This window comes from Ovis canadensis, chromosome 2 (assembly GCF_042477335.2).
Source record: "Ovis canadensis isolate MfBH-ARS-UI-01 breed Bighorn chromosome 2, ARS-UI_OviCan_v2, whole genome shotgun sequence".
Taxonomy (NCBI): domain Eukaryota; kingdom Metazoa; phylum Chordata; class Mammalia; order Artiodactyla; family Bovidae; genus Ovis; species Ovis canadensis.
The window spans coordinates 91,155,363-91,216,310 of record NC_091246.1 but is presented as its reverse complement, the minus strand read 5'-3'; the positions used below and the strand labels follow the sequence as shown (position 1 = coordinate 91,216,310).

General features: G+C 42.3%; 1 protein-coding gene across 1 annotated transcript; it reads right to left on the bottom strand.

Moving 5' to 3' along the window:
* Nucleotides 1-2,124: 2,124 nt before the first annotated feature.
* MTAP (methylthioadenosine phosphorylase) lies at nucleotides 2,125-44,707 on the bottom strand. Its single transcript, XM_069576681.1, has 8 exons — nucleotides 44,386-44,707; nucleotides 31,914-32,000; nucleotides 30,718-30,776; nucleotides 26,870-27,037; nucleotides 13,825-13,927; nucleotides 8,988-9,227; nucleotides 5,646-5,768; nucleotides 2,125-3,344 (listed from the first exon to the last, which is right to left on the bottom strand). Exons 1-8 carry the CDS (start codon nucleotides 44,416-44,418, stop codon nucleotides 3,306-3,308), a joined length of 852 nt encoding a protein of 283 aa, XP_069432782.1. The 5' UTR covers nucleotides 44,419-44,707; the 3' UTR covers nucleotides 2,125-3,305.
* Between the last annotated feature and the right edge of the window lie 16,241 nt (nucleotides 44,708-60,948).

Below are 60,948 nucleotides of genomic sequence, written 5' to 3'. Positions count from 1 at the left end.
TAAAGGACAGAAATGGTATGGACCTAACAGAAGCAGACGATATTAAGAAGAGGTGGCAAGAATATACAGAAGAATATACAAAAAAGATCTTCATGACCCAGATAGCCACGATGGTGTGATCACTCACCTAGAGCCAGACATCCTGGAATGAAAAGTCAAGTGGGCCTTAGGAAGCATCACTACAAAGCTAGTGGAGTTGATGGAATTCCAGTTGAGCTATTTCAAATCCTACAAGATGATGCTGTGAAAGTGCTGCACTGAGTATGTCAGCAAATTTGGAAAACTCAGCAGTAGCCACAGGACTGGAAAAGGTCAGTTTTCATTCCAATCCCAAAGAAAGGCAATGCCAAAGAATGCTCAAACTACCACACAATTGTACTCATCTCACATACTAGCAAAGTAATGCTGAAAATTCTCCAAGCCAGGCTTCAACAGTACGTGAACCATGAACTGCCAGATGTTCAAGGTGGATTTAGAAAAGTCAGAGGAACCAGAGATCAAATCGCAAACATCCATTGGATCATCAAAAAAGCAACAGAGTTCCAGAAAGACATCTATTTTTGCTTTATTGACTATGCCTAAGCCTTTGACTGTGTAGATCACAATCAACTGTAGAAAATTCTGAGAGATGGGAATACCAGACCACCTGACCTGCCTCCTGAGAACTGTATGCAGGTCAAGAAGCAAGTTAGAACTGGACATGGAACAACAGAGTGGTTCCAAATTGGGAAAGGAATACGTCAAGGCTGTATACGATACACCCTGCTTATTTAACTTATATGCAGAGTACATCATGAGAAATGCTGGACTGGATGAAGCACAAACTGGAATCAAGGTTGCTGGGAGAAATATCAACAACCTCACATATACAGACGACAACACCCTAATGGCAGAAAGCAAAGAACTAAAGAGACTCTTGATGAAAGTGGAAGAGGAGAGTGAAAAAGTTGGCTTAAAACTCAACATTCAGAAAACTAAGATCATGGCATCTGGTCCCGTCACTTCATGGGAAATAGATGGGGAAACAATGGAAAGAGAAAGGCTTTATATTTTGGGCTCCAAAATCACTGCAGATGGTGACTGCAGCCATGAAATTAAAAGACACTTGCTCCTTGGAAGGAAAGTTATGACCAACCTAGACAGCATATTAAAAAGCAGAGACATTACTTTGCCAACAAAGGTCTGTCTAGTCAAGGCTATGGTTTTCCAGTAGTCACGTATCGATGTAACAGTTGGACTATAAAGAAAGCTGACTGCTGAAGAATTGATGTTTTTGAACTGTAGTGTTGGAGAAGACTCTTGAGAGTCCCTTGGACAGCAAGATCCAATTAGTCCATCCTAAAGGAAATCAGTCCTGAATATTTATTTGAAGGACTGATGCTGAAGCTGAAACTCCAGTCCTTGGCCACGTGATGCAAAGAACTGACTCATTTGAAAAGACCCTGATGCTGGGAAAGTTTTATGGTGGGAAGAGAAGCGGATGACACAGGATGAGATGGTTGGATGGCATTACTGACTCAATGGACATGAGTTTGAGTAAACTCTGGGAGTTGGCAATGGACAGGGAGACCTGGCGTGCTACAGTCCATGGGGTCGCAAAGAGTCGACACAACTGAATGACTGAACTGAACTGAATTTGGAAACCACCGTACTTTTGAAGGAACAAGAAAAATTCCTACATTTCAGCCTTGACATCCTTAGATGTCTACCAAGAAAGAAGGATAGTAAGGCATAGCATATATTACAGGGTAGTGAAAACAATCATGGTGTACAGAGCCAGAGAACCCTGGGTTCAGATCCATCACGTCCTCTGTGGCTGTTTCATGCACAGAGCTGAAACGCTGCTTCAGAGTCCAAGAGCCATACTTATATATAACCCAAACAGCTCTGTATTAATGCTGAAGGGTAACTGGTTTATTATTTACAGTTAGCCGCTCATTATCTTGAAGACAATTCCTTAGATACAAACACATTCATTCTACATTCTCTTTAAACAGGCAAGAGATACACATTACTAAAGGGACTGAGAAACAGACTACAGTGGGGAGTAATTCTGAGGGAAAAATGATCTTTCTATAAGAAAACAAACCACATTCCTATAAAGTTAAGAATAAAAACCAGTAAGAAGCTTCCATTTTTTTTATTAAAAAAAATCAACTCATGTAAAATAATTCATCAAATCATAAACAGGTGTAGAAATAAAAAGTCAAATATCAGTTTTAAAAATATCTGACACACTATAATGTGTGTATATGGTCTCTTAAATAATTTAAGATTAGCTCCATATTAAACACTCAGCTTTTCTTACATTGTTGCAAACCCAAATATTGTTCTAACCATATAGTCATTAATGGTCTTTTTAACAATATAAAGATGGAACTCAAACAGAACTCCTCTTGGCAGTGCCATCTTAACTTCTGCTGCATCACCAAAAACAGTGGGTTTTCAAGAACTGGATCTTTCTAAGCCCATTTTTATTTCTAAAACTTCACTATTCAATTATATTCATTGTAGAAAAATGTGAAGAAATGGAAAAATAAAATTAAAAATTACCCAGTATCCCTCTTCCCAAATACAATAACAGAAGAGTGCATATATTTCTTTCTATTCTTTGTACATAACTATGTAGAATTTTAAAACAAAATTAGTACTGTAAAATGCTTACATATCCTCATTCCATATCTACAGCAACAATGTCTTTTGTACATTATGTGAAGCTATGATGTTCAGCTGGCTGCTTCACAATCTAAGAGCTTGACCATGATTTACCTTCATTTGTTAGATATTCAGATTGTTTTGAATATTTGCTATGATAACTATGTTATACATCCTTCTTTATTCATAATTATTTATATGTATCTCTGATAATTCCTTAAAGATAAATTCCTAGGAGTTTAACCAGCACAGAGTATTTTTTAAGCCTTTGATACATTTTACCAAACTGCCCTCCAGAAAGATTATACCAACTTACAGTCACACCAGTAAATAGTCTAAGAGCTTTTCTTCTTCAAATTCCTTGGCAGCATAGGAATATTACTGACTACCTTTATTGTTACAAATTTAATAGGGGAATGGTGAAAGGTGTCTTCTTTTTCTTTTCTGGAAGTGTAATTTGCTTTCCTTCAATTATTTGAAGCAGTCCAAGTCTCTGAGAAGGCATTTCTGATGAGTGCAATGCCTTATCACTTCTTCCTTGGGCAGCAAGGGCATGAAAGCTGCATGTCTTTTCTATGTTTTCTCAAGCAGGAATTCCCAAAAGGACTGGAATTTCAAAGTCTCCTGGTCTTCTGAGCAGCCATGCTATTTTAATGTCTTGGTAACAAAACAGAAAACTGGGCCATTTTCTGAAAGGAAGTAGGCACAGATTATGATTAATCAAAAACTGCTACAGGCAGGAATTCTCATGCTTGGGGGCCTGATAGTCACCTGGAGTGCTTATTACCACTTTGATTTTTATAGAGTGAGACTCATGGGATATATACTGATAAACTCTCCAGAAAATTCTCATGTTCACTGAAAGTTTAATAATCACTAACCACATATGGAGTTTTGAGCATAACTCTTTTTTAACTATTAGTTCCTCATTCTCCTTTCATGTAAAGTGAGGTTTAGAATGTTTATCTCAGAGGACTGTTCTGATTCTCACTTATCTCCACCCTTGCCCCTTTACATCCACTAGGACATATTTTATACACCAACCGCTAGCCTTTGTCTTATTCTGCTGAAAAATGTCATTGAAATTTTAATATGTGAGTATCTCCAAACAGACCAGGAGCTTCTCCATAACAGCATCTTACATATCTGTGTAAACCATAGCTTGACATATAGTTGGTGCTTGTTAAGTGATTCTGAAATGAATTAGTGAATTAATGATACACACTTCAGTGTTCAGAGAGCTGAAAATACTGCCTTGGAATAAGGGATTTTTAGTGTGGTATTCCTTATATGTTACAGAATGGAGGCCATGATTCCCAATTTTGTCTAGAGTAGCAATTCTTCATTTTCTCTCTTCTACACATATTAACCCTTTTAAAAAATGCCGTTTTACATACACTTTCAGAAGCTTCACAGAAGGAATAGAGAACACCAATCTACTATCCAAACATTTTTACTTAAAAATGAAGCTAAAATAATAAATTTATTCCTTGACAAATTATCTTTGAAAGTTCAAGGGACTATGGTCAAATTGGCTTAGTCAAATTCTGACCAAGGGTCAGAAACCTTAAAAAAACAAAAAACCAAACCCCAAACCTCACCCTCCCATCCTGCAGGTAACAGCCTCAGCAGTACCAAAAGTATGAATCACATTTCCTGCCAGTCAACAGTGTGTTTGTTTAGATATGCCAAAGTCATGCTGTTACACTCACTACCAGATGCAGCTGTTTCTGTTTAAAGTGATAGTCTCCAATTCCTAAACCTTATTTTCTGTTCCCCTTTTCTTCATCCATTTAAAAGAGCTGCCTATATTTCAATTATGATGAAGTAATTCATGAGGGAAGGGACCTATCATTAAAGAACATTTATCTCCTGAGCAGATAGGCTGAAACCAACAGATGTGTTTCCTGCTCCTTATGGATTTAAAATCTGGTAAGGAAGACAGATTACAAAATGCCAGTATTCCTGACTTTGCCAGTCCTCAAGGCTGAGAGACATTTTATTACACTGGTTTTCTGGAGCCTGCTTGTACCAGCTTGTAAAAACCCATTATGTATATCACTTCCCAGCTTACCAGTGGCTTCATGTTGATAGCTTGAAATGGGCTGTGCAAGAGCATTTATACCATGGCAGTCAGCAAACGACAAATCATGGCTCTTCCACGCCCAGCAGTTGGCAGTCCTTTACTACCACAGTACTGCCATCACACTGAAACAGTAGCTGTCATTCCAGGGCTCCTCGGCGGTTATTCAGGTTGAGAGGGCTTTTATCAACTTTTCAAATCCTCTCTCAACTCTAAGACCTAAGAGTAGAGATGTATCCTAGGAGACCTTTGGATATGCTGGCTACCCTCTTTGGATACTAGGTGAATGTAACATCTGATCAATTTCAGCCAACTCCTTATCTAAGGTGGTTAGTCAAGAGACGTAAGAGGTCCAGATAAAAACCATACATCTGAGCTCAGCCATCAGTTCAAATCATATTCTGGGAATTAATACGAGAGTTGAAAAGCTACCAATCTGCAACCCGCCACATGTTTATTACTGTCTTACAACATTAACTGTAAGTAGACAATCCCTGGCACCATTTTGGTATTGTATGCCAGTGTTCTGGCTTTAAAGGCTGCAGGACTTAGCATGGATCTGCCAAAGAGAAAACAGCCTTGTCTGCAGCATAATACAGAGCAAACATCACCAATCTTCTGACGTAAAATTTACGGATACACTGCAAAGCAGGACAGTGTCAAGAACCTGATAGATTAGATAATCAATCTCCTTCACCTCAACTTTTAGTGCTCTTGCGTTACCAGCCAGAATATCTCTCTCTTCCATTTATGGTTAGTATGCTAGTAAATGACATGAAAACATGTAGAGAACATCTAGTCTCGTATAAAATACATGAACAGATGGACCAAGGGTCCAATGCAAATTAGAGCAAAGGGCAGCTGAGAGTCTAGGAAGTGTCTGCTGGCAGATGGAGACGATACTTACCTTCATGTTATGGAGGGTTTCTGACCATTCCATGGATCCTATCTGAGGTATGGTAGTGAGAAGTAAGCTTTTGGCTTTATTGGCATTTTCTTTCAGGGTCTTTAAGACCCGGTCCACTGAAACCTAGAAAAAACAACAGCACAGGCTATTACCAGCAATTTAAAATTCCACTGCTTTTCACAGAACATTTTTTTCTGAGTTCCTACCTGATCTGTTGAAGTCAGTTTACTCCCCAAGAACTTGAACCCAAGTTCTGCACTTATTAGGGGAGAGGTCATAGAGAAATCCAATGACATCTCTGAAAAGCACAACTAGTTTTCAACATGGTGTCTGAGAAACCTTTTCAGTTGTATAATGTGTTGGCATGGCCTAGAAAGTTTGTGGCTCTTCTTATGTCCACAGAATGGATTCCAGTTTTAAAACTGTTGCTATACTGGACAAATCAGAAGATAAGAACATTTCCCTTTAGAGAAGCCTTTAATAAAAATAATGGAATCAAAGTATCACCATTTTTATAGTCCCAGTGAATTAATGGATGGGCTATTAACATCACAAAACCAGAAACCCAAACCAAACAAACAGTCTACTTTCATGAGTTTCCTTGTGGATTATGATGTCAGAATTAGATCAAATCTCTGGATCCTGCTGCCAATTTACAGAAAATATAGAACACTGCGAAATTGGATAAACCATCCTAAGGAGATGATTTCAGCAATTCAGACTGTGGGAAACTCCATAGGACAAATGACCTAGTTTCTTTTAAGAACACCTGGAAGCAAAAAATCACGCTACTTGAGATAGCTAGAAAATTGAACTTTGCCCGGATATATTAAGGAATTATTGTTGGAGTGTGATAACAGCAATGTGGTTATGTTAGATGTCTCCTAGAATGTTCACAGATAAGATCATGGATCAGCATGTAGATGAAACATGGTTGGCTTAAAATTGTTATGTTTATGACTGAAGTTGGATGTTGGATTCACAGAAGCTTACCCCACTGCTTCTGTGTATGACTGAAATTGCTTCCTAAGGAAGCTGAAGGAAGTTGAGTATAAGACAGATGACCAGAAAGCGTACTTGTCATGCTTAACTATGCTGAGAAGAAACCCAAGATTCAGGGGCACCATGATTATACCTTCCTATTCCTTCCTAGACCCCTCCCACAACATGGAGATGTGTTTACAACAAAATGATAAGCACCGTAGCAGAGAGGAGTGCCATCACCGTGGGAGGGATCACAGCAGAAGGAGGCGGCCAGCTGGGTGCCTGCCAGGTAGGAAACTCCAAATGCAGCATCGTGAAACAACCAGGAGATTTACCTTATATTTTACTCTTTTCCTCATACTTTGTGACTGCTATTTCTATATAGATTCTGACCTCCTTTACCTCTGTGTTTTTGCTGCTGCACTCCACCCAGAAAGTCCTTTCTGCTTTCTCACAATAAATTCTCACTTGGTCAACATCCAGCTTAAATCTCAAAAGATTTCTTTGGAAACTACATCCCTCCACCATTCCATCACACCTATCATCTGACTACGACCTTCTTAGAAGCCAGTACTATACTGTGCATGCTAAGTCACTTCAGTCGTGTCCAACTCTGTGCGACCCTATGGACTGTGGTCCACCAGGCTCCACTGTCCATGGGATTCTCCAGGCAAGAATACTGAAGTGGGCTGCCATGCCCTCCTCCAGGGGATATTCCTGACCGAGGAATCGAACCTGTGTCTCTTACATCTCCTGCAGTGGCAGGTGGGTTCTTTACCATCAGTGCCACCTGGGAAGCCCCAGCATTGTACTAGTGGCTCCGTATTTATCATGTTTAATCCTTCCAAGAATCCTAGAAGGTCAGAAATGTAATTAACACCCCCCACTCATGTGGAAGGGTTAAATAAGTCACCCAATATTACAAGTAAACAGAACAACGGGAATTTGAAGAAGGGGTTAGGCAACTCTAGAACCTTTTTCCGTGCCAGGCTGCACATCTGGTTTAAAGCACAATGACACACATAGCTGACTGAGATGATGCCATCTTTTCTATGCTTTCCTTGTGGCATTTACCATTATTTGCTTTCATGCCTTACCACTTACACAGAGCTTAGTTTTTCTGCTTTTAACTGAAGTAGCTCCAATTGACTGTTTTCCAAACCTCATGTGGCCTACTAAATGAAAGCACCATTAGCTCTGCAAAGGAGACAAATGTTATGAGACCACGCAGAAAGCCACAGGCAGGAAGCAGTCTGCTCTTGGGGAGTGGCAGAGGCTGGAGTCTCCTATTAATTGGAAGCAGCTTCTCAACATCATGAGGCCGAGCTGCCCCTGAGGTGACCAAAGCTGCCAAGTCAGAGACTACCTTGGGTCAGGATTTGCAAGTCTCTTAACTAACAAACATCCTCAAAGAATCTGTGTTCATCCATGACTTAAACTCCATACCCATGGATGGAGAGGCAGCTAGAATATCTTAGCCCATTTTACATGAAACTGGATGGTGAAACAAGCAGCTCTGAGATGGTGGTACGGTCCCCCTAGAGAAGATGTCCCCTCCCCTAGATGTGTCCAGAACAGCCACTGCCATACTCCTTCCTTCAAAATTTCCTGGCTGCAGTTTTGTCCTTTTCTCTTTTTAAAATGAGATAAATGACAACACAAGTGATCTGGTTTCTTCAAGTAAAATGCAAGGAATGAAAAGGGAGGAGAATATTAGATTAAAGACTTAAGAGGTTTATCATTCAAATACAAAGTGTGGATTATAAGGGATCCTGATTTGAACAGTTAAAAATTATGAGACAGGAGGGGAAAATGTGACAAGTCTGGACATTTGATTTTATTAAAGAATTAATATCACTCATTGTTTTGTACAACAGTGGTGGTGTGGTTTTAAAAAATTATTTTTAAAAGAGAGGTCTTTTAGGAAAATTTACTTCAAAATCATGAGGGTAGCGGGGAGAAAACTGAGTAGGGAAGAGGTACATTAATAGGTTTTCCCGCTACATAATAAATAGGAACATAAAGAACTTATAACCAAGAATCTTTATCTGTAATGCAAGGGCTGAGTCTCAGTGAGATTCCCAAAACACCTACATGTTTACAGTGTACTCTTCCCTGTTGATCCTTGCATAAGTGTCCTTTCATTCTCTATGAAGATTTTGTTCTTCCAATGGGAACTACAGAAAAAAAATCTGGTAACACCTAATGACAATGTATAAAAAGCTGACTTTAAAACTTTGTATAAAGGCACTTTTTGGAACTAATGTAATAGAAACAAAAAGTTAAGACACTCTGTCACTGGCTCTCATGGCACATGGAAACCCAGGCCGTACATGCATCAAAGAGAATTCCACCTACCGCTTCCTCATGCTCCTTCCAGCAATCATAATCTGTCGCCATGGCGATACTTGCATAGCAAATTCCTGCCTCCTTAGCAAGAACCACCTCTGGAACTGTGGTCATGTTGATAACATCCGCCCCCCAGGTTTGGAACATGATGCTTTCTGCCCGGGAGCTGAAACGAGGCCCCTCAATGGTGATCACTGTCCCTTTTGAGTGGCACCGGAGTCCTAGCTTCTTAGCAGTCTCTATGAGGACCTAGAACAGAAAGAACCAAACTCAAAACATACAAACAGAAGCTGAGCTTTATTTTTTCTTCCCTACTACTTTAAAAGATTCTTGCTATAAATACCTAGTACCTGCAGGCCCTCAAAGAGAACCTGGGTAATCACAGAAGGGAGTTTCCTAGCTCCCTATCTATTTACATAATGCTCTGTCCCACCCAACATCTAGCTCACAGCAATAAGAGCAAACAGTGGGCTTTTTCTTTATACCAGGCATTTTTTTACATGCTTTAATCTCACTTTTTAGCTGATTTAATAGATTATCATGGACTGTGAATGTGGGCTCGAGTCTGAGCTCTTAACTTTCAAAGCGACACAAGGCACCCTCCTCATCCACGTCTCAGAGATGTGCAGAGTAAAGTTTCCAAGCTCCTGAGAAACTCATTCTCATTGCTCTTCTATACAAAACCTGAGGGCTTTTGTGAAAGCTTTTTTGGGGTAGAAAGTGCTTTCATAATCTCTTTGCCTGCTGCCTCTCTAAAGACATACAATAAAAAACAGAATGGAGGCTATGCTGATTTCTTCTATCCGGAGATAAACTTATCTTGGCATCCTTTTAGAGACAAGGCTATATATGAGCTTAGAAACATTATTTAAAAGTTTGATCACTTTTCCTAGTGTCTAATAATGTATATCTAATCTAATTTCATTTTTCTCTTACTCTGTGCTTAAACATTCCTGTTTAATTGAAAAAAAGTTAGTCCTTTAAACTTAACTGTTAAAGTACTGACAAGAATTCACTTTCCTATGCCCTAGTTTTTTCATCAGTGATATGGGAGTAATAATATAACTCAGAGATACGAGCTAAGGAATACACTTCCACTTCTCTGGTGGCTCAGATAGTAAACAATCTGCCTGCAATGCAGGAGAAGCAGGTTCAATCCCTGGCTTGGGAAGATCCCCTGGAGAAGGAAATGGCGACCCACTCCAGTATTCTTGCCTGAAGAATCCCAGGGACGGAGGAGCCTGGTGGGCTATAGTCATTGGGACTGCAAAGAGCTGGACACGACTGGGCAACACTTTCAAGGAATAAACGGCAAGGAGTGCCCAATACAATATATAAATGCTTAACTGGTCTTCTGATTTTTTTTTTTAATTAATCATTTTGGCTGCACTGGGTCTGGACTTCTCTAAATGCAGCGCCTGGGCTTCTCGTCCAGGTGGGTTCTCTTGTTACGGCACACAGGCTCTAGGACGTGCAGGCCTCAGCAGTCGCAGCTCACCGGCTCTAGAGCGCAGACTCTCTCATTGTGGCGCAGAGCCTTAGTTGCACCGTGACACGTGGAATCCTCCCAGACCAGGGATCGAACCCATGTTCCCTGCATTGGCAGGTGGATTATTCACCTCTGGACCACCATGGAAGTCCTCTTCAAATTATTAACACTGGCAGCTTCTACACATTTCCCAAGTAATTGGTCAAAGTTCCTAGGATACTATATACAAAACGGAGTGACTCAAAGTCAATAGAAGGCTCCAATCTAGGCCAAAGTCTTGCCTGCACATGTCTGAACCACACAAGCAAATTAACCTATTTCCTTAAAAATAACATTGTGCTATGGCAATAGAAGAATTTTAGTAAGACCTTGGCAACTAAATTTAGAACCATGACAAGCGCTAGCCAATGACTAGTTGATGCTCCATCATGTTTATTTCTCCTGTACATGCTGAAAATAAGACTGTGCTAAATCAAAACTGTTTCCTAAGGAGCACAGGTTATAAATAATAAGCCTTATTAAATCACTCCTTCCCCTGCTGTCCCCACCCCCTTTCAAAATTAAGGTATAACCAGCCCAGTCCTGTCTTCATTAAATGTCTTTTAAAAGTCCCAAATAACTGAGCTATATGTCTTGGCCAAACTTCAGAGTGCTTCTAAAGATGTGTGAAGGAAGATGACAGTTCTCGCAAGCCAGTGCCATATGGCATGTAAGTCTTCACCATCACCCTGGGGTGGGTGCCACGCTGGGGAGGAGAAGTGGAGGCTTATGGGCATGGCCCAGCCAGTGTTAGACCCTGAGGGCTTGCCACCCGAAGCAGCGCTTTGCACAAACAGGTAATGCCATTGTAAGGTGCCAGAAATGCAACTCCAGCCTGAGAGGTCTTTTTAATGTGTCAGGACTTTTTGAAGAAATATGTTTCAGATTACTTTTTGACTAGAAGTGACACTGTTTTCTGAATAGGTAATACTCGTACATGGTACAAAATGTAAACAGCACAAAGGTTCTTATTTCACAAGTATTTCTTCTGCCTGTGTATGAGGGATTCAGTTTCCCCGTGGGAAATCACTGTTTCTAGTTTTCGGTCCGCTTTCCAGAAACACTATTCACATATAAATAATTTCATATTTATCTCTTTTATATACACATGTGTGAGCGCTCAGATGCTCAGTCATGTCTGACTCTTTGCGACCCTATGAACTGTAGCCTGCCAGGCTCCTTTGTCCATGAGGTTTCCCAGGCAAGAATACTGGATTGGGTTGCCATTTCCTCCTCCAGGGGATCTTCCTGACCCAGGGATTGAACCCATGTCTCCTGCATTGCAGGTGGAATCTTTACCGCTGAGACACCAGGGAAGCCCCTTATATATACACACACACATATTTAACACAAATAAGATACAGTACAACCATTATGCACCTTGCTTGCCACTGGACAGTTCATCTTGATAATCTGTCGTCAGTACACAAAAGATCACAAGGATACTGAAAGTTTAAGTGATAATTACCAAAGGGCAACACCATCTACTCTTTACATTTTTTGACAGTATTTTTAAAATCCCTTTTAGGGTATATAAGAATAAAATAATATTGTGAAGGCCTCTCCCCGCCTCCCCATTTTCTGAAACTGCCTTCCCTAGCACTCTTAATCTTTATGGGTCCTTAGCTTGGCTAGACTAATAATAGCTGAATTAATTCAGTCTCAAAGAAGGCCAAACTGTATTTATTCCTGGATACTATCACTCAGCCACCACATTTACAAGTACTCTGAATACCTCATCAGCACTTCCCTTACACACCTCTACTCCTAGTACCCAAATCTCTGGGGCAATACCTCAGATTTACTATTAACATGCATATTCTCTCCCTAGTCTATTTCTTCCAAGCTTCTCCCAATCTGAAGTGGACAAAAATGTTATTATACACTTCTAACTTCTCTTGGAGAGCACATTTATTTTGCAGAGATCTGTGTTTCAGAGGTTAAGGCCAACATCATTCTGATATATTCTGCTGATAACTACCCAGGAACATATATAGTTAATCCTTGAACAACACAGGTTTGAACTGTGTGGTCTACTCTTACATGGAGTTTTTTCACAATAGATTCATGCTACAATGCTGTTCACTCTGTGGGTTGGCTGAATCCTTGGATGCAGAACCGCCAGATATGGAGGGCCAACTGTAAATTTATACTCAGATTTTCAACTGGATGATGGGTCAGTGCCTCTAACCACGCCGAATGTTGTTTAAGGCTCAAATGTATATCTAAACGCCTACATAAAAATATGCTTTCACAGAAGTCACAAAGAATAAACATGCAGTGATATACCTGAAATAGCTCCCTTCAAAGCCTGGCTTCGGACTCTAGATTTCTGAGGCCAGAGTGCGGTTATTTAAAGCACTCTAGCTTTGCCTGTAAAGAAGCTAGTTTTACACGATTATGCAAGGCTGAACATAAATCTGTTTCACATCAGGTGTTAAAATTATCTGAATGAGTAACATGTTTAGTTATTTGTATTGTCTAAGTAAGATTTTACTGGGCAGCCTCCTTCTGACAGTACTTCTGACCTACTAGGTTGCATTTGACTTTCAAATTTTGGGGTTATAAGAAAAGTACCATGGATGGACTTGTGAATTGTGGTAGCCATTTTTATTCTCTGAAAGCTAAGGCTAGGATTTCTTGTTTTATACCACCACTGGCTTTTGTAAGGGTTACCTCTACAATCCTGAGATCTTACTATAATCCTGGAGAGGAGAGGAGGCTGGATAGGAAAAGTCAAACTCAGCTCAAAGGCAAATGATACCAATCTGACTATTTAGATTATTAATAATTTAATTTATAAAAGCAGTTACCAGTCACTAGATGTCTTATAATTGACAGGCATCACTCAAAGCACTTTATTTAAGTAAGTTACTCTTTTATCTTTCACAGTCCTGTGAAGTATCAATATGTTATCATTACTTTATTTTATAAATAAGGAAACCAGAGTCCAAGGTTCTGATCCAGAAACAAGCAACAATAAGTTGAAGAATAAAGACCTGATCTAAAGAAATCTGGTTCCAGAGTGTATACTCCATATTATGCTGTCTAAATTATTTTAAAAGGCATCCAGGTATCCTGACACTAAAATCAACTTACTGAAAAAAAAAAAAGGTTGCAAATTTGAGCAATTCAGCTTATAAATGACTGAGACAGTGGGATCATTAACAAAGGTACACGACTCTTCCTAAAACCTTACATAAGCATCAAACTAGAGAGGGGAAGAGAGACCACATGCTTGGCCAACTAATCCGTCTGTAGATGCCACCCCAAGCCCTCATGGTTTACTCTGGCACACCTTCCAGGAAGATTACGAACCTCTCTTGTTTTAGGGCAGAATGGCTCAGCCATTGGAATATGGCACACTCCTCTGGCACAGGAATGATTTCCATCATAGAAGGTCTGAAGCCTTCTGGTAGTCCTACAAAATAAAGTTAAAAAGTTATTTTTTAAAAAGTTACCTCTCCACCCTTTAGAGCTGGTAACCAGTTATATCTAGGTCAGGATCTTGGTCCTCACTCTAGAATCAGTAGTTCTGGATAAGCTGAAAGAAACTGTTTAAAAAGAGAGCGAGCTTCTTGATAGTCCCTGGTTTTTCTGGCTCTGGGTTGGTAGTAACCTGCCTCCCAACAGGAGTTGAAGTGTCTGTGGTCTGCTGACCGTGACAGGCTAACCACACTGCACAGTAGGAGAAAGTCAACTGTGGGCTCAGCAGGCCAGGTGAAACACTCAAGAAGTCAACTATGAACACCTTCCGTCATCTCAATATAGAGGATCGTACAGTGAACCCCTTATATATATTTAGATTCAAAAATTTCCTAAATTTCATCAAACCTACTTCATGTATTGCAAATCCCAGACTTTGTCACTTTATCCCTACTTCAGAGAGACTAAAATACATGGATTATTTTCCATGGCAATGTCATTATCACACTTGATAAAAATGACAATTCCTAAGTATTATCTAATGTATTATAGACCATCTGCCAATTTCCCTCGTGTCCTCCTCAAAAAATAAAGTCTTTTTTTTTTTTTTAAACTGTGGTTTGGTTAGTTTCATATTCCAAACAAGGTCCAAGGACCAAATTTTGCACTTGACTGCCTTGTCACTAAATTGAGAGTAACTCCTGCCCTCCACCCTCAACCTTATTTTTTCATGCCTTTGATCCATTGAAGAAAGCAGCCATTCATCCGGCTCTGCATTTCGAAGCATGTCTCTGCTGTCTTGCTTAAACTTGTGCGTCTGCCTGCCAGAATTAATTCTAAAGTCTCATTAAAGTTCTAAAGTTAACTTTCTGATAAAACATTTTTGAGTCCATAAGAGAGTCCAAAATTAACCCAGTGCAAGTCACCCAGCAACTTCTCTCTCAAAGTTTTCAGAATAAAGCACTTTTTATATCCATTGCACTGTTCTAAACTTGAACTCATGAGTAATATAGGAAAGAGAGAGCCCTCATTTTCCTAGAGAGGGGAGAGCAGGGTAGCAACAGGGCATGGGAAAACCAACAGCTGAAGGTACATCGCTTCATTTCTACTTCTACTGGGAGGGCAGAGAACAGCATGGAGAAACATTCTGGTTCAGTTTACACAGCTGGCATGTCTACCTCTCAAAGTTCACCTGTCACTTCCTCCCCATCACACATTAAACAGTGATACCAGCTGGCATCAAAGCCACCTCTCTCAGAGATTAGGCCTCAGAGCTTGGGAGGAATGAAATCAAAGTCCATGCTCCTCTCAACCCCCTTATCACGCGAATCTTAAGAGAAAGGCTAAATTAACCCCAAGCAATTCCAGATGGGGTTGAAGAACAGGTCAAATGACTCTTCCAGCCTATATACACAGAGGCTGTTTTCTTTTTGTAAAACTGACCAATAAAATGGTGCCACATATTCCAGCTTTGACTTGGTTTCAGCCTTCAGTGAAGCAAATATTAGCAATAATCCTATTTACAACCATGACTAAGTGTAAAAACAGGGCCACAGAACCCTTCAGGAGCTATGTCCCAGTAGACATCTATGCAGTAACACCCCATCTTATTTATTCTGTCCCCCTCTCTCCCCGTCCCTTCTTCGCCTAATTACTCCTCTCTCTGTTCTGAACATTTACCTTAAGACATCATTAGTGGGCTTCCTAGATGGCTCAGTGGTGAAGAATCTTTTTGCCAGTGCAGGAGATGCACAAGATGCAGGTTTGATCCCTGGCTTGGCAAGATCCCCTGGAGAAGGAAATGGCAACCCACTCCAGAGTACTTGCCTGGGAAATACCATGGACAGAGGAGCCTGGCAGGCTACAGTCCATGGGGTCGCAAACGAGTCAGACCTGACTTGGTGACTAAGCAACGATTATGTATTATTCTTCAGCTCAGTTCAGTTCAGTCGCTCAGTCGTGTCCGACTGTTTGCAACCCCATGACCGCAGAACGCCAGGCCTCCCTGTCCATCACCAACTCCCAGAGTCCACCCAAACCCATGTCCATCGAGTCGGTGATGCCATCCAACCATCTCAACCTCTGTCATCCCCTTCTCCTCCTGCCCTTAATCTTTCCCAGCATCAGGGTCTTTTCAAATGAGTCAGCTCTTCACATCAGGGTCTTTTCCAGTGAGTCAACTCTTCGCATCAGGTGGCCAAAGTATTGGAGTTTCAACATCAGTCCTTCCAATGAACATCCCAGGACTGATCTCCTTTAGGATGGACTGGTTGGATCTCTTTGCAGTCCAAGGGACTCTCAAGAGTCTTCTCCAACACCACAGTTCAAAAGCATCAATTCTTTGGCTCTCAGCTTTCCTTATAGTCCAACTCTCACATCCTTACATGACAATGGAAACAACCATAGCCTTGACTAGACAGACCTTTGCTGGCAAAGTAATGTCTCTGCTTTTTAATATGCTGTCTAGGTTGGTCATAACTTTCCTTCCAAGGAGTAATTCTTTATGTTATGCCATAAACACGTGATGTTAACTGCCTACAGTTTAACATTTTACATTTTTCTCTTTAAACAAAGCTCCCCAACTTCCACCTCTACGGTTTATAGTAAAACCACCATATCTTTTTGATTCTTCATTTTCCAGTTATAAAATGTATTGTTCATTACCCATTTGTAAGAGTGCTATGAGGATTAAGTCAGCCCTGAGGCCCAGCTACCCCACAGCAGCTCAGGACTGAGGTCTGAGCTGGAGGCTGAATCAGGAGTCAGCACCAAGGAGAAGCTGTAGTTGGCCCTCAGAACACCCAGCCTTGCAGGAGGGGTAGCCCCAAGGAAGACCTGGGGACTTTAATACCCATATGTCTAATAGTTTCAGGGTTATACTGTTAAGATTCCAGGAAGGAAAATGCTGATTAGAAACATCTCTTCATGCAGCCTGCCCACCTAATCACGGTGTTCTGCGCAACTCAGATAGCAATACATTCAAATAATGATCTGAATTTAAATCACTGTGAATATTCCGATACCGCATAAAATGAGGCATGATTATGCTGAGTGAAATTCAGATCAAGAACAATGAGGTATGCAACCACAAGTGAAGGTACTGAAGGACGCACCCAAGGGAAATTCTAAAATGAAAATACATGTAATTTTAAGATCTCCTATCCTCCCCCTGAGAACATTAAATAGAAGTCAGAGGTTCTACAAGTCTGCAAGAAGCAAGGGACATCCCACAGTGGGGACTGTTACCTGATTGAGCCTGTGTTGACAGGGACTCGCCTGCCTGTTCACTCCTAATTTCTAGTCAAAAAAGAAAAGCTCTTCTGTAGACAGAATAGTGGCTCATCCTCAGTTTTGTACACGGATTTCAATCTTGTTACTGATTTTTCATGTGTCCTTGAGAAAATTACTTAACCTCTGTGAGTTCTTTCTTCATAACGTATTAACAACATACACTTACACCCTTGTTTAAATATGTTTAAATATATTGAAATATTGTTTAAATATGAAAACAGAGTCACAGAAATCTCTAGTAGCGACATCCCAACAGGCAGATGCAATAAGTCCTCCATTTTTTTTATGTCAAATGTGTGAGTTTGGGGATAAACAATAGTTGTTACAAAGCACTACTACTATTGCCCTGAGGATCAGTGAGGGAACAAAGCGTCCAGCACACAGACTCACACAAGTCACGTTACAGATGGATGCAGGCGCAGCAGACGCAAGCATATGGAGCCCGTCAATGGAAGACACCTGCAGATTTCTCTAGATCTGGAGCGGTGCCCAAGTGAGCATCTTTTCCTGATAAACAGGGGCCTTAATGGGATATCTTTTTCCTTCCATTAAGAGCTAGAACTGAAATACATTGCTGGGCCATAGGAAAAAAATTGGCCTTAGACAACGTCAGACTGGCTGGATCCGTGGGGAAGCAGTATTCTAGACTGTGGGCGAGAAGAACAGGAAGGATCACCCAGTTGCTAGAAGCAAACTAGACCAAGGATGACAGTTTGGGGGCAGTGGCTCCATCCTACCAACCTGTGAAAGTGGCATGTGGTAGCAAGCAGAATAATGCCTCCCACCATATCCCCAAATGCTCATACCCCAATACCCAGAACATAGGTTGTCTTCCATTGTAGACGGAAGGGGGCCAGGAGCCAAGAATGCAGGTGACAAAAAACGAGGAAAGGGATTCTCCTGAGCTTCCAGAGAGGAATTCAGCCCTTGATTTCAGCCCACTGAGACCCATGTTATACTCCTACCCTGCAGAATTAACTAATAATGTTGTGTTGTTTAAGCCACTGCATTTGTGGAAATTTGTTCCAGCAGCAAAAGGAAGCTAATACATGTGCTGATATGATTTAACCTGGTTAACACAGTGTAATTTCTCTGGTAGTAAAGATCTGATGCCAAAGGTCTGCCTCCAACTCTTGCTTCAACTGGTGAACCCTCCTAGCGGGGCTAAGGGACTGCTAATTCTCACTCCCAACCGCACCATCATCCTGGGACACCCACTGGAAATACACTTCAGGGACTGCCCAACTGGCTGGCTTTACTACTCCCTGGCTAGCTGTGTGCCTGCAGGAAAGTCACCCTGACCTCTGTCTACCTCAGTCACTTATCAGTCTTCTCATATTTAAAACGGGGACATGAAGGGGAAATACGGTCAGTGTGAAGACAGAGCACACGAAGCAAGTGCTCAGCCCAAGTCCTCACTGCCGGTCGGAATCTGCTTCTGCACTTCTCGTCTGCCAACCTCTGAGGGTGGCTTGTACGTGGGCCTCATGTAAAGGATACCCTCCAAAAAGAGATATGTGATAAGAAAAGTTAGGAAGCAAACAACAAACTGCCATGGAAGAGTGAAGGAGACAAAATTATGGTGTGTGTTGGCAAGGGAAATGAGTTCAAGGCCATCGAGGAGAGAACACCGGGCACTTTCAGACACAGCAGGGAACAAAACGCAGAGAAAGAATGACTGGTAGGTTCTTTCAGGATCAAGACCCTTGAATCTGCACACAAAGATTGCTCTCTGTTAATAGTTTTCCTTTGAAGAAATGCTGAGTTGCAGACAAGTTGAGAGAAAACACTTGTCCCACAGCAGAAACACCTGTCACATACCTGCACACTTCCAAGGTAGTTCTGGAGCACAGGACCTGTCCATAAGCCTCAGCACACAGGGATACCAGGCAGTTAATTTACCAGCAAAGCGGTGCCAAGGGCTCCTTATGAGGAGCTTGGGTTCAGGGAAATGATTCCACCCACATCTCTTAAGGTCTATCCAAACAGTCTATCTCAGGAGAACCCCTAATTGAAAAACGCATCCTTTGGTGTAGTTATTCGTAAGACTACAAATTGCAAAAGGGGGAAGGCTGGTTGGAAAGGCATGCATATTAAAACTTTAGTTATGTGACAGATTACCTTTTATGATTCTAACCATCTCTACCAGTAACACATATATGTATGTTAATACCCAGGACCTAACAGCATTCCCTCATAGATAGGAAGAACTCAGTATTCCACCACCCCCTTCATAAATATCCAGAAATAACTTCATGTTCCAAAGACCAGAGATGACCAGATAATAAACATTAATCCTTCACTGGGGAAAGGAATATGAGCAGGGATGCGAAGTACAAAAGCAGTGAAGAAACCACCACAAAGGGATGGGACACTTTTAAGTTTACGTCAAAGATCATTACCATCAGTGACAAAAGGAACGAGGAAAAATTACATCAAATTACAGTAACAGATTTCAGGGCAAGCCCTCCCAGAGGCAGCAGATGTTTGGGCTTGGCTTCCAGCTCTCTTGGTGACTGTGTCTTTCTTTCTATTTCCAGGGAGTAGTACGGAAACCAGGGAGTCAAGCTGAGAGAAGCAAAAATGTTAAGAAACTTAATAATCCAGATGAGGGCAGTGGTGATGGACAACAGGGTGGATTCAGGGCACATATGGGCACGACTTGGAGACCAGCTGGATACAGGGGTGACAGATCCTCAGCAATGACCACATGGTGGACGGCAGTGCCGTGGTATCACCAACGTAGCAACTTACCAAGTGGAGAGGAGGGAGCTCGGGATGGGGGGAGGTGTGGGTTAGAAGACTACCAAGGGGGATAATTCAGTCTTTTTAAAAACAGCTTTTTATTGGAATATAGTTGCTTTACCATGTTGTATTAGTTTCTGCTGTACAGCGAAGTGCGGAGTTATACATCAGTTCAGTTCAGTTCAGTTGAGTCGCTCAGTCGTGTCCGACTCTTTGCGGACATACACCCCCTCTTTTTTGGACTTCCTCCCCATTTAGGTTGCCACAGAGGACTGGATTAAGAGCTACCAGCACTGTACAGCAGGTTCTCATTAGTTACCTGGTTTATGCAGAGTAGTGGATTTATGTTAATCCCAACTTCCCAGTTCATCCCACTTCTCCTTTCCCACCTTAGTGTCCATACCTTTTTTCTCTGTGTCTCTATTTCTGCTTTGCAAATAGGTTCATCTATACCATATTTCTAGAGTTCATATATGTACTAACATACAATATTATACACTTGATCTGATAACATATACTTGAATTACAAAGTGTGAGATGTCTTTGGGACCTTGTCCTGTATCTGGGAGCCAAGGGGGATCTCAAGGGGGAGGACAGATCTGGGAAGTCCACAGATCAGGAGTGGCTGTCAGTCTTTGGAGATGAACCCAAATTCAGATCCCATAGGTCCCACTTATTAGCAAATGACCAGTATTTCTAAGCTTAAGTAACATCAATTTAAACTGATCCTTATATGTGGTGGTGGTTTAATCACTAAGCCGTGTCTGACTCTTGCAACCCCATGGACTGTAGCGCACCAGGCTCCTCTGTCCATGGGATTTTCCAGGCAAGAATACTGGAGTGGAGTGCCATTTCCTTCTCCAGGGGATCTTCCCGACCCAGGAATCGAACCCAGGTCTCCTGCATTGCAGGGAGATTCTTTACCAACTGAGCTATAAACAGGGTTAATTGATTTGTGGCACTTGGTGGGAACTCAAACACTGGGAGCTTATTAGCATTTTTAAATAAGAGTAAGGACAGAAGGTGAGAAGGTAGGTTGCAGAACAAGGAAAAGAGTTAACCTCACCCAGGGAATAAAGGCCCCCACTTCAAGGACAATATCATGATGACAAACAGGGATGCAAGTAACTGGTGAAAGGGAGGGTGAAGGAAGATGACGTGTTTGTGCCTAATAACATCTGTTTTCTTGTAAAGAGGCAACCGTTTCAACCAAGAGTGAAGGATATGAGCAGGAAGCTGTGAGAGAACAGAAAGGTTTTAAAATAACTGCTGACAGGAACGGGAGAAAGAGCTCGCTGAGCAAGGTTTCCCGTATAATTCTTTATCATAAACCTCCATTTCTCTTGGTAAGAACCCACCCCCTGCCCAAGAGGCGGAAGGACTAATGAACTGACATTAGTACACATCTCAGCCTCCCCAGGCTGACCTCCCAAGGGTGGCAAAGAAGAACTTTGCACTGAGACACGGTGGGGGAAGCCCAAGGCAGGGCTGTGTCTTTGGGAGAGGGAAATAAACTGACATAATCCCTTACCACTCTTACAGCGGGACTTTCCTGATGAGTAAGCCTGCATCACCAGCCAACGCTTATCCCAACCCCCAACCTCTCCCGACTCTAGCGAGAAAAGAAAAGAATTCTGTTAGGAGGGTGGACATCAGAACTCTTAGGAATCAATCCAGCACCCTCACTTAGCAGATGAGGACACTAAGTGACACAGGAATCTGGGGGCAGAGCCAGGAAACAATTTTGGATGTCCTCACTTCCAAGCCAGGACTTCTACTGCATTCTTTTAATAGAATCTAACCGGGGGCCAGAGGCCAGTGTATTAACAGCATTTTGCAAAAAACACCTGGCATTAGGAATTACTTCCTGCTTTTTTTTTAATCTTAATTTTTTGGTCATACTTTTCTCATTATTAAAAAAACAAACAAAAACACCCCTTAAGAGGCCACTATTAAAAAGAAAGAATCTTATTCTTACCCTTATGGATGTTACCCAGCCTCACCTTGAGATATTTCTGGTAGAAACAGAAGCAATTTAAGAGATCCAACTAGTTTGCATTTTTTTTAAAACCTAACATAATGTGGGCATCTTTCCAAACACTCTGCAGATCCAATTGTTCCTTTAATAAATGTGTAAGTTGAATTCCCTTCAATGATAATAATCAGGATTGACGGTGAAGAGGAGAAAGGTCATTTGCGGAAACTTCTAGAATCCCCTGCCCATGTGCGTCTTCCATGGTATGGACAGTTACTAGTTTGGAGTGAAAGGCCATATAATCGGCTCACCCCCCTACCCCAAAGACAAATGAATCTGTAGAAGTACCTAACTGGTCCCCAATGGCAGGGATGGGCAGCAGAAGGAAAACAGGAAGAGACAACAAAATGCCTCCTGCTTTGGAAAAAGCAGCTAGTGGGCACACAGTGCTGCTCGCTCTCTAACAGCAAAAATCTCATCAGAGGTCAGCTCTCCACTCCATCTATAACGCATCATTAAAGTCAGGCTGAAGTGGGGGCAGGATGTGAGGGATGGTTATGTCTTTACCTGCAAGGCTGAAAAGCAAAAATGAAACAAAAGCCAAGTAAATGCATAGTCATGCCTCCAAGTTTCCAAGTCTCATCTCAGAATTTGGTTAGTCTTATATGGAGCCATCACCAAACCTCAGGCAGGGAGGACCCAGCTCCATAGAGCAAGTACCACTGATCCTGCTGGGCTCAAAGGAGGGGAGCGCTTCTATCAGCAGGAAGGGAGGGGAGCAGAACCAGTGAACAAACACAGCCTGCTGACTGTCCCAAGCGCTTGCTGGGCGGGGGCAAGTAGACACGGGAGAGCACCAGACATAAGGACGCAGGCAGGCGTGAAGCACAATGGAGAGACAATCTGAAAAGCCCCGTGGAAATGGGAGAGCAGCTGAGCTTTCAGACTGCTCTCTCCGTTTCCTGAGCAAAGCCAGATTCTGGCGAGGGGATGGACTAGGATTTCCTATGAGATCTTTTCTCTGCCTCGCTGAGAGTCCTGCTTCCCCAGCGGTGACACTGTGAGAACCGGGTGTGCCCTGCTCAGACACAGACTTGTACCACAGAAGCACCCCAGATTATGAATCTTGGGAGCATCTCCCTTATAAGATCCTTTTAAAGTAGAAAAAGCCTCACAGCTTTCTCTTAAGACAGATGAAAGGTCAGCCACATTCTCTCCACAGTTCATATGGACTGTTAAACGATGGTCAAGAAGCAGAACAAGCCCCATGCTCACCCATGTTTTCTCCTGAATTGCCAAATGACTCATGACTCTGTTAGTGGAGTCCTCCACCAAGCAGAAGAAAGGGATTAACCAAAGCAGTGCATCAGGAGGCCCAAGGCGCTGAGGACATTTACTGTGGGTGAGCCTCTTACAGCTCCCTGGAATGAGTTACTATTTTGGGTTTGTGAAGAATATTGCACATGTGAGTCAGGATGAGGGAAGAGTTCACTGGGAAACCTGTCACTGTGTAGCACGCGTGGGAAATGACAACAGGACTCCTCCTTTCAGCTTTAAGGGCTAGATCCATATCCATTTTCCTTTAGACAGCAGCCCTAATGACGAATGAATGATTACTTTCACTTTGCGCGTTAGCAAAGGTTATTTCCTTGCAGGTCTGAGAAACAGAAGGACTAAGAGGACACACCCCAAAAATACTGGAACCACTCCTCTCCCTACCTGTCTGCTGTTCTGATTTCTCCAGGTCAGCCACACCCAGGATTCCCCTTTTCTCATGCCCAGGCTTTCAAGTTTTCACAGGCTGGAAGGTAGCATGAGCAATCCCAATGATTTTTAGAAGAGAATGATCTTATTTTCTTACAAGAGCTTTCAGCCTGTCAGATACCTTTCAAGGATATTTTTTCATTTTTAGCTTATAAAAATCTGATGATTTTAAAAAACAACCATAAAAATCAAAGCTGCCTGTCACTCTTAAATTGTAATGACCTCTAAGGTATGCACAGCATTGGTGAGAGGCCAGGTTAATGTCTTTTTTTCCCTATGCTAAGCACCAAGGGCAGAGAAAGCAAGAGGTTCCAGTCCTGTCATCTGTTAAAAAAAGAACAGCCACACTCTTCCCTTTTGATTCTTTATCATGAATGTATGTCAGAGATTAAAACAATCCTTCTAGCTTTTGAAGACACTTTAGGATGAGGACACTGTTTCTTAGATGATGTGCTGGCAAAGTTATAGCAGTAGGCAAATATGTGTTTCCAGATCAGTCCCTGGTGGAGAACCCATGGATCGTTCAAGGAAAAGGAGCTTAAGTGATAGAATTCAACTTGTAATTCCCAAGAGAGGACCAAAGCCCACAGGGGTGAAATGATCTGCCTGAGGCCAAACAGAGCCAGACTGAATCCTTCTAGTCCAGGGCTCCTGCCCCCACAGCACTAATCCACTGTGCAGCTTGGCAGGATGTCGCAATTCTACTCAACATGTTGAGGCTGTGGTTCTAGCTATGGGCGCTCAGTCTACAAGCAGTACAGCCTCCAGCTCACCATTCATCCCTGATGACAGGAGTAAGTGGAGGTGCCTGCCTCAACACACCAGGATTTACTCTGTTAAAATAATAAAGTACTATCAGTACAACACATTTAGGCCATTTCTCACAAGGTAAAAAGTTCGGATTCTCCTATCCTATAAGACATTCTCAAGCCTGGGTAACAGAAACCACACAGCTCAGCCAGCAGCAGTAATACTTATAAGATGCTCTCCAAGAGCAACATAATGCAAGGCACATGTCATTTAAAATTTTCTAGCAATCACATCAAAAAAGTATAAGAGAAATAGGTAAAATTAGCTTTATATCTTATGTAACTTAACATATAAAAAGTGTTACTGTTATATAATCAATATAAAATTTGACATTGCATTCTAAATGATTCTTAGGGGATTCTCCCTTTTAACAGATCATTTCTTCTGTCTTTACCAAGTGATGTTAACTAGTAGACATACTCCAGCCCAGACTCACAGTAAAGGTGTTTATTGGGCAGGTAACGCAGAGTTGGACACGACTGAAGTGACTTGGCAGCAGCAGCAGCAGCAACACAAACTAGATTCCATTAAAGGCACTCGCTAAGTTGAGAGTAAGGAGGCAGGTTAATGGACATGGCACACAGAAGCAAACAGATACCAGAAGATTTTAAGGTCACACAGCTAAGTGCCAAGACAGGAAGAAACCAGATCTGATGGCAACACTTTCTATTGTCTTTGTGTCCCAAATGCTTTCGTGGGAGCCAGTATGTGAAACATCTACGTTTACTATGTGAGAAAAAGATCTGGGAAACAGAACAGTGTACAGTTACACCACTTAAGTAACAAATTAATCCCAGGCTTAGTAACTAAGCCAAACTTTTCTTTCCAGTATCATATATAATACTTTATAAATCTGCATCATTCTAGAGTTTTGTGTATTGCATTATTAAAAAACCACATTACACCCATTTTCTTAAGTCATTGCCCCTAAACACTCGTCTGACAGCCATAGAGATTTTGATCAAGATATCCCCTAAACACAGACTCCAGCCTCCCTCTCCCTTCGAACAACCACGTTCACACAATCACTCAAACACTACTGCCTGAACTACCCCAGGCCACGTAGTGTGGTGGGTGTTGGGGATGAAGTGGCAAACAGGAGACGTGGGGTCTGTAACCTTCACACTTTCCATTCTAGAGGGGAGATTGTAAAACCTGCAGTGTCAGATGCAGAAAAATGCCTGGAGAGAATGAAAGGGGCAGGTAATGATTTTAGTCTATCCTCAGACTGCACCACTCGAAACTGCTGATGTTCAACCACTTCTGCCTTACAGAACAAGCAGTTGCATTTGGTTCAAGCTAGTAGCTTCATTTCATCAGGAAGCATTCGAGAATGTTCCTGATGGACTAGGGATCATTTTAAATCCATGAAAACAGAAGGCACAGAATAGGATTGAATAAACTTTCCTCCTGTAACAGTTACAGTAGGAGAGGCATTGGGTACAGCGAGCAGGAAGAGCAGGATGGACCGAGGTGATGGTCTGGGTGACTGGGTGGGGGACTCTGATAGGAGCTACCGGGCGGTTTACTCTCTGTGGTACTTCTCCCCAACTCAAGTAGCAGAGTGCAGTAACCTGTCTCTATCGAGTGCATTCCGGGAGGCGGTTACTCCCACCAGGAATGGGAGGTGAAGGCAGTGTGTGGATGGGATCCCTAGGAGACCATCCACTCTCTCTCGTCCATTTCTTCACCTACTTCTAAATGCAAAGCCCAGGATCTTGGCAGTCCATCCTTGTTTAATATTTTAGTAAAGGAACATTATATATTCCTTGTGCAATTCAGTAACAAAAAATCCCCTAGTTCATGAACAAACTATTGATCTTAACATCAGAAAAAGACAACCAGACATTACGTGCCTCCTGATATGACACAGAAAGATTCTTGCCAAGAATTCAGACCTGGTTCTGATCAGGCCTCCAGAATTAAGCACTGTTTTATCAGGTAAATGCATGGGACAGAGGAAGACACTAAACGACACTTGAGGATGCAATCAGTAAAATCTAGCACGTGGGGAAGACTAAAGGACAAAAAAAAATGGAAAAACAGGCTTCTTTGGATCTTCATTTGAACAAATCAACTATAAAAAAGTTTGTGAGACAACAGGGAAAAAAATATTGCCTAGACACCTAATTCTAAAGAAATATGAAGTAATTTGTTTTTTAAAGAATTCCTATCTTTAAAAGTTACAAACTGATAAATGTTGAAGCTGGGAATTAGGAACTTGAGAGTTCATGGGGATTATTCTGTGTTGTTTCTGTAGGCCTGTGCCGCCTCTCCCCCAAGTCCCCACACCATCCCCCGGGGCTGGGAATGGTCTTACAGGAGCCGGAAGCATCTTAGGTGACTGCTCACCTGTCAATGAACTGATCAATAATGATGATATCGCCAGGCTGAATCTCTTCCTTCAAGGAACCGCAAGCTGTGGTCACGACGACATGTGTGCAACCCTCCTCCTTGAGAGCCCAGATGTTCGCCTGATAGTTGACTTTCGAAGGCATGATGGTGTGTTGCCTCCCATGCCTAAGGAAGGAGAGTACACACAGTAGAGGAGTGAGCAGGGCATTTTCACACTTCTGGAAAAGAAAACTCATTTCCAGCAGTGCCTTCCAGCCCTTTCCACCAAAGTGCTTTCCTTGGCAGAGGAAGAACGCAAACAGGTCAGGCAATTACCAGCCTACTTTAAGTATAAACTATCTGGTTTTCAAGTGCAGACTCACCCTACTCTCCATATTGACTTTCCTATCGAGGGTAGGTTAACAGCCAACTTAGAATTCACTCCCCGGGAAGACATGCCGTGTCTATCCTGTGAGGCACCAATACCCCCAAATCCGAGGCATCTGGTCTCCCCTAAGCCACAACACAGAAAACAAGAGGTGCCAATGAAGAAACAGACAGGCAGAAATAGAAACTCAAGTTTCCAGTTTAATCTCTCTATTCTTTTTTTGCCCGATCATCCAAATAAATTTAAATTTTGAAACATTTAAAATACCAGATTTCCCAGTTGTTTGACATCAGCAGGTATGGTCCAAGAAGGGGTCACCTCACACATCACCACTGTTATGAGCTGAATTATGTCCCCTCCAAATTCTTAGGCTGAAGTCCTAACCCCCAGTATATCAGAGCATGACTGTATTTGGAGACAGGCTCTTTAATGAGGTAATTAAGTTAAAATGAGGTCATTAGGGTGGGTCCTAATCCAATACAAATGGTATCCTTATAAAAGGAAATCTGGACAGACACACACAGAGAAGAAATGTGAAGATTCCGGGAGAAGACAGTCAGTCCTCTACAAGCCAAGGAGAGGGCCCTGGAACAGACCCTTCTTTGCTCCTAACCTCAGAAGGAACCAGCCCTGCTGATCCCTTGGTCTCGGACCTCTGGCCTCCAGAACTGTGAGGAACAAATTCCCATTTCACTCAGCCTGTGGCTTCTTATTGTGGCAGCCCCAGCAAACTTCATACAGCCACTAATGATTTCCTGTCACACTTCACAGAAAATCCAAGCACCTTACCGTGGCCCTCAGATCATCTGAGCCCAGCCCGCACATGGCCACTTCAGCCCGCACCTTTCTCCCGCCCCGCCTGCTTGGCCTCGCTGCTCAGCTGTACCCACTCCTGCGCAGGCTTGGCACCCCTGCGCAGGCTTGGCACCCCCCCCGTCACCTCCCCAGAGGTGTGCTTTCCATGACCACGGCATCTACAATACATCACTACCCCTGACCTTATTTTTCTTCTTGGCACCTACTGGCCACTCAGACTATTTCCTTCTCATCACCCATCTTTCCACTAGCAACAGTGCTGAGAGGGAAAGCCCCTTATCTGTCTTCTCTGCTGGTGCCTAGAACTGCACTTGACATGATTAGGTCATTCATTGGACAAGAAACTGAGCACTCACACACACTTTCTCCATCCCCCTCTCTCACATCCACCCACACCCACCCACCCAGGGTGCCAGGAAACAGCCAGTGAAGGGAACCCAATTTCTAATAAGATTTTTTTAAAACTCACACCTTAGAGGGTATAATTTACAAGCAGTATTTCAGAGTTGAAACTATCCTGAGCTGCTTGGAAAACTACAGACATCACGGATAATGTTCGACTATAACAAGGCTAAGTGTCAGGAGACCAGTGGTCTTCACACGTAACGCAATAAGCAGCCTCTCAAGGAAGTAACTGACACACAAAAATCTTACTTTGTACCATAATGATTTAAAGCTTGGGCTCTGAAGTAAAACTGCCTGGGTTTAAATACTACCTCTGCCACTTACTAGCTGTGTGACCTCAAAGTCACTCAGCTCTCTCAGCCCCGATTTTTGGCGGGGGGTGGGGGGTGAAATTTGTTAAAATAGACAATAGAAACCAGTACCACAGGGTTGTTACTCAGTATCTCTTATATCATTCCATATTTATATTTTGAAATAACTTTATCTCTTCTGATCACTAACAACAGAATTAAGACTATCAAAATAATTCGTATGTTAACTGCAGATAAGCATAGCATATCAGGGTTTTTACCCCAAGGTCAAAAATGGCCTCTCCGAAGGTGGAAGTCCATGAATGCCCAGAAAGTACAGCAGCCCCTCCTTAGCCACAGGAAATGCATTACAAGACCCCCTGAGGCTGCTGAAAATGCAGGTAGTACTGACTTCCATATATGCAGTTTTGTCCTACAACAGGTGGATACGCTGGATAAAGGGTGATTCCTGGTCCAAGCATACGTAGCAGGATGGCACAGAAATTAAAACTTATGAATTCTTTCTGGATTTTCCATTTAATATTTTTGGACCACAGCTGACTATGGGTAACTGAAATCTCCAGTGAGAGTGGACTACTACTGTACATGATTTTTCTAAGTCTGGTCTCCAAATCTCTGATTCAGTTCAGGTCAGTCGCTCAGTCATATCCAACTCTGATTAGATTTTCAACAGAAGTTCAAACATCAAAAGGAGTTATGAACCACTACGTAGAGTGGTTCACAATCCAACACTTCAGTTCAGCTGGTAGGAGTATAAAACCTTCACCACGGGGCTACAACACCAACCACTTTCTCTTAAGAGTCTGGAAGAAATTAAGTGTTTCTCTAGCAATGACCACAGATTAACAAGAAGGTTGCCTGAAACCAACCCTGTGTGACGATCTGAAATTAAAGTTTAGATTCACTGGTTTCAGCAAAGCCACTTGTTTCAAAAATGCAGTGTGGCACAGACCTTAGGGTGGTCTTCATTTTCATGCTCTGAATAATTCCTTCTTTCTCGAGTGTGGGTGGACCTGAGATGCTTCTAACCAATATAACACAGCACACACGAGCTGGAAGTCACTCCCATGATCAGGCCCCTCCTTCCAGCATGCACTAGAGACCTCCCATTGGCTTTGCAGAAGCAAGTTACTGTCTCCTGAAATGACCATGGGGAGGGCCACAATGCAGGGAGCATGGACAGCCTCTAGGAGGGACAGCCTCAGTCCTTCAACCCTGAGGGACTTTTTCTGCCGATTCCTATGTGAGCTTGAACATGGACCTGGAGCTCCGGATAAAAACAAGCACTTACATATACACATGTGACCTTGTGTGACCCTGAAGAGGACACAGATGAGCTGTGGCCACACTCTGGTTACTTAGAAACTGTGGGATAATGTGTGCTGTTTTAGGCTGCTAAATCTGTGGTCATTTGTTATGCAGCAACAGAAAGCTAATATATGCAGTCTCACTAATTTCTAACTGTGAAAAATGACTTGTTCCTTTTCTTTACGGAACAGCATGAGCCTTGTCAAGGGAACAAGGGTATAGACACCATAGAGAACTCAACTTCAGGGACCTGAAACCCCCTCCCAAAGATCCAGAACTATTATTAAACAAAAGGTCATGAATAAAACAGTTTTTCTTGACCTTGATAAAAGACAAAAAAGAACAGAAGAAAACATGGCCTCTTGCTGCTAGAACTGAAAGCAGAGCTTCAAGTTTAGTCAAATCATCGCATCGGTCATTAGATTCTTCTAAGCATTTTCCTAACCTAAGGGGGTATGGGCAAGATCTTTAATCACCAAAGTCAGTAAAACCTACCCCCAAACCATAAGCGATAAAGATGACCCAGATGCTATGGCTCCACCAAGACATTAAAAACTCATACCTGCACCAATACTCTTTTCAGAATTTAAGTTGAACTGTCCTTAAGTAGTAACATTCAAAAGATTGAAATACCTTACCTTGCAAGGAGGACGCAATCAACATTCTTTATCTTCCCCAAAACTAAGGCATCAGAAGGCTGCACATAATGAAAACGGTTACAAGTCAGTGATTTGAAAATACATAGAACAACCAAAAATTGCTCAACTACAGTAGGATTCATAGAAACTTGAGGTCTGAAGATATATTTTAAAGACGTAAAAGAGTCTAGATTTGATGGTTCAACTTAATCACTCAGTAGCTACTGAGCCCTCTCTACCAGCACAGAGACATGTAAGACTTAGAAGGGTGCGTGGGTAGGTACCATTTAGTAAGATCTATTTGTAGCAAGCACCCCTGGGGACTCTGATGCCAGACTGATCATACACAGATGTGTCAAGGGTATTTGGCAGGTTCAAGAACAGGTGTGAGAGTGAAATGCAAAGGGAGTAGGAGGCCACTCTCAGGCAATTTATGAACTCGGCACTGGAAGCATTCGCTGTGTTAACTAGGCCTCAGATAAAGGTCTGAGAACCTAGGAGGTGAAGAAAACATGTCAGCAAGTTGACAGCAGGACTTGGGAGGATGAGATATCAAATCTAAGGACCTGGCTGAAAAGGGGGATTTGGGTTGGGACTGCCAGATGCACGGATCTTTGTAGGAGGATCAGAGGAACCACATGTTTAGAAGTACCCCTATGGAATTAGGAGAAGACAGACACCCTCCCCCTGGCTGGATGACACATGGTCTGGGAAAACTAAACAGCCTCCTTTTAACAGACAAGGAGGAATGTTTTATTTCCAATTCAGTTCTGCAGTTGTGCTCTCAGTCCCCCTAAAATCTCCCCTTGAGCCAGGGTTTACTAAGAAAAGACCATTTGATATTTCCTCCCATTTGTTAAAGACTGTGGCATGACCGACAAGCCCCAAATTAGAAGCTGATTTGAATGCATTGATCTAGAGGGTACAGTTCCTGTGTTTGAAATGAGCATCTGGCTTCTAGGGATATAATTAAGAAATTTTTTGTATGTATTTAAAAGCTATGTTCTTGGTAGTCAAGTACAAGGCATCCCTAGGGACACCATCTCAGTTGGCAGAACTCCTGGCCCCTCTCCGCCTGGGGCAGGCAGCCCTGTGCTGCCAAGACAAAAGCAATTAAACTTTTCTTTTTTGCAACTTAAAAAAATCAAGCTAGCAAGGAAAAAGAAAAAAGCTAGTATGTCTCCATAAATGGATACCTTGCCAAATGGAGTATCCACATATTTTTCGGTTCTTCCTTCTAAGATTTCTGGATCATCCAGGCCTGTCCCACCAATTATTCCAATCTAAAGGAGACAATAAAAAGATACCACATTTGATCATTTTTCAGTAGAAACAAATTCATCATTTTAAGCAAATTCATTTATCCATACTTAGATGCTCTTCTCCATTCCTGCTAAGCCCTAAATTATTTTTAAAAATCTGAGCATTACTGAAAAGCAGTCATTTATTCAACAAATACTCGAAAGCCTTCTGTATTTGAGAAATAACCAAAGCATGAGTCACCTTTTTGGACTAAATCACATTTTTGCTCACTATTTGAATAACAAATTAGCATAGTAAAGTAACTATTTTAAGTTATAAAACCAAACATAAAGTAAATATGGTTGGAAAAAGTACTTTCTAACCAATTTTATTATCTTTATTGAATAAGTAACGGAATAAATGTTCAAAAGACAACTAGGATAGAAAATAGTTGGTATTTCCATTTGGTAAGGATTTCTCATTACCCCACTTGTAAAGAAATGAGAGATTTTCTTTCTTATGTGACTAAAATCAGAGCTGTAAGGGATCAGAGGAATACGGAAAAGCATTTAAAGTTAGCCTCATGTATATTTATGAAATCCAGCTATCATTCATATATATGTAAATATAAGTAATTCAAAGGCCATAGTCCTAAATTATTTTTAAGTGTTACATTGCATTTTCCAGCGATTAACTTTATTGTGCTTATCCTCAGGGATTAATTTGAATTAAAAAAACCTGATATTACCCTGTAGAGTTAATCTAATTTGATGATTAAGACACACGAACAAAAACAATTACAAAGATAACTGATTAACTGTAAACTAAAAATTAAATAGCTTAAATCATTAGCAAGGTTTCCCTGGGCTGATACTTCCTAAAGGAAAAATAATAAATTGTTAGCAATAAGCTACAGAGATGACAAATTACTAGAAACCTAATGAAGTCACCTAAGCAATTTTTTTTCAATGAATAGCTTTAAATCTATTGTCACTTGAGTAAAATTTCTATTCAATGAAAGAAAGTAGCTCCTTGAGAAAAAAATTTTCCAAGTTAAGAATTAACTGAATATCTAAATTAAATAATTTTCAGATAGGGTTACACAAGTTGAATTATACTAATATGTGGGAAAGCACTTACCTCACTAGCTCTATTCCCTAGAAAAAGACATCAGCACAGTAAGAAAAAGCACAATTGCGTAAGATTTTTACAAAGAACTTTAAAATTTTTACAAAATCAGGTTTATGACAGCACTTTGAAAGCATTCCCACATTGGGTGGCTAAACCTGTTTTTGAGGTTGCTGCCACCTTGTGGCACGTTGTTGAAACTACAATGGCAACCCACTCCAGTACTCTTGCCTGGAAAATCCCATGGATGGAGGAGCCTGGTAAGCTGCGGTCCATGGGCTCGCTAAGAGTAGGGCACGACTGAGCGACTTCACTTTCACTTTTCACTTTCATGCACTGGAGAAGGAAATGGCAACCCACTCCAGTATTCTTGCCTGGAGAATCCCAGGGACAGAGGAGCCTAATGGGCTGTCATCTATGGGGTCGCACAGAGTCGGACACGACTGAAGTGACAAGCAGCAAGCAGCAGCAGTTCACCATTTTCTGCTTTGTTAATCATAGGTGAAGACTAACCAGTACACTATTGCAGTTTTCAAATCAATGGAAGTGTTCATTCACTTAAGTCAGTGGGTTTAAATCATTCCAGTTCAGAAGAAAATTTTAAGATCACACTGTTTTATGAAATCCTAATCCTTCCTCCAGCTGGCATCTCCCTTTTATCATTTTATGTACTGCCAAGGCATCTCAGATCATAGCTGGGATGGGTAGGGGATGTAATGAACTGTTCAACCCACGTCATCCCCTAGACCACCAAATTCAGTTGATGACTCTGAAATCACTCTCAGCCTACTTTTGGAGATTCTGCTACGGATGCAAACTTCGGGTGGTTTCTGGGGTTTCTTTTTAATTTAAAAAAAAAATACTACCACTTTGACTTGGCTGTTTCCTCGGGCCAAGGCATCTGCCATTCTGGATTTAACAATGGACTCACACTCGTATATACAAAACAAATCTGACTTGGCTGTGAAACTACTCTCTGTTTAGGCAAGCTAGCTCAGTAACACAGCAGTGAATAAGAAATGCCAGTTGGGGTCTTGCTCAAGTTCAGTGCCCTGGAGCCCACCCTCAGCTGCCCTAAGCTTCAGCCCATCCCACTCTGGCTGCATAGTGACCATGCACTAAAGTGAAAGTGAAGTCGCTCAATCGTGTCCGACTCTTTGCAACCCCGTGGACTGTAGCCCACCAGGCTCCTCCATCCATGGGATTCTCCAGGCAAGAGTACTGGAATGGGTTGCCGTTTCCTTCTCCAGGGGATCTTCCTGACCCAGAGATTGAACCCAGGTCTCCGGCACTGCAGGCAGAGGCTTTAACCTCTGAGCCACTCAGCCCTGGTGAGCAAGATTTAGTTGTTGTTCAGTTGCAAAGCTGTGTCCAAGTATTTGCAACACCATGAACTACAGCACACCAGGCTCCTCTGTCCTCCCGTCTCCTGGAGTTTGTTCAAATTCATGTCCATTGACTTGATGATGCCATCCAACCATCTCATCCTCTGCCACCCCTTTCTCCTCCTGCCCTCAATCTTTCCCAGCATCAGGGTGTTTTCCAACAAGTCGGCTCTTCGCATCAGGTGGCCAAACTATTGGAGTGTCAGTGTCAGTCCTTCCAGTGAATATTTAGTGTTGATTTCCTTTAGGATCGACTGGTTTGATAGCCTTGCAGTCTAAGGGACTCTCAAGTCTTCTCCAGCATAATTTGAAAGCATCAATTCTTTGAAGCTCAGTCTTTTATGGACTGTCATATCTGTACATGACTACTGGAAAAGCTATAGCTTTGACTAGAGAGACCTTTGTCGGCAAAGTGATGTCTTTGCTTTTTAATACGCTGTCTAGGTTGGTCATAGCTTTCCTTCCAAGGAGCAAACGTCTTTTGATTTCACTTATTTTAGTACTGGATTTGAAAACAAGAGCTGTTACAACTCAGAAAGGCCAGGATATGGTCTCTAGTACTGGAATTATCCACAGGAGAGCCTGTCCAGTCAAAATGGCTTCAGCGGTTTATGAAAACCCATTATCTTATAAGGGATACAGAAGAAGTGTAGCAACTGAGCCAAACCAGGGAACTGAATCACTCACCTTTTTCTTGCTGCATATGGAGGCCAGCAGTGAAAAGATGTGGCAAAGTCGCCACCTGCTGGTTCCATGGTAAAGTACAACTAGGGGATAAAAGTCCCAAGCACCAGTGGCATAATTCTATCATTCCCCAGGTCAATTCAGTTCAGTCATGTCCTGTTTAACTGTTTGGACCCATGGACTGCAGCACGCCAGGCTTCCCTGTCCGTCACCAACTCCTGGAGCCTACTCAAACTCATGTCCATTGAGTCAGTGATGCCATCCAACCATCTCATCCTCTGTCGTCCCCTTCTCCCGCCTTCAACTTTTTCCAACATCAGGGTCTTTTCAAATGAGTTGGTTCTTCGCACCAGCTGGCCAAAGTATTGGAGTGTCAGCTTAAGCATTAGTCCTTCCAATGAATATTCAGAACTGATTTCCTTTAGTATTGACTGGCTGGATCTCCTTGCAGTCCAAAGGACTCTCAAGAGTCTTCTCCAACACCACAGTTCAAAAGCATCAATTCTTCTGCATTTAGCATTCTTTACAGTCCAACTCTCACATCCAAACATGATACTGAAAAAACCATGATATGACTAGATGGACCTTTGTTGGTAAATGTCTCTGCTTTTTAATATGCTGTCTAGGTTGGTCATAACTTTCCTCCCAAGGAGTATGCGTGTTTTAATTTCATGGCTGCAGTCACCTTCTGCAGCGATTTTGGAGCCCAAAAAATTAAAGTCTGCCACTGTTTCCCTATCTATTTGCCATGAAGTGATGGGACCATATACCACAATTTTGTTTTCTGAATGTTGAGCTTTAAGCCAACTTTTTCACTCTCCTCTTTCACTTTCATCAAGAGGCTCTTTAGTTCTTCTTCACTTTCTGCCATTAGGGTGATGTCATCTGCATATCTGAGGTTATTGATATTTCTCCCGGCAGTCTTGATCCCAGCTTGTGCTTCATCCAGCCCAGCATTTCTCATGATGTACTCTGCTTATAAGTTAAATAAGCAGGGTGACCATATACAACCTTGATGTACTCCCTTCCCGATTTGGAACTAGTCTGTTGTTCCATGTCTAGTACTAACTGTTGCTTCTTGACCTGCACACAGATTTCTTAGGAGGAAGGTCAGGTGATCTGGTATTCCTGTCTCTTTCAGAATTTTGCACAGTTTGTTGTGATCCACACAGTCAAAGGCTTTGGCATAGTCAATAAAGCAGAAATAGATGTTTTTCTGGAACTCTCTTGCTTTTTCAAAGACCCAGGGGATGTTGGCAATCTGATCTCTGGTTCCTCTGCCTTTTCTAAATCCAACTTGAACATCTGGAAGTTCACAGTTCACGTACTGTTGAAGCCTGGCTTGGAGAATTTTTAGTATTACTTTGCTAGCATGTGAGATGAGTACAATTGTGCAGTAGTTTGAGCATTCTTTGGCATTGCCTTTCTTTGGGATTGGAATGAAAACTGAACTTTTCCAGTCCTGTGGCCACTGCTGAGTTTTCCCAATTTGCTAGCATATTGAGTGCAGCACTTTCACAGCATCATCTTTTAGGATTTGAAATAGCTCAACTGGAATTCCATCACCTCCACTAGCTTTGTTCACAGTGATGCTTCCTAAGGCCTACTTGACTTCACATTCCAGGATGTCTGGCTCTAGGTGAGTGATCACACCATCATGGTTATCTGGGTCATGAAGATCTTTTTCTCTCTTTTTTTTTTTTTGAAGATCTTTTTCTATAGTTCTTCTGTGTATTTTTGCCACCTCTTCTTAATATCTTCTGCTTCTGTTAGGTCCATACTATTTCTGTCCTTTATTGTGCCCATCTTTGCATGAAATGTTCCCTTCGTTATCTGTCATTTTCTTGAAGAAATGTCTATCTTTCCCATTCTATTGTTTTCCTCTATTTATTTGCATTGATCCCTGAGGCTTTCTTATCTCTCCTTGCTATTCTTCAGAACTCTGCATTCAAATGGGTGTATCCTTCCTTTTCTTCTTTGCCTTTCGCTTCTTTTCTCAGCTATTTGTAAGGCCTTGTCAGACAACCATTTTGCCTTTTTGCATTTCTTTTTTTTGTGGATGGTCTTGATCACTGCCTCCTGTACGTTACAAACCTCCATCCATAGTTCTTCAGGCACTCTATCAGATCTAATCCCTTGAATCTATTTGTCACTTCCACTGTATAATCATAACGGATTTGATTTAGGTCATACCTGAATAGTCTAGTGGTTTTCCTTACTTTCTTCAATTTCAGTCTGAATTTTGCAATAAGGAGTTCATGATGTGAGCCACAGTCAGCTCCCCGTGTTGTGTTTTGCTGACTGTATAGAGCTTCTCCATCTTTGGCTGCAAAGAATATAATCAATCTGATTTCAGTATCGACAATCTGGTGATGTCCATGTGTAGAGTCTTCTCTTGTGTTGTTGGAAAAGGGTGTTTGTCATTCCCCTCCAGTCTCTAAATTCAAATGGTCAACACAGTATCTGCCTTGATAAAGGAACTGTGTCTTCTCATTTACACATCACAGGCACTGTGGTAAGTGCTTCAGTGGCCTTACTTCATTTACTTTCCACAGTCATCCTGTAAAATAGGCTCTATAGTGTTAATACCCATTTTACAAAAGAGCAAACAGAAACACAAAACTTAAGAATTTTCAAAGAGCAAATTATAAAGAGCAAAGCTGGGATAGGAACCCAGGTTTTCATACTCAACCACTATGATGTATTACCTCCCAATATACCCTGGAATCCATAATAACACCCTACCCTATTAGAACTGATGCAATGAACACGAACTTGAGCAAACTCTGGGAGATGGTAAGGGACAGGGAGGCCTGGCATGCTGCAGTCCATGGGGTCGCAGAGTTGGACACGACCGCGACTGAACAACAACAATTAGAAACCTGTCTTCATGTTAGGAAGAAACTGATGCTCGGTTCAAGCTCTGGACCAGTCACAGAACGAGCATGGAAATGCAACTCTGGGCGTCTGAGTGAACCACCCCAGAACGGAGGGGGCAGTCCATCCAGGACCTCATGCGTATGTATCAGGTCTTCAAGGTGTTGCATGCATCCAAGCAACCCTAGAATGCTCAGAAGTGTTCAAGGTCTGAGATGGAATTTCTGGGCCAGTTCTGCCCAGCCAGGACTTCTTCACTACACAAGATAAAGTTCGGAAAGAAGAATCCCCTGGTCATTTAAGGCCACTGCTAGATTTTAACATTAAGTTGATTCTGCCCATATTTTTTTTCCACTTGCAGACCAAGTCAGACTCTTCAAAAACAAGAGAGCGCTTGACTTCTGAGACTGTGAAAGCATTCTATCTAAATGTTGGCTTGCCTGGCAAGAATGGTTACTTCCAATGATGCCAGAAGGGTTCATGCTAACCCCTACTCTGTGTGCAACTCTACCAGCAACTGATTTCACGTACATCACTTGTTTTCAACAACCACTCACCATCAATTTGAAGCCTGGAAATATTACATGGAGGAACCTAGAACTCCATGAAGGCACTCTCAAAAATACCATAACCCCAAGCAGGTGAGACTAGCCCCTGCCAGGGAGATGGGCTGCCTCTGAGTTCTTCAAGCCCATGATGAGGGAAGAGCCAAAGCTCCAGCTGGCGGCAAGCCCTGCTCTGAGCACTGCAGTCCTTCAGCTTTGGTCGCCACTGACAGGTCTGAAAGTACAGCAGACAAAAGTCCTCCCCTTAATGGGCTGACCTCGCTGTGAGGCCTTCTAGCCAGAGTCTTGCAAAATCTTGGAAGGTCAGCTGTACGGGGAGCGTGGCCAAATGTCTCAGTCTGGGAGCCTGTCCAGAACCTGCAATATGGTCCATGGTGAGAGCCAGCGGCTCCATCTCTGACAGGAGGCCCTTTTCTGTAAGCCACCCTAGTAGGTGATGGTTATGGATGCCACTGTGTTTTACAAATCCATATGTCGACGTTCTAACTCCTAACCCCTCAGAATTTGACTATTTAAAAATTTCTGAAGTACAGTTATGCAATATTTGTTTCAGGTGTATCGCATTGTTGTTGTCCAGTCGCTAGGTTGTGCCTGACTCTTTGCCACCTCCAGCACTCCAGCACTCCAGGCTTTCCTGCCCTTCACTACTGCCTGAAGTTTACTCAGATTCATGTCCATCGAGCTGGTGATGCTATCTAACCATCTCATCCTCTGCTGCCTCCCTCTCCTTTTGTGTCCAGGCTTTTCCAGCATCAGGGTCTTTTCCAATGAGTTGGCTGTTCATATCAGGTGACCAAAGTGTTAGAGTTCCAGCTACGTGATTCAGTTTTTGTAATGATACTCTATTCAAAGTTATTACAAAATATTGGCTATATTTTCCTGTGTTCTATATCCTTGTTGGTTTTTAATTTTATACAGAGTAGTCTGTATCTCTTAATTCTATACCCCTATCTTACCCCACCCCCTTCCTTCTCCCCACTGGTAATCACTAGCTTGTTCTCTGAGTCTGTGTTTTTGTTATAGACATTTGTTCATAGATTCCACATACAAGTGATAGAGTATTTGTCTTTCTCTGAGTTATTTCACTATGCCTAATACTTTCTAGGTCCATCAACACTGTTGCAAATGGCAGAATTTCATTCTTTTTTTTAATGGCTAATATTCTATTGTGGAAGAAAAGTTATGACCAACCTAGATAGTATATTCAAAAGCAGAGACATTACTTTGCCAACTAAAGTCCGTCTAGTCAAGGCTATGGTTTTTCCTGTGGTCATGTATGGATGTTAGAGTTGGACTGTGAAGAAGGCTGAGTGCCGAAGAAGTGATGCTTTTGAACTGTAGTGTTGGAGAAGACTCTAGAGAGTCCCTTGGACTGCAAGGAGATCCAACCAGTCCATTCGAAAGGAGATCAGCCCTGGGATTTCTTTGGAAGGAATGATACTAAAGCTGAAACTCCAGTACTTTGGCCACCTCATGCGAAGAGTTGACTCATTGGAAAAGACTGTGATGGTGGGAGGGATTGGGGGCAGGAGGAGAAGGGGACAACAGAGGATGAGATGGCTGGATGGCATCACCAACTCGATGGACGTGAGTTTGGGTGAACTCCAGGAGTTGGTGATGGACAGGGAGGCCTGGCGTGCTGCGATTCATGGGATCTCAAAAAGACAGACACAACTGAGCGACTGGACTGAACTGAACTGATTCTATTCTGCACACACACACACACACCCCACTTCTTTATCCAATCATCTGTTGATGAGCACTTAGGTTGCTCCCATCAACATACTTGTAGGCCCTTTATTTATTTATTTTTGGCTGTGAGTCTCCATTGTTGCATGGGGGCTTTTCTCTAGTTGTGGTGAGCAGGGGCTATTAATTTTCACTGTGGTCCATGGGCTTTCACTGCAGTAGCTTCTCTTGTTGGGGCGCATGGGCTCTAGGTATGAGGGCTCAGTAGTTGTGGCTCTCGAGCTCTAGAGTGCAGGCTGAGCAGTTCTGGTGCAGGCGCTTAGTTGCTGCATTTGTGGAATCTTCCCAAACCAGGGATCGAACCCATGTCCCCTGCACTGGCAGGCAGGTTCTTAACCACTGGCCCACCGGGGAAGTCCTGGCGACTTTTTGATGATAGCCATTTTGACAGGTATGAGGTGACCTCATTGTGGTTTTGATTTGTATTTCTTTGATGATTAGTGACATTGAGCAGAATTTGACTATTTTTGGAGAATGAGTCTTTGAACAAGTAATATTAACTGAGGTCTCGGGGTGGGGGCGCTAATCTAAAATAACTGCAGGTTCAGAACATCATGGTTTTAATTTAACTCACCTCTCCTTGCAAAGTCAAGGTATTATTCTAATGGGTCAAAGTGTTAGTCAGTCATGTCCAACTCTGTATGACACCATGGACTATAGCCCGCCATGCTCCTCTGTCCATAGAATTTTCCAGGCAAAGATACTGGAGTGGGTTGCCATTCCCTTCTCCAGGGGATCTTTCTAACCCAGAGATCAAACCTGGGTCTTCTGCATTGCAGGCAGATTCTTAGCCACCAGGTAAGCTTAGCCTTTCCTTAATCTGTACAACTATGAGAATCAAATGAAATAATGCATTTATATCTGTCACTGTTTCTATACACCTCACCTCCAGCAAAAGTAAAATAAAAAAAGCCTTCCTTAATGCAACAACAACAAGCCCCTTATTTCTGTCTTTCTCTGCTACTCAGAGCACAACCCTGGCTGTGTCGTCTCCTCACCAGGCGGTCTCTGCTTCAGGGGTGCCCAACCAAGCATGGAGGCTCTCCTGGGAGGTGCCTGGGAGCCCACGGGGACGTTTCTGGCCGTCACCATGACTGGGGGAGTGCTACCAGCATTTTGTGGGGAGAAGGGACCCAGGATGTGTTTCTTTTATGTCCAACAATGCTCAGGACAGTTCTACTAAGGGAGGAACCATCCTGTCCTTGGGTCTCTAGGCAGAAAACAAAGGCTCCTTGTCATGTGGTTTCCAGTTGGGGTCTGCGGGTTGTCTACCAGATTTTAAGGTCACTCAAGGACTTTTCAGTGTAAGGTCCACACTCAGCCAGCAAAAGGGAGAGCTTCAAAGGCCTGTCCTCCACAGTCTACACTCCATAACTGGCCCATCATCCCCCTTACTACCATTTTGTTTACAGCCCCCTACCCAACTATGATGGGACCACATCCCCTCCTTGTCATAGCAATCATGTAAACAAGATTGATTTTTAATCTTTCAGAGTAGAAGCTGGGCAGCTGCCTAAGGGAGCCATGGCCCATTAAAGGAGCCCCTCAGAATGGCAGAGACTGGTTCAAACCTTCTACGTGGTTAAGCATGCCACCTGCCCATGCCTGGTGCCGTAGCATACGGTATATCTGAGGTCCTCTCAGACACTGGCTGCTATTAATTCTGTGGGAGAGTGTCCGGAAGGCACTTGGAAGGCTGCTTGCTTATGGACACACTTTATACTCCGTCTTCCTTAAAGCAGCATGACCTTTCTCAACACAGTAAAACAGGGCACAGGGACCACATGTGTCAGAGTTCAGAAATGGCTCACAGCACCTAACTGGTGGAATGTCTACACCAGTTCAATCACTGTCAAGATCCAGCTGTGTAATTCTGGACTCTTTAGGTGACCTTTCTGGGCCTCTGAAAAGAGGTATGTGTGGTTATATGGTCTTAAGGAACACTCTAGCTCTACAGTTTATGATCTGGGGCTACGATATGATTTTCATTAGCTTATTTTGCTCAGGACATTACCATCTCGTGTTCTTTATATAGGATCTTGCCTCAACAGTCTGGCAGAAATGGTGTAGGAATAAAGGAATTGCAACAGCAATGTTTTCACCTGTTCTGACTCCAAAGAGAAATCAGCAAGCAGGCCCAGCACTATTTGGACCTATTAATTTTATATTCAGCGGCTGGCCAAGAACACATATACATCTCTCAATATTTACATCAGAGTTCTAATCACAGTGCCCATTCTGCACTTAAATGCACTAATTTACAGGGAAACTGTGTGGTAGGGAGAATGCCAAACGAGGTTAAAGTGAGACTGTTTTAAATATCACCCCTCTTTATCTTTAACGTCACTCTAAGTGCATTCCTGTAAGAGAAAGGCAATAGTTTCTTGCTTGCCCACTGAAAGCTGCAACCTAATTTAATTTTTGGAAAAAAGATAATCAAAATTAATCTCAGCTCCCCCACTTGGAAGCACTACCACTGAATAAGTTTCAGCCACATGCTAAAAGACAATACAATTATAATGTCCCAGCAAACCCTACAGTAAGGTTCCCATTTTACTGAAATGAAAAAGAGCTTCGTAAAAATTCTGCTTTGTTCTCTATGACTGATAAGGAAGAGGTAGTCTACAAATACTTGTTTAATGCAAGATTCTTTTCGAAATGGAAAAAGGAATTTAGTATCTTAAGTGTGACTGCAACTCTGCCCACCCCACCCCCTTTTCATCTAGTGTCTCTGATAGCTGCAAGGGCCTACTAAGGTAATCACTCTGGCTGAGTACACACTGACCACAGATTTGCTTTCTCCAGGGGAACTGAAAACTGATTCCACAAAACGTGGAATCATGGACCTTCCTATCTCATCAGCCAAGAATGTCTAAAGCCAGACAAGTTAACTGACCTCTTGGCTGGTTAGGCCTGAAAGCGATGTTAACTTTGATCATTAATTTACTTCTGTGGACTGTAATTCTACATCACACCCCCCCTCCACCCCCCCTACCCCCCCCTACCCACCCCCCCTACCCCCCCCCACCCCCCCCCACCCCCCCTACCCACCCCCTACCCACCCACCCCCCCCCCCCCCCCGCCACGCCAGGACCAACAGGAAAAACTGTTTAAAAGCCCCTGGGAAACTCGTTGCAAACCTTGGAACTACTGGTCAAAGCTTCCACAGTACAATGATCCCTTATACGGAGACCCCTGAAGACCAAGGGCAAGGAAACTGATCTCCACCTTCCAAGGTTGCCCACAAAGCAGTTTGGGCTGCCCTGGTGGCTCAATGGTGTAAGAATTCGCTGCCAAGGGGGAGTCGGGGTTCAATCCCTGGGTCGGGAAGATCCTATGGAGAAGGAAATGGCAACCCACTCCAGTATTCTCGCCTGGGAAATCCCAAGGATAGAGGAGCCTGGTGGGCTATGGTGGTCCATGCGGTCCCAAAGAGTCCCACACGACTTAGCGACTAAACAACAGCAAAGCAGGTTAAAGCCAGAGGCCTCCAAACAGGGAGCGGCCCAGTACTCCTATACTCCATTTCGGTGTTGTAAAAACTCTCAAGAGTTCCCAAAGCAGAGAAGGCCTACGTTTAGAACACAAACAAAAAGCCGGAAGCTTGCAAAAGAGCAAGCATGCAGTTTTCCCACGTGGGCCGCGGGCAGAGGGCCAAGTCGGAGCGGAAGCGTTTAAGTCGGGCAGGGCTCAGGGCTCGAGGAGACCTTCAGGGGTTGTAGGTGCCCACCCCGCGGCACACCCAGCCCCAGCCTGACCCATCTGCTCAGAAAGGTACTTGCAGTACCGATTCGCGGCCCCTCTCCGAAGGGCGTGCCTTCGCCCTGCGTGAGCAGCTGAGACCTAAGGCAAGGCAATGGCAAACTCTGCAGTGGTTTCCTGTCCCTCGCTCGCCGCCCAGGGCTAAGCCGCAGACCCTCCCCGCCGCGGCGGGGGCGCCCCCGCTAGGCGCACGGCCCAGAGGCGCTGTCCGCCCGGAAGAGAGAGACAGCGTACAGGTCAGGCAGGATCGCAGCAGCCAGGACGTCTAATCTCACCTTCACGGCAGCCGGAGTGGCACCTGAGGACATGTCTGCCGAGGAAGGAGCGGCGGCCACGCTCGGGATGGAGGCGGGGAACAGAGCAGCTGCGCGGGTGCAGGCGCGCGGCGCGGGACTAAGCAGGGAGGTCCTGGGGTCGGCGGTGGCTCCGCCTCTTCCTCCCGGGGACAGCTGGATTGGCTGCTGGCGTGGGCTCTCCCCCGCCTCCCCTCTCAATTCCAGACGCCCGCCTCCCGCCTCTTCTGCAGACCTTTTCGGTTCTCGGTTGATTTCCCTGCCTCGCCTCCCCCTCAGTTGTAGCTAACGGGTTCATGATAGTGATAATAATAGGGACCGTTGATTGACAGCTCATGCTGTTCCAGACTTTGTGCTTTGCACTGTCATCGGCTCTGTTAACTTTCGCAAGAACACGACAAGGAAGAGCAGCGCTTCTGGCGCCGTCTCGTATCCCCGGCAAGCTCGGCCTCATCTGTAGAGTCGGGCCCATCTTGTTCCAGAAGTTCTCGGGGGCGGGGGAGGGAGAATCGTGGCGACGAGGGGACAGGCTCTTCGCTGAGGCTGCCTCCAGCTGCGAATGCGGGGCGGGGTGCCGTTGACTCGTCTCATCCCCGGTACTCAACCGGGGGTTTGCTCCTTTCTGTTAAGTCGTTGGAGACAGAACAGAGTGGGGTTGGCTGGCCCAAGACTCTGGGATGACAGAAAGAAACAGGGTAACGTGCTGCTGGATAATGATAAACTTTCTGACCTACAAACTCTGGCTATGGGGCAGGTTTTCCACGGGATAAACCATACCCTAACTTCCAGCCTGGGTCCACAATGCCAAGGCCGACTTCAACCCAAACCAACCCGATCAAAGTCCAATTCAACTAGATTCAGAATCCGGATTTCTGTCATCACTCAACCACTAGTTGGGTACCCCCCACCTCCACCCGCCCTTTCACGTTGCACCAGCCCTTCATTGGGATAATCCAATTTAAACTCTTTGGATGAGTTGAATTCTCTTCAACAAAATGCTGGGTGACGGTGATATTCTGATAGGCAGAAATGTTGCGAAGATTTTACTCTGGGGGTGGGAGAATGGCTGTGGAGGGGTGAACTTCCTTTTTTCCCTACAGCAGTAAAACTGAAACCCCACACAAGTATAACTTCATTCAGACATCACTGGGTGCTTCCCATATCCTGTTTACTTAAAACAGTAAAAATTTTCACTCATTATTTGCTCAAGATGTAACTTTTCTTGCAATGTAAAGTTTTCTTCTGTTTCTTTTAAATTATAAAATGAAATGGCAAAGTGGAAGACTGGAGTGCTCCTTTGAAAGGGCAGGGGGCTGCAAGTTGCTCCTGAATGTGGTTTCCTAGGAGCTTGTCTGCTCAGAGGGGAACCACTGCAGGGACACAGAGACCTTGGGTTACATGGTGCTTCACAGGGAATCTTGACAAACTTAGGTGCTTTGATGTAAGATAACTACCACCAGAGTTTGAACCCTTATCAATAAGAAACAATAAAACACAGTCACAGCCCTTAGGTAAGAGGTCTGCAAACCTTGCCTACAAAGAAGCAAAAATTAAGGAGTGTGTGAAGTTAAAAAACACAGACAATATCTAACTGAATGAGCCTGGCTGTATTCCAGTGCAACCTTATGGACACTTAAATTTGAATTTCATATAGTTTTCACCTGTGACAAAATATTCTTTAGATATTTACCCAGTCACTTAAGATTGTAAAAATTATCCTTAGTTTGAAGCTATACAAAAACAGATGGAAAGCTGGGTCAGCTGTGGAGAGCTTGTCCTGTTGCTGATAGCCCACTACTCATAGGGGCAAAAGATAGATAATATCTAATTGAATGAACTTCTCTCCTCCCAGAAGCAGATGACCTTTGGGCTGACTTGTCAGACAGTGCTTTGATAAGCAGGCAATAATCTTTTTGGCTTATTTCCAAGTTTGGATAATTTTTTTTTCTTAACAAGGCCCAGAATCAAAATAGGCCAAAATTTCTGATAGTCAGTGGTCTCTCCCTTTATGATTGGCATAGAGAATCTGGAACAAGATAAGGTGTCTATAACCTTATCTTGCCCTGCTGTTCTTGCCTTGTAAATTCCCTCTGTTTATCTGTACCTTGTCTTTCTGAAGACAATTCTAAAAAAGTACTCAGGCCACCTTATAAGTTCTGATTAAGGTACTATATCGATATTTCAGTGGTTTAGTTGCTAAGTAGTATCTGATTCTTTGCAACCACATGGACTGTAGCCCACCAGGCTTCTCTGTCCATAGGATTTCCCAGGCAAGATTACTGGAGAGTGTTGCCATTTCCTCCTCCAGGGGATTTTCCCTACTCAGGGATTGAGCCCGAGTCTCCTGCATTGCAGGCAGATTCTTTTACTGCTAAGCCACTAGGGAAGCCCCAGCAATCCCATATTTAATAAAAATGGAGTGTCCAGCAATAACATGTAACTTGTATCTTTGATTGAGGGAGGAAACACATGATTTGAAATGAGATAATAAGAGTCAGTTTTGACCAGCTATTTTGAACTTGGTGTGCTCGAGATAGTTGGAGATTCCCCTATTTAACTGTCTTATTTCATCCAATCAATTTCTACTTCTTTAGTTTTTTCCATTACTTATTTCTACCATGAGTTCATTTCGCCCTAAAATGCCTAGAAATAGCTTCCATTCAACTCATCTTGTCTTTTCTTCCATGTTCACTTCAAATTGTGTCTGTCCCTTCATTTCTGGAGATCCCACCAAAGGTGAATTGTTATGTATTACTTGGATTTGTTGAAGGAAAATCTTGATCACTCTCCCTAGAGCAATGCTGCACAGGAGGAATGCATTCTGGTTAACAGAATGGCTCTCCATCCTGGAATTACAAAGTCCTCACATCCTCTGAGGTAGTTATTATTGTTTCTATTATAAGAAAAGGAATATAAAGATGAATTCCTAAAGCCTATTCACCTCCGCTGGTGAAGCAAAGAGTATGCAATCTTGTCATAAAGAGACAGGGAACAGACTTAGAGAGTGAACTTATGGTTACCAGGGGGGAAGGGTAGGGGAGAGTGGGAGTTTGGGATTGACATGTGCACTCTACTGTATTTTAAATAGATAACTAAAAAGGACCTACTTTAAAAATAAATACATTTTAAACAAGATGCAAATGACATTACATGAAAATGCTTGAAAATAAAAATATGTGCCATAGAGTATGTATATAACTAGATCGTTCTCTGTATCTCCTTCTTATTGTGAAACACAGGCATCATGAATTCTCAAAAAAAAAAAAAAAAAAGAAGAAGGAAAGAAAAGAGAAAGAGACATGGGCATTTCTGTACTCTGGAAGAAAAAGGACCAGGATGTTTTAAGTGCTCAACTATATTTTAACATACAGTTGCGATGTAATATGCTCTGTTCAGTAAGTCAGTATCTGAGCTATGACAAATGTTATGTGTTGAATGTTTGTGTCCTTCCAATATTTGTATGTTGAAATCTTAACCCGTCCCCATGTGATGGTATTAAGAGGTGAGACCTTTGGGAGGTGATTAGGGCATGGAGGTGGGTATCTCATGAATGGAATTCATTCTCTTATAAAAAAGACCCCAGAGATCTTCCTTACCTTTTCTGCCCTATGAGAGAACAGTCACTTATGAACTAGGAAGCAGACCCTTACTAGATGCCAAATCCGTCCTACTTTAAAAATAAATACATTTTAAACAAGAGACAAATAACATTACATGAAAATGCTTGAAAATAAAAATATGTGCCATAGAGTATCTATGTAACTAGACTTGCCAGCCTCCTGAACTGTGAAATATGCTTGCTGTTTGAGCCCCGCAATATGTGGTATTTTTGTGATAGCAAACTGTGGTTTCTTCTCTTCATTCTGCTTTTAAAACATGAGGCACACCTGTGGGCAGTGGAGAAAAATTAAAATATAGGAAATAACTTATAATGTTTCCTTATTTCCCGGCTAAATCCATGTGCTGTCTGGAAATAATATCTTAAAAGTAAATTGAGACTGGGGTCATGTTTGTCTTCTGCGAATCTTTATGAACAACAATAAGAACAGCAACTATTTCTTGAAAACTACAAATTCTTGATTTAACCCTACAGTCACCTTGGATGCTGTTATAATCCCCATTGTAAAGCTGACGAGACTGAGAAAAGCTGACTCACGCTCACCCCGCTTTTTCTGCTTATTTACCTTTTTCAAAAGCTTCCTTGTCTGTTTGGGGCTTCAGTCTTCTCTCTCCCACCCCCACCTGCCATCTAAAAGTCCATCACATCTATCACTCTTGATACATTTTAAATGTCCAGGGGCAGTTTTTAATGTTACCTTTCCTAGGGATCTGGGAATTTTACAGAGATTAAAACAAACTAAGATAATAAAATTCTAGGTGGCATGTGATGTTAGAGAAGGCACAAGGGTATGTGTTATTATGCCAATTATCACATGAGGCTCAGTACATTTAAGAAGTCTTCTCAAATTTATATAACTAGATAATTGGGATTCAGTTCTCAATCTAACTGTAAAGTCTAAATTCTTAACAACTGTATTATCCTTCCCACCATGTGCTGGGCTAAGAGCTGAAGAGAGAAAGATGTATGACTTTATCCCCTCTCAGCCCATAATAAACTGCCATCTGGTGAGAGGAGTCAGGAAGTCAGATATTATCACACACTGTGGTGAGGGTGAGGATAGAGACTGCCACTAGGTACTAGGAAAGGACAGAGCAGAGCATGTTCCTAGTCTTCCTGGAGAAAGTTAAAACATCAGACAGAAAACTTGCTCCAAAAGGAACATGCTTGTGTTAAACTCATCTAGCGCCTTACTAAAAATTTTAATGCTTGTAATGGACTAAAGAGGATGCAGCAAGTTGTCGAGACTGGATTTCGTCATGTCCCCTGTGCCTGCCTACACTCTGCTTCTCCCTCTCCCGCCCCTCACCTGTCCTCCCCTTCCATTCTCTCTTTCTCATCCTCATATTATTACCAAGCCCAGGCACCACAGATTTTGTACAACTGATTTGATGATTCTCAGTTCAGTTTAGTTCAGTTGCTCAGTCGTGTCCGACTCTTTGCGACCCCATGACTGCAGCACACCAGGCCTCCCTGTCCATCACCAACTCCCGGAGTTTACTCAAACTCATGTCCACTGAGTCGGTGAAGCCATCTAACCATCTCATCCTCTCTTGTCCCCTTCTCCTCCTGCCTTCGATCTTTGATGGGTTCTAGGGATGTGTAAAAACAGATTTCATGTAATTTTGCCTTGAAATTCTTCTTTGTTCTCTCCTTGTCACATTGATCAGTTTTGTGTCTCAGTCGCCTGCAGCCAGCACGGTTTGTAGGTGCATAGGATGGCTTACGTTCTTTCATTTAACGAAAACTGAGTGAATGGCTATATGAGTGAGTGAATAGAGGAACCGATGCGTTAATTATGTTTGCTTTCAGCGAGAATTAAAGTTCAGAAACACCAAGGAATTTGAACAGCAGGGGGCAGCAAACGTTAGCTTTTTTGTTGCTTTTAACCCTGCAAGTCAACATTGTTTAACGCTTGAGTCATATTAGCTTCATATGAGAAAGAGAGTGTGATAATTTAAAGGTTAAACAACTGTCCTCGGCTTCCATTGCTTGTATAGAACAAGGCGCCTTTTTTTTTTTTTTTCAGAATTCTTTCCTCAAAAATCTCCACTGTTCATATGCAGTTATACGTATCAACGACCAGCAGATGGCAGCACTTTTCATGGGTCAGGAATATAGAACACTATTTGGGGCGGGGGGAGGGGGGAAAAGACAGACGGTATGAAAACTTTATTTTAAAAATTACCGAAGTAAAAATACCATCTAGAGGATTAGACCTTCTATGTCACAAATATCTAGATTAAAGGAAGGTAGAATTTTAATCATGAGTACATTGTTCATTTTGAAGCAAGGTGATAAAAATGTTTTAAAATGTCAAGTTTGAGCCTTACAAAAGGTGAGCTGTAATTGATGGCAATCATTTGGATTTTCCTGCATACTTCAAGAATGTCCCCTTATCAGATTTTTCAACGATCATTTCACAGATGTTAGCCAAGAAAAAGACACTTGCACACAGACACAATGCTTTTAGATTACTGATTAATAGCACTAAATGACTTCCTGCGTTGTCCTTGGCTACATTATTTGAATGTCAACAGAGTACCTCAAAGTCTCTTACGTATTATCAGGTCTTCACCTTTTCTAAACATTCAACTGCTTTAGTTGGACATTTATAATCAGATTAAAAACAGTAACAACGTCTACAGTTTGAGTACTTGAGCTGCAAAGGAAAATGCAGACCTACTGGTTTTTTGAGACTGACAGCACTTACCCTGAAACTCACACAGGCCTGCGAAACCTCCGTCTGGGTAAAAGAGCAGAGGCCAGTCTAGCACTTAGTTTCTTTTTAGAATTTCCATTCCTTAGCTGTGCAGAAAAATAATAACTGCTTGAATGGGAATACAAAACATTTCTTTGCGTTTCTGCATATAATGAAAAGTCCCTTTCTTTGGCTCTTTGATTTCCCACATGAAACTCAAACTTGGATTTTACTGTAATAACAAAGAGCACTAGGAAAAACAGAAGGGCATATTTGCTTAAATTGCTATTTGCACCAAATGAAACTCCCTAATGGGGTTATCACCAGGTCAAGCTGCACTGTTTCTCACCAAGGCTGAATCAAGGGCAGATGAATTCAGAAACCTGGGTAGGTTTAGATTCTTTAAACATTATTTTAGTGAAGTTTTGCCTTCTTGACAAAATAGTCTTTCAGCTTTTCTGATTAGCAACTGAAAAATACATTAGAAAAGGATTAGAAGTACTAAAGAGTGATCCTGTATTAGAAAATGACAGTTAGATATAATTTTATTTCCACAGAATAATGCTGTTCCATATAGTCTAACGTGGTCTAACATCTAGACTATGCTTCCAGATTAGTGTCTAGAAGTGTCTAGTTGCTGCTGCTAAGTTGCGTCAGTCGTGTCCGACTTTGTGCGACCCCATGGATGGAAGCCCACCAGGCTCCCTCGTCCCTGGGATTCTCCAGGCAAGAACACTGGAGTGGGTTGCCATTTCCTTCTCCAATGCATGCAAGTGAAAAGTGAAAGTGAAATCACTCAGTCGTGTCTGACTCTTAGTGACCCCATGGACTGTAGCCTACGAGGCTCCTCCGTCCATGGGATTTCCCAGGCAAGAGTACTGGAGTGGGGTGCCATTGCCTTCTCCAGAAATGTCTTGATTAGTGTCCAGTTCCAGATTATTTGGCGTTGAATCTTCTTGCACTCTGTGCTTCAGTTTCCTCATCTGTCAAATGAGGAGGATATTACTAGTCTGGTGTGAAAGTTCAAGTTAATGCTTGCAAGGTATCAGGAACACGGTTAAATACTGTGTGTACTAGTGATGATGGTGAGGTACCAGGCGCTGCAGTGAGAGAGAAATTGATAAAATACTGCTCCTGTCTTTGGGGAGTTTAGAGTCTCTTAGGAGGAGTCAGATAAATAAAAAAGGGCAATAAATTACAGGTTAAGGGAGAAGATACATGGAGTTTGGAGAGAAGGGTACAAGGACAGTGCGGTAAATATGGTCTGAGTCAGGGTCAAAGGGTGTCTTCAGCCCTTGAGCTGAATCATGAAATATGACTTATGTGTTCACAGGCAAGAAGGGGCTTGTGAACATAGGGCTGAAGGCAGGGCATTTACAGAGCTTTCTTTCTCAGAACATGACCTGAGCACAGGGTGTGCGCTTAAGGGGTGAGTGAGAGGTGATGCCCTACAGGCAGCAGATGTCAGAGTCCAGCCTTGCAAAGAGGGCCCTGTGGCCTGAATTTGAAGTTAGATTGGTTTTGTTTGGCTCATTCAGTATTTTCCTTAAATCAGCGGCATTTAAAATTTAGCATGTTTTACTTGGGAAACCAGGGATTCCGGGCTTTCCAGAAAATCTAGAGGATCTGGCAATGCTGCTGAAGTTCCAGCACAGCAACAGGGGTGGCGTGTGCACCGCCCAGTTTGCGCCGGGCCTCTCCTCCTTCAGCACAGTCATCAGCCTCCTGTCCATCAGCAGTTACGTCTTTGATCTTTATGTTATATACACTAAGAAGTTCTGACTCTCTTCTGTAGGGCGTGCAGAGCATTACAGTGTTTTAAGGAGGAGATTCTGTGTGATCTAATTGCATTTTCATCTGGAAGATAAAGCAAACATTTTATCAGGAGAAGTGACTGGACACACTACAGGGCAATGGAATATCATTGGCTTTTACTATATGATTTTATTAGTAAATCAGTTCCATTCTTTGAAAACCATGACTTTTAATCTTGTTAGGGAGGGAGTGATCAATCGTCCAGTCACCTCTGTGTTATTTTTATTTTTAAAGGTATGCCGGAAGTCCAGGATTTTAAGAGGAGAACTCAATCTAGTTTGACAGCTCCTTTAAGGATCAATAGATGGTCCCCTCAGAATTGATAGTGAGATAAAATCATATCTTAGGACATCTGGAAAGGGCTGAAGGGAATGCATACATTTCAGCAGGGGAGGGGGATGGTACAAAACAACAGTTATGGAGAAGCAGCCAAGTATTTCTAGCAGAGGGGTTTTGCTATATAAAAGGCACTCTTACTATAAAGACAACGTCTCATCTTCAAATAATCCATGATTTTCTGGGAGAAAGGCACCTGAGTTAAACTGAGGTGACAGACACAAATAAACCCAATGTTTTCCTGGCTAACCACTGGAAGGCTAGCAGAGCAAAAGCAGCTGTGCTGGGATCAAAGTCCAGAACGATGGAAACATTTATGAAGCTTCTCATACACACTTCTCTTTTGGATCAGGGACGGGAGAAGGGAAGCTAATCATGGGGTGGTGATATAGTCTCTAAGTCATGTCCAATCTTGCAACCCTATGGACTGTAGCCCACCAGGCTCCTCTGCCCATGGGATTTCCCAGGCAAAAGTACTGGAGTGTATTGCCATTTTCTTTTCCAGGGGATCTTCTTGACCCAAAGAAAGAACCCACATCTTCTGCAATGGCAGGTGGATTCTTTACCACTGAGCCACCACGGTAATCATGAGAAGGGTGAACTAATCCTAGGCTCACGCTCTCAGTTTCTGTGAAAGCATCAGTTGGTTTGTAGCAAGAGAGCTGTGCCAGCAGGCAGTAGGCTAGAGACCCAAGGTAGGTTGATGTTACAGGTGTGAGTCTGAAGACAGTCTGGGGGGAGAATATCTTCTTCCTCAGTGGAACTCAGTTTTTCTCTTTTAAGCCATCAAATAATTGGATGAGGCCCATCCATGGTAGGGGCTTCCTGAATGGCTCAGGAGTTAAGAATTCGCCTGCAATGCAGGAGATTTGGGTTCAATCCTTGGATTGGGAAGATCCCCGGGAGCAGGAAATGGCAACCCACCCCCATATTCTTGCCTGGAGAATCCCATGGAGAAAGGAGCCTGGCAGACTACAGCCCATGGGATCGCAAAAGAGTCGGACCCAACTTAGTGCCTACACCACCAGCACCAGCACCACCGTCAGTTCAGTTCACTTCAGTCGCTCAGTCGTGTCCGACTCTTTGCAAGCCCATGGACTGCAGCACACCAGGCCTCCCTGTCCATCACCGACTCCCGGAGTTCACTCAGACTCATGTCCTTTGAGTCAACCAATGTGATGGACATGAGTCTGAGTGAACTCCGGGAGTCAGTGATGGACAGGGAGGCCTGGCATGCTGCAGTCCATGAGGTTGCAGGGTCAGACACGACTGAGCGACTGAAGTGAACTGAACTGATGAGTCTCCTATGAGAAGCAATCTCAGACTTCTTCTGTTTACAGGTTTCCCCGCTTTCTTTCATTGAGAGATGTCCCCGGGATAGTCTTTGAAATCTAACTGGACTGAAGATTGGTGAACATATCTAGGTCCAAGGATACCTTCTTCCTTTTCAGGCCCTAATCGGCAGTCACACTGACTGCTGCTTGTAACAGGCCCAGTCTGTGGCAGACTGAATTGGTGATTCTGTGTGTTCTGGAGGCAGGAGGTGAAGAAGTAGGGTGAGCCTTCCAAAGTCAAAAAGAGTAGGGAGGTGAGGGGGCCATAAATGATGGTTAGCTGAGAGTACTAGGTGTTGTAACACAAATCTCTTTAAGTATCAGTGGCTTAAATCAATAAGAAATGAAGTCATTTATTTCAAAGTGATCTGAGAGGGAGCTGGGAGGTCATTAAGAAAGCAGAGCTTACACGTGTCCACCCCTAACACAACATGAACTTTGGATCCAGCCCTTTGGAGACCACCTAGAATGCTTTATTCCTTAGAGATCACAGCCTAGCAACCAATCTGCTGCCAGCCAGTGACTGAATGCCTGCCAGCACCAATCATAGCTCTGTAAAGATAACCTGTGTAATTTCTCTTTGTTGCCTTTTTACGCTCCCATTGTTTTCTTTTTTCCCCCAGAGTACATTTGAGTTGCATTCACATTGGTGCCTCCTGTAATGCCATTTTTAGGTCTGTAAAGAAACTCTTTTTCTTATTTGTAGATTAAAATAATGAACATTTGAAAAGAATATTGATTCTTAGGAGTGAGCTAGGGAAGAGGGCTAGTTTGGAGTGATGAATCGGTATTCTGGGTCTGCTGGAAATGTTTCCACAACCCCACAGTCTCGTGCTATGCCAGAGACACCAGTGGACTGTTCCTCTCAAATGAATCTAAACTGCGTGTGTGTGCTGGAGGATACTCAGATTACTTTTGCTTTTAAGCAAAAGTAGATTGCTATGACATTGGGCAAAAATGCTCAAGGCGAGATTTCCTACAGGCTTTTTATTTTTGAAAGAGGAAAACATTTCAATCATTTTAATATAATCTTTAAAAAAATTTTATTGAAGTGTAGTTGATTTACAATGCTGTATTCATTTCTTCTCTACAGCAAAGTGACTCAGTGATACATATATATATAGATACATTGTTTTTCACGTTCTTTTTCCATTTTCACATTCTTTTGTCACAGGATGTTGAATATAGTCCCTGGTGGTATACAGTAGGGCCTTGTTGTTTATCCATCCTATATGTAATAGCTTGCCTCTGCTAATCCAGAACTCGCATGCCTTCCCTCTCCTACCCTCCTCCACCACTGGCAACAAGTCTCTTCTGTCTGTGAGTCTGTTTCTGTTCCATAGATATGTTGATTTGTACCATATTTTAGATTCCACGTATAAGTGATATCATCTGCTATTGTATCTTTTTTTCTAGCCTGTGCCTTTGCATTTCTTCATGTGCCCCCAGGAAGCATGATTTTCTATGATTTGATTGTAGCTTTTTCAACAGCTGAATGGTAACAGTACTCACCAGGTGGATGAGCACCTAGAAGCCTTATCTTTATCTCAGTATGGAGATAGGGCTGATTGTCCCCCAGAGCTGACAGTATTAACTCCCTGGATCAGTTATAGCGGAGACTGGTTTATTAGGAATGATAGCAGGAATGGAGAAACAAGGAATGCTCCTTGTTTTCCAAGTTCCTTTTAAATAAATGATTCTTAGGAGTTAGAGAAATCCCCATGGCAAAGAATTAAAAGATCTATTCTCCATACCTTTAGATTTATCTGTGTAGAATAGTTTGCATAACAACCCTTCTTTGTTAATCATTTAAGCAATGTCTCAACCATAGTATAAAGCAGCTTGAAAAAGAAAATAGTTCATTGTTCGGTCACCATGAGGCCAGATTGGCAGGGGTTGAATTCTGACTCTCTGCCTTCTGACTGTAGCTGAGTGACCATGAAAAAAGTTATTAAACATGAAACCTCTTTGGACTCCCATTTCCTCATCTGCAAAATGGAGATATTAATAATACCTACTTAATTGGGTGGTTTGAGGATTGCATTAGATAAAAAATGTAGAGTACTTAGAGCAGTCCTTAGCCCAAGTAAGTGCAGTAAATATTATGCTATGCTATGCTAAGTCTCTTCGGTCGTGTCTGACTCTGTGCGACCCCATAGACGGCAGCCCACCAGGCTCCGCCGTCCCTGGGATTCTCCAGGCAAGAACACTGGAGTTGGTTGCCATTTCTCTCTCCAGTGCATGAGAGTGAAAAGTGAAAATGAAGTCGCTCAGTCGTGTCCGACTTTTCGTGACCCCAAGGACTGCAGCCTACCAGGCTCCTCGGTCCATGGGATTTTTCCAGGCAAGAGTACTGGAGTGGGGTTCCAATATTATTATTATGCATTTTGAAATAGTTATATTAAAAATGTTAGTTCCTTTTAATCTTAATCCAAATTCCATGTATTTTATTGAGTGTAATCTCAGAGCATATATAAGTTTAAACTTCACACTTTTTTTGTTGATCTACAGAAGTATTTTTTCATGTGGCTAAATAGACTTTGTAAGCTTATTTAATTATAATAATTATTAATTATTATAATTACTATAATAATTATAATATATATTGATAATAATTCATATAATCCATGACATTGTTCCACTGTCATGTACTACTGCAGTCCCTTATGTGGGGTGCACTCCAACATCCTCATTGAATGCCTGAAACCATGTTGAACTCTACATATACTATGTTTTTTTCATATATATATATATATATATATATATATATAGTATGATCAAGTTTAGTTTATAAACTTGGCACAGTAAGGGATTAACAACAGTAATAATAAACTAGAACAATTATAACAATATACTGTAATGGAAGTTATGTGAATATGGTTTCTCTCTCTCTTAAAAATATCTCATGATATAAACTTAATGTCTTTTCCATCTTGTGGTGCGTGCCTGCATGCTGAGTCGCATCTGACTCTTTGTGACCCCATGGGCTGTAGCCCGCCAGACTCCTCTGTCCATGGAATTTCCCAGGCAAGAATATTGGATCAAGTTGCCATTTCCTTCTCCAGAGGATCTTCCTGACCCAGGGATTAAACCCACATCTATCTCCTAGCGTCTTCTGCATTGGCAGGCAGATTCCTTACCATTGAGTCACCAGCATTTTCTGTCTTAACTAAGCATTTATCACACAATGTGACCATAACTTTTGTAATCTGAGGTACAACAGCAAAACCAGCATGAATTTCTTCTTCTTTCGTAAAATTTCACAGAGAGATTTGTTCTGACTTAGATTTTAGCAACCTCTGCATACAATTTTTTAATTTTTTCTTTCCTTAGTAAGTCAAGAACTTTTACCTTTTCACTTAAGGGAATCTTCCTACGGCTTCTCTTTGGCATGTTTGAATTGCCAGCATCACTACTCCTGTGCTTTGGTGTCATTATTAAGTAAAATAAGGGTGACTTAAGCATGGGCATTGCGACAGTGTGATAGCTGATCTGATAACTGAGATGGCTGCTAGGTGACTAAGAGGCAAGATAGCTGGACAAAGGGATGACGCACATCCTGGATGGGACAGTGAGATGGAGCAAGCTTTTTTCTTGATACTCAGAATGGTGTGCAATTAAAAAACTTATGAATTATTTCTGAAAATTTCCATTTAATGCTTTTGGACTACGGTTGACCATAGGTAACTGAAAGTGAAACCATAAATAAGAGGGGTTTTTCTGTAGAGCAGTCAGTCTACGGATTTCATATAACCTTCGTAGTACTCTAGCTATACCTATCCCTTTGTTATTATTTGTATGGATTGTTCCTATTATGATTTTACAATCGAAAATAGTCTGTGGACATCTTGGAAAATTTTGTATCCACTCTATTGATTTCTTTTTTTAACTGAAGAGCTAGAATTATTAAATATAAAGGTAGGAATGTTAAAACAATAACACTTCAATATAAGTTTTTTAAATGGTTACCCTAAATTACAATATTACAAGTTCTGTGCAAATATTTTATACTACACTTTCACTAGCATTTGTATTTTTACTAATCTAGTTTGGCTCATTTGTTAAGTATAAACTAGTATTTTGATTGTTATCTTAAGTTTATTTCCTTTACAATTTTCATCTCTTTGTGAAGTTGTCATTCATGTCTTTTGATTATTTAACTATTGAGGTTATTTTTCTTCTTAACCCTTTTTCCTATTTAATGAAAATATTTTTCCTTTCAATTGTTTTGTGATTTGCATATTTAAGATTTTATAAATTTTTGTATATTTGAATATTTTCCTTTGTATTTTTTTATTGCACTTGGGTTGCATAAATTTACAATGGTTTTGTTCTATTTTCCTAATTTTTTTTCTCTCATAATAAATCTTTATTTTAATATATAGCATAAAAAAGATTTCTTAAAAATAATATACTAGCAAATCACATATTAGATTAAACACTTGGTACCTGGATTTTTGAAATACATCATTATAAATGAGGAAGAAATGCAACAGGGTTCTAACACAAGAGACCGAGATCAGACGGCAGATTTTTTTGAGCAGAGATTCTCTCCTCTTTGCTTTTGCTTTGTGTTAGATTGCCCAGAGTCCAAACAACAAATTTCAAAGAAAGGGAAAACCTGTGCCCCACATAGAACAAAAAGTTTAGAACTAAAAACTATGTTGAGGTCTCATTTTCTCCTTGGGTTAGCTGATCTAATTTATCCTTTCATGAAATGAATCTTAAGCTCACACACTGTTCACGCTTCTAAAATTAAGGGATGCTAATGTACTTAGTGCAAGCTAGAAATATTGATTTCTTAATGTAATACTTAACCACGTATATTGTGGCATCAATTCCTGGCAGAAACTATTTTAATTTAATTATTTTAACAAGTAAAAAATAAAAGTGCTCTTTGTGGTTAGAAATGTAAGTGTACTTAGCAGTAGGTCCAGCCTGGTAAGATTGCAGTCTAGAATTGCTAACAAAATATTGTGCCTCACTTGGTTACTTAACTCTAGATGCAATAAAGTCTTGTCTTTAGCTTTTTAAGCAGTTCATTTCAGTACATCAAACATTTATTAAGCACTTCCTTTGCAGCCAGCACTGTGCTAGGTGCTGAGGATAAAAAGTTAATAAAAAAAGATTCTGCTAGGGCAATTTAAAGCCTAGTAAACAGACACATAGATATACAACAGGACTCATTAAGTTCTGATTTTCAGGCCATTTAACTGCTCATGTCAAAGATTTTAAGGAAAGCTCATAGCTTACATTTGTGGGAACGACTATTCTACAGCTTTTGACACTGCTCTCAGTCCAACTTCAGAGGGTTTGAGATTCACAGATTCCCACTCCACCTACCCAGTTCCTCCCCTTGCTTCATCACCACATGCTACCTAAGCCACCTATCCCAAGAAGGAAGTGATCCTTAGAATTAATTCTCCACCTTTCCCTGAGAGACCATGGGACTAATCACTACAACTCAAGCCTCTCAGATTAACGTGGGGACTCTCATCCATGCATTTCTGAATATCCCTCTACCTGACCTACTCTCTCATTCCTTCCCAAACTGCAGTCCTTGCCAGGGCAGCCTTTGGAACTCAGGGCTTGAACCTCTTTTACCTTCACACTCTTCTCGAAAGTGTTTTTTCTGAATTCTTGTCTCAGACTATTCTCTGGATACATCACCTTCTAAGACCTGACTCTCCCAGTTACATCCAGCTTACCTGCTGCCCTTTCAAAGGACAATTGTTTTTGCTTTCATGCCCCACATTTCCAGATCAGAGGGAAGAACAGAATACTAGTTATTCTCCTTGTTTCTCATCATTGCTTCTCTTTCAGAAACCCCAGTTCCCTTGAGATTATGTTAAAGTGCTTTCATTTCCTATCTACTCAGTCATTCTGCTTCATGCATGAAAGATTTTAGCAGCTGGCTCACTGTGTTTCCCTTCACCACTGCTCCTGAAATTGAGTTCCCTAAAACCAAGTTCCCCTGCCAAGTTTATGATTAACGTCTCTATTGGAAACTTTATTCCCTTTCTTGTCTCATCCTTGTTCCCCTCCAGATTGAAGAGTATCGAAGAGAAGTGGGGGTTAAAACCAAGCAGGACCTTATGAAGTTGTCTCAGGTAAAAAAGCCCCCGATGTTCTCCATTTCTTGTTTGTAGAGAAAGGCATTACTCTTCTAGATTTTCCCTGAGGTTGCCAAGAATAGACTCAAGCAGTTACCAATTATAGAGGACAGGGATGGCAGAAAGGAAAAGCAGTCAAGCAAGAAAAGTAATGACAATGGTTCAGATAGAATATTCTTTCTCTATGTAACAATCTGTCACGTATCTTTGAGTTGTTCAACTAAGACCTTCTGGGGGAGGATGCTGACTACATGCTGACCACAAGCAAGCAGACCCCAGACTGATTAGAACCAGAAGGCTGATGATTAAGATTCCTAAATCATCACCCTGTTATCTCACCATTAGCCAATCAGAAGAAGATCCACAAGCTGCAGCACTCACCCCAAGTGATGCCTTTAAAACCCTTCCCTGAACTCCACCAGGGAGTTGGGATCTTCTGAGCATGAACTACCTTGTTTTTGTTGCTTGGCATGCTGTAAATGAACACTGTACTTTCCTTTATTACAAACAGTGTCATTAATTAGTCAAGATGGAATTCAAGTATTAGAGGGTTGTTTTTTTTTTTTTTTAAACTCTCAGGTTGCTCTGAATGAACAGAAACGATTCAGAACAACTTATTTGGGAGAT

Bases quoted from the DNA above. Each gene is read 5' to 3' on its own strand.
- MTAP (XM_069576681.1), bottom strand. From the start codon at position 44,418: ATGTCCTCAGGTGCCACTCCGGCTGCCGTGAAG. The intron at 9,228-13,824 runs GTTCGTAATCTT...TTTCTGTTCTAG, and splicing joins TCTGCCCTAAAACAAGAGAG to GTCCTCATAGAGACTGCTAA. The intron at 3,345-5,645 runs GTAAGTATCGTC...ACTTCCTTTCAG, and splicing joins AAACCCTCCATAACATGAAG to AAAATGGCCCAGTTTTCTGT.